Source organism: Triticum aestivum, chromosome 7A (genome assembly GCF_018294505.1).
Source record: "Triticum aestivum cultivar Chinese Spring chromosome 7A, IWGSC CS RefSeq v2.1, whole genome shotgun sequence".
Classification (NCBI taxonomy): domain Eukaryota; kingdom Viridiplantae; phylum Streptophyta; class Magnoliopsida; order Poales; family Poaceae; genus Triticum; species Triticum aestivum.
The window spans coordinates 284,585,046-284,657,134 of NC_057812.1; positions in this window are offsets into that span (position 1 = coordinate 284,585,046).

Sequence of the window (72,089 nt, forward strand, 5' to 3'; positions counted from 1 at the left end):
TATCACCAGGATCTGGAGTAGTACATCAAGAAGTTTAAAATGGAGCTCCAGGAAGTCGTATTAGACAAGGAAGTATTTCATGAGGAACTCAGGATCCTGAAGGTGAGAGTAGCCAAGCTGGAGGAGCTACAACCTAGAGATACCGGAGAATTTTCAAGAACTGAAGGACAGTATGACCATGGTTCATGTGAAGGATGTTGAAACCAGAAGTTTGGAATGCCACTCCGGAATATTAAAGGACGTCACAAGAAACTTTTCGTCATAAGAGTTGATCTGGCAAAAGAAATTGAGAAGGACAAAAACGATCAGAAGAAGCCGTTGGAGGCATGAACAAGACTTGAAGAGTTTGGCGACGTTGACCTTAGAAGACCAAACCCCTGTATTATACCTACGTTAGATGCGACGTTTGTGAGCTGTCATTTGTTTGATGTTTTTCGACAGCCACAACAAAAATCTGTTTTTTTCAAAACCATTGTTTGTACTGTGTGCATCCCTCTCTCTTGATCTCTCTTATCTTACCCCAAACCCATGGACCCAATAGATGATGAATCGAGATGAGCTTGTATTTTCTGGACCGATGAGTCAATTGGAGACAGACCGGTGGATTCAGAACATGGAGGATCATATGGAGAACAACCCTATAGTCGGAAAGGATATGGCCCAGCATGCTCTTCAATGCTTTGAAAGAGGTGCTGCTACTTGGTGGAGGATATACCAAACCATGAATGGATGGCAAGGAGTAACCACTTGGAGAGAATTAAAGTTGACTTTGCTAAAGTCTCAGTTTGTGTCCCAGAAGTTGAAACCTTATGGAAAGGATATAAGGAAACCTTGTGCATGCAAGATTTGTGGAGAAATAGGACACAACCATAAATAACACAAGGATGAATGCCCAAATTGTGAAGGAAGTCACCCAACTGAAGAATGCCCAACTAGGCAGATCACTTGTTTCTTGTGTGAAGGGACATCCCACTATCCTGCTCAGTGTCACATTTACCCCATGGTACAACGAACCATCCAGCAGAAGAAAGAAGTAATGAAAGGAGCCCTCATGGAAATTTTAGAAGAAACTGTGATGAATGAAGAGGTGGAGGACACACCTAAATAGGACTCGAGTAAACCCTGCACTAAGTCTTGCTATTCATGTGGAGAAGAAGGACACATCTCCCAAAATTGTTTGAATGGGGATCTAGTAGAATTCCCGGCTGAGGAAGTAGAGTATGACCCACAGGAAATAGAAGCCCTGATTGGCATGGTAAGGTCCAGGAAGAGAAGCAGATTGGATTCCAGGAGGAACCTGAGTCATATCACCTGTTACAGGTGCAAGGAGTCAGGGCACTACCTCAGCAATTGCCCAAAAATAAAAAAAAAGCCAAGGACCCAAGTAGGCTATATAATCACAAGGAAACCTCGAAACTTGCCAGAAGTAATATGTTTCCGTTGTAATGAAGCAGGGCACTTTGCCAGAGATTGCCCAAGGAGAAGGAAACTTGTGCTAGATAGTTGAATTTGTACCAGAAGAAATACAGTCGTAGTAGTGAGGACATTTTCCTTTATATTGAGGTGTTGAGTTGAGGCATGTAATGGAAAAACAGGAGATTGTAATAATTTGAGAATCAATAAATTTAGCATTGTTGGTACTGATTTGGATTTTATGAGTTACTCTATGAGGAAAGATGTTGACCATTTTTGAGGATATGAGAAATATGGTCTATAAAATATTGGAGCATTTTAAGGGTGGTAGTACCCTGTAAGAACCGTTGACCCCTGGAAAAAATAAGGATACTCCACTGAGTGGATTTCGGACAAAATGAATATGAGTTTTGTCTCGATATGTGTGATGCCCCAAGTGTAAGTAGGATGAAGTTGGAGACCGTCAGTTGTTTGGATCAAATGTGATCAAGGAATCAGAAGAGAATGTTAAGTTGATTCGAGATAGACTGAAGGTAGCTCAGTCCAGGCAGAAGAGTTATGTAGACTCAAAAACTCAAGGAGGTAGTCTATGAAATTGGAGACAGAGCATGTCTTCATGTGTTCCCTCTGCGAGGAGTTAAACAATTTGGAGTTAAGGGACAGTTAGCCCCGAGATTTATAGGACCATACCGAGTTTTGGAGCGTATGAGAGAAGTGGCCTACAAGTTGGAGTTACCCGAAGGACTGTCAGGAGTTCAAGATGTGTTTCACGTTTCCCAGTTGAAGAAGTGCCATGCAGAGATGGCCAATATTCCCCTGTAAGGACGCTTGACCCTGGAAAGGATAATGATGTTCCACGAAGTGGAATATGGACTTCATGAGTATAAGTTTTTACCTCGGTATGTGGGAAATCCCACGAGGATGAAGAGATGAAGTACTATTGGATATAAAGGAGGTGTGATGTTGGTAATATGGAGCAATGGCAACCCCATGACAAGTCTGAGTACTCACGTCTTGGTTTGGTGCCAATAGAAGGAAGGAAGACAGTACAATTGGATGGATTTAAGAATACTAGGAAGTTGGAACAATGATCAGTTGCCCGATGATAAGTTCAAGGACTACAAGTGATGAGATGGGCCATAACCCACAGGCCCCAGGACCTGCCAAGAAGCAAGCACACTCTTGCTGAAGGAAAAACCCTGGAAGAGGGTATGCCCTTATCGATAGATGATCTTATAGGAGTAACGCAAAACCTGAGAGTTGTGAAGGAACGATAGATGGTTGTTTGGCTTGCAGAATCTATGGATATATCCGAACTTCATTCGTCGACAAGAAAAATTCTGCAATGCTTGTGAGGATGACCGAGTGTTAGTATGCGAGATTCGCTAAACTGTATACATGGTAATTATTTGGGTGTGGGATGGATTGATCACCATACCGACTTACTCCTATTACTCGCCTTGATATATGGGATGGTAAATCTGAGTGACTTGCCTATAGCAGAGAGACAGCGATATTAAACCTTGTTTAAACCTTAGAATGATATAAGTATTTTTCCCTTGTACACGGCAGCTTTGCCAACCGTAGGTTATACGGTGAGGTTCAACCCAGACCCATTTCCTGCAGGAGAAACCCTAAATGATTGACCACCATGAGATATCGATAGTTGTTTAGTTTTGGCGCCAGACCCGTCAGCTAAGAAGACCCAATCTCGGAATAACCCTACCAAGATGGAAAGGACAGAAGAATTGAGGAAAAGGTTATGCCACTACCAGAAGAGCTCAGAGAAGGAATTTTTCTCGAGGATCTGAGAAGACCGACACTGTCAAGAATAAGGATGGAGTATATGAGTTTCGATGGAGCTGTAACCATGCTTCTAAGGGTGGTAGCACCCCCGACCCCTGTGATGATCGATGGATTTTGAGGAGACCCCCAAACCCAAACCTTTTCTTGCTAGCCTCTCCGAATCTCGAGGACGAGATTCCTTTTAAGGGTGGTAGGTTTGTAACAACCCAAATTTTCAATTTGGAATGTTATACATTAGATCATCATGCATATCTTATTTTCCTGCATTTTGGTCGATCCTAGAAATTTCACGCAACTCAAGGACCTTCGGAGAGAGTTGGAGATTTCGTTATTTTTATATGTGAGAGTTTTCTCGAACTGAAAAGAGGATCATTTGATTTATTTATTTCATCTTCAATAATTTTTCTGATATCAAAAATATAAGAGAGGGAATAATATGACTTTCCCAAAATTGAGGAAAAATGAAGATTTAATAAATAGATCAAATTTTTGTTTGCCGGAGTTTATTTGCATTTTATTTGGATAGGGAAAAATGCGCGTTTTCAAAAATTGCATTTTAGGTCCGGAGAAAAGTTCATTTTGTTCGACTCATTTTTAGGAGTCGGGGAAAATTTACTTTAGGTTTTTCGGAGTTCGTTTAGATCTCTTTTTGTTTTTTTTTCTGCGCGCTGAACCGTTTAAAAAAAATAGGAAACTTACCGCAGGCCAGCCGCCGACCCCAGCCCAGCCTCCTGCGCGCCGTGCGCCAGGCAGGCGAGCGCCAGCCGCCGCCGCCTCTAGGCCGAATCCTTTTGGATTCTAGGCCGGCTCTTTCCTTGTTCCGTTTTCTTTTTCTTTTTTCTTCTAGGACTCTTTTTCCTAATCCTAGTCTATTTCTTGTCCCCTACCCCAAGTAACCTCTCCCCTCACCTATATAAATACCCCCACACCCCCCCTCCAACACATCAAATCAAACCCCAAGCACCTCTCCTCCCCAAAGCCGCGCCTCACCCCGCGCCTATAGCCGCGCCGCCCCTCACTGCCGCTGCTCTTGTGCATCGCCGCCGCCGCCCAACGCCGCCGTTCGCCGGAGCCGTCTCGCCGGAACCTCGTCGAGGTAGCCGCGCCTCTCTCGGTTCGGTTTTTCTTATAAACCGTTCCGATTCTTTTCTTCTCTTCCGATTCGTTTTCTTTCCGGTTCTTCTCTAAACCGTTCCGGTTTTCTAGACCGGTTTTCCGTTTTCTTTTTTGGTTTCTTTTCTGAAAACCCTAGATTGGTTTTCGTTCTTCTTTCGGACCGTTCATCTCAAAGAACGTGATCACCGATTATTCCCGGTTAACGACGCCCGTTCGTTTAACCGTTCGTCTCCTTCTTTTCGTCGGATTTATTCCGCGATCGCGATCTCAGGATCCGATCTTCGTTCTAGTTTATCTTCTCGCCCGTTTATCAGAATCAGGTGATTCAAGCGCCTGGAGTTTCGTTTCGAAACCGCCGTTCCATCTAATCAACTTAAACAAGTTTTTGCCCCGGTAAAATTTGACCTAGATTCAACTTGCTAGAACCGAGTTGTTTTTCTCCGCCGTTTGTTTTCCGTTTCTTTGTTCGGTTCGTTCTTTCTTTGCATCCGGAGTTCTTAAGTTGAACTATCTGGTTCGTTCTCTTGTTCGAGTTTTACTTGTGCATTAGATGAGTACTTATTGTGTGGTTACTATTGTTTGCTTACCATAGATTGACCGGAGTGTGACGAGTAGATCTCTCAAGAGTTTTAAGTACGAATCATCTTCATCTACATTGCAGGCAAGTTCACACTTTGATCATACCTTTTCTACAACCCATGTTTTATTGCATTAGATCAATCCTCTCACATTGCATGATTAGGATCTAATTAAATTGTGGGATGGGAAGTAGATGAGGTAGTACCTATTACCTATATTATTATGAAACCTTTGGAAGTTACTTCTACGTTTGCTTAATATGCCATGCTATGCTAGTAGACGTGGATTGGGTGAGTGATATCCATGACAGATGTGAGATTGATAATTTTAATGGTTTATCTAAGGTGGCAACTTAAACATACATCTGGGTGGACTGAGGCACATGATGTCTATCAGGACTTGCCTGTTTTTTTTGGACCGCCACCCAGGCTCAAAGGGATCATAAGATCTTTCAAACTAGAAACTTACATGTGCAGCCACAAGCCATTATGGGCTCTGGCATAGTTGATTAAGTCGTGCGAACTCTTACGGGTAGACTAGCAGATGTAGGGGAAGTAGGTGTACCGGTCTACCCACATGTAAGGTGCTAGCGCTTCTGAAAGACTGTGTCTCGGTCATCCATTTCTCAAACACCCTGGAGTGCGAGAAACCAAACGGAGGCGATCAAGTCTTGTGGGGAAAAGTGCGCAAACCTCTGCAGAGTGTACAAACTAATCATGATTAGCCGTGTCCCCGGTTATGGACAACTTGAGTATCTAGCACTTGAATATCATGTGAATCTCAACATGTTACTTCTAATTAATGTTGTTGGGTTTTAATTACTTTTAATTGGGATTCAGAATGCTGTCAACCATTCTCAATGTTTCACAACCACCCTGATAGTTAAATAAATTTATTCCTTTGCAGTAGGGAAAACTGGCTTTACGCAAAAACCTTATAACCATAGAGCTTTTCCACCAGCCAAATATGCATATAGTGATAGCCATTGTTCATCATTTTCTCTATGGTCTGAATTTGCCAGTACATTCAAAGTACTGACCCGTTTTGGGCTGCAACGTCTTATGTTGCAGGTTTCTTACGACGAGTAAGTGATACGTTAGGGTTACGATTTCTACACTCAACTTTGCCGTTGGTGTTGATGGGAATCCACAACCTTGTTGCTTCCGCTATTTTGGATTGAGGTAATAGTATTTACGTTACTTTACACATGTGATTTACCTCTGCTATAAATCCTTCGAATACTGTGTGTGTCAGCATACTGATCCAGGGATGACACATAAGCACAGAGACTTGATCCATTCGGGTCGGATCGCTACACCGGCTAACTCGATTGTCATGGTGCAAACCATCACTGTTGACAGAGAGTTGTTTCTAGGAGTGGTGCTTGATATGATCTTTTCTAGACATTGGTGCATGTGTGGTGTGTGATACGATCTTTTCTGCTCTATGATTCTGATAGATTCTTCTTTGATCTTGTGTACCTGTACTGTAGCATCTGTATGTACTGCTTAATCAATATAATCAAGTGTTCACTTGCATTCATTAGTTTTCTGTAAAAATCTAATTTAGTATGAATCAATCTAATCAAGTGAGATGAACAATTTCATTCTATTCCATCTCTCAAACCAAAAACCAATATGTAATCGTTCCATTCTTTGGAATTGCTCCTACCGAACACAAAGGCGGAACAGACCCACGCTAGTGGAATTAGAGCTGGATCTAGATTCTCTAATCATCATAATTAGAAGCCTAGTGTGGTTCTAATCTCCTTCCCCTAATTCTCCGGCGACGACTAGCTCTGGACGATGAAGCGCTGTCAGATCGTGAAGACCGTACTGATACGTCTCCAACATATCTATAATTTTATGAAGTATACATGCCATTACTGGAGATGGACCAGACGAAGTTCAGGGGAGCAACAAGCTCAGGGGGCTTGCCCTGGGGGGGGGGGGTTTAAGTGCATCTAGTGCCACCCCTAGTTGGTTTTGGAGTATTGACGACAAACCTGGTTGAGGGACTAATGTGTTTTTGAGAATTGCAGCACAACACAGGTAGTAGTCCCTCATTGATTCGGTTTACCTACCGAAGATGACCCCTAAAAATGTATGAAGACATTGAAGACAAAGGTGGTATGTGAAGACATTCACATTGAATACTATGACAAGAGAAGACATTGCGTGAAGACTATGGAGCGCGAAGACTTAGCTGTTTCGCTGTTTCCTTTTCTTCTTTGTTGAGTCATAGGAACCACCGTACTGTTAAGTGGGGTCCCAGTGAACAAAGTCAGAGTGACTGAAGTGATGCTTAACCAAAATCCTATGTCTTCGAGCGAAGACAATGAGAGAAAAACTTATCGAGAGCTGGATAAGTCAGCTTTACTTGTAGCCCAAGTAAAGTTGTTGCGTGTGTTTGAAATTTGACCGTTGGAACACGTGTCAGTTCCTTATTGACCCAGGGTCATTTCGGACATATCAGGTTGGGTTGCCTAGTGGGTATAAATAGCCCACCCCCTACACCATAAATTGGTGGCTGCTTAGAGTTAGTGCACAGCTTTTGTCGTTTGAGAGCAACCCACCTCGAAGCCTTTGAGAGAGAAATCCTTGCGAGGACAAAGCCCTAAACACCCAAAGCCAAAGAGTGTTAGGCATCACTGTAGTCTTCCTGTCTTTGTGATCTGAAGACTTGTTACACTTGAGGACTATGAATCCTCCAGCTGGTTAGGCGTCGTGTTCTGAGCATCCAAGAGTCATTATGGATCGCCGGTGAACGAAGTCTGTGAAGGTTTGGAAGTCTACCTTGAAGACTTACCAGAGTGATTGAGCGAGGACTGGGTGTCCTTAGCTCAAGGGGAATAAGGTGAAGACACGGTCTTCTAAGTTAAATCTCAGCCTTCCTAACCAGATGTACAGTTGTCACAACAACTGGAACTGGTCCAACAAATCATTGTCTTCAACAAGCAACTGGTTCTATCCTTCCCATCTCTTTATTTACAGTTGGTCCTTGTGAAGTCATTGCCTGTTTGCATTGTCCATTTGTCTTCACTATGTGACTGTTTATTCTGATTGGTTTCATACTATCTCCATCCTGACCCGTACTGCCTAGCTAATATTAGTCTTCGTGCTCTCACTTCATTGAATACTTGACTATGGCTTGTCTAGTGTAGTCTACCTTCCGCTGCATGGTTATAGGTTCATTTCTATCGCTTGTCTTCGAAACTCCCATGTTTTGAAGACTTCCATAAAAATCGCCTATTCACCCCCCTCTAGTCGATAACTAGCACGTTCAATTGGTATCAGAGCAAGGTACTCCCTTGTTCTATGTGATTCAGTTTAACCACCTAGAGTTTTAGCTAGTTCGACTGCAGGGATAATCAAAGTCTCCGCCGCGTGCCCCGTCTTTGATGGAACTGAATATCCCTACTAGAAGAATAAGATGCGCATGCATCTTGAAGCCATTGATGTTGACCTCTGGTATGTCATCAAGAATGGCGTTCCCAAGGCTGGTGAAGGTGTCACCGCTGCTGATGTCAAGAAGTTCGTTCAACTGGATTCCACTACCAAGAACATCATCTGTGGTCGTCTGACCAAAGGGCAGTATGGCCGTGTGAGTGCTTTGGAAACATCGAAGCTAGTCTGGGACTGGCTCTCCAAGGTCAACGAAGGCGTCTCAACCCAGAGAGATCAAAGGATCAGTGTCCTTCGCAACCTCTTCAACCGCTTCAAGAGAAACGACAATGAGAATGTTCATCTCACGTTTGATCGCCTCACTGGCATCACAAATGATCTTCAAGCTCTCGGCGCTACTGAGATCACCAAGCATGAAATCGTCAAGACACTCCGGAGATCACTTGACAACTCGTTTGACACCCTAGCCCTTATGATTCAAGAACGCCCTGACTTCAAGACACTCGATCCGTCTGACATACTTGAAAGGCTCAACACACATGAGTTTCAGCTTTCTGAGAAAAGAGATATCTACGGTCCCAACTATGGCCGAACTCGCGCCTTGAAGGCAAAAGCTGTTTCCTCATCTGAAGAAAAATCTGACTGTAGTTCTGATGATCCTGAAGTCATTGGAAAGGAGCTTGCTATGCTTGTGAAGAAGTTCCAGAAATTCACAAAGAAGAAAGGCTTCAGAAAGTCTTCACGATCTATATCAAGGAATGATGAAGCTTCTACTAATGACTACAAGAAGAGAACATGCCACAAGTGCAAGAAACCTGGTCACTACATCTCTAAGTGTCCGCAGTGGGACAATGAGAATGACAAGAAGAAGAAGAGCAAGGAATATGATTCTGACGACAAGAAGAAGAAGAAATACTCAAAGCCTTCTTCCAAGTCTTCATCACATGAGAAGAGCTCATCTGGCAAGGCTCATGCATTTGTTGGCAAGGAAATGGATTCAGAGGAGGAGTCTGCTTCTGAGGAGGCGGAGGTGGAGTCTGAGGAGGAGTCCGACTCTGGCGTTGCAAGTCTGGCTACAACCTACATTGCCAAGTCCATCTTCAACACTGAAGACAATGAGTTCGTCACTGACGCTGATGCTAATGACAAGGACAACTCCGCTCACACCTATTGCTTCATGGCACACGGTGCCAAGGTAAACTCACGCAATGCTCACTATCAAACATCCAGTGAAGATGACTTTGATTGTGGTTCCAAACCCAGCTATAAAACACTTGTTAAAATTGCAACCGAACAACAGAAAGCTATGGAACATATTCAAAAACTGTTAGACAAAAGCGATGACCTGTTGGACGCTGAAATGACTCGATCTTAGTCCTTAATTGAAGACATAAAAAATCTTCATGTGAAGTATGAGGAACTTGAAAGTCGTCATGAAACGCTCTCAACAACTCATGAAAAGCTTCCCTATGATTATCTTCAAAGGAAGCAAGAACTTGAGAAATTGAGAGCGGTTCATGAAGATCTTCAAAAGGAAAACGAGTCACTCGTGCTGAACAGATCAGTCCCGCTCAGGAAGGATTTGAACCACCATGTCTTAAATGCCTTGAGCGTGATAACACTACTTCTGTTGCTGAATGTTCTAATGCTGCTACTGTTGCAATATCTTCAACTGTTGATGTGGTAACTAACCCCTCTGCTGAGGATGCCACTGCTATTGCTGATGAAAATGCTAGGTTGAAGACATTGGTTAAAACAGGTATGTACAAAAGTCTTAAAGGGCATCAAACACTATGTGATGTCCTCAAAAGGCAGATTCTGAACCGAAACCCTAGGAAAGAGGGTGTTGGGTTCGAAAGGAAAGTAAATGCTGATGGCTCTTACTGGAAGCCTGAGCAGTACCCCAAAACCACATGGGTGGCTGCAAAGGAACCTTCAGTGGATCCATCCACCCTATCTGGCTTCACTTGTGATAATCCTATTGTCATTGATGAATCCTTTGATGCAAACTATAAACTGTTTAAGAATCAGAATGGTGAAGTGTTTGCCAGGTATATTGGTACTAACTGCAGGAATGGGCCACCTATGAAGAAAGTCTGGGTGCTCAAAAGGTGTCTGGAGAATCTTCCTGTGAATGTCGTCATGACACCACAAGGGAAGAAGACAAACACCAGACCACATGCTTCATATGGTCCAAAGGCTTCATACAGACAGATGACTCACCTGAGTCGCACTAACACAAATGTTTTGGAGGGAAATCATACCCAGGCCTATGAATATGAGCGTGTTTCATCGAACCGCCATGTTCATAAGACCAAGAACTACTCTGCTTATTCCTATGAGTATTATTCACCTCCTGCAAAACTATTTGCCAGGGCTTCAAAGCCAAAGTTCTCAGATGCTGCACTTAGACTCATTGCTTCGAAGCCACCCTTGAAGATGTGGGTGGCTAAGAAAGCTTAACTCTCTTTTACAGGGAAAGGTCTCCAGCCGAAAATCATATGCGTCTAAAGCTATTGCTGGGGACCTAAAACATCTTGTAGGGCGCAAGATCAAATGCCCAAATGGTCTTATTATGTATTTCGTTCCTGAGTCGCTTGCTATTTGTCCTATCAGTCCTAACCTCGATCTAAGCTATCATAATCCACTTGCTCGTCAAATGTTTATGCTTCACAATGCTCTTCGTGAAGCCTATCCCCCTAACTGCACTGTAGGGTATGACACCAACTGCTTCAGAATGGATTATTGATAGTGGATGTACTAATCACATGACTGGCGAATGAAGTCTTCTCATGGACTCAACCTTATGTCCATCTGACAAAAGTCACATCACATTTGCTGATACTGGTAAAAGCAAGGTATTGGGTCTAGGTAGAGTTGCAATCTCAAAGGATCAGCACATGGATAAAGTGATGCTTGTTGAATCCCTTGGTTTCAACTTAATGTCTGTCTCAATGCTTTGCGATTTGAACATGATTGTGATATTTGGGAAATATCGTTGCCTTGTTCTAATGGAATTTGACAAGTCTCTAGTCTTTGAAGGGTATTGGAAAGATGATTTGTACATGGTAGATTTCCCAGCAGGACTACAGCTTGCCGTATGTCTTCTTGCAAAAGCTTCAGAGTGCTGGCTCTGGCATCGGAGGCTAGGGCATGCTAGCATGAGGAACTTGTATACTCTTACAAAGAAGAAGCATGTCATAGGCATCGATGGCGTCAAGTTCAAGAAGGATCACTTATGCGGTGCCTGCGAAGGTGGAAAGATGACGAGGGCCAAGCATCCCTCGAAGACAATCATGACAATGACTCAACCCTTCGAACTGCTACACATGGACCTCTTCGGCCCTACTCACTACTCTACCCTTACTACTACTGCTTGTCTCTATGGCTTCATCATTATTGATGACTATTCAAGATATACATGGGTACATATAATCCTCTACAAGATTGAAGTGTAGGATGTCTTCAGACGCTTCACCAATCGAGCCATGAACAACTATGGCGTCAAGATCAAGCACATCAGAAGTGACAATGGCACTGAATTCAAGAACACCGGCCTCGACACTTATCTTGATACATTGGGCATCACTCATGAGTTCTCAGCTCCGTACACACCACAGCAGAATGGCATCGTGGAACACAAGAACATAACACTCATTGAGATGGCTCGGACGATGCTCGATGAATACACGACACCAAGAAAGTTCTGGTCGGAAGCTATTGATACTGCATGCCATGTCATCAACCGTGTTTATCTTCACAAGCTTCTGAAGAAAACATCCTATGAACTCCTCACTAGTAAGAAGCCAAATGTCAGTTACTTCAGAGTATTTGGTGGTAGGTGCTGGATCAAGGATCCACATCACACTTCAAAATTTTCACCGAAAGCACATGAAGGTTTTATGCTTGGTTACGGAAAGGATTCGCACTCCTATAGAGTCTTCAACGTCTTTCACTATAAAGTGGTTGAAACTGTGGATGTGCGGTTCGATGAGACTAACGGCTTGCAAAGAGAGCACCTGCCAAATGTGATAGATGAAGTTCCACCTAGTGAATCCATCAAGCTTATGGGAACTGGAGAAATCATACTATCTGAAGTACAACCTGAAGAGGAACTTATCATTTTTGTACCAAATCAAGCTGAAGACAATGCTCAGCCTGAAGACAATCCTTCAAACAATGACAATGATCAGCAAGAGCAAAATCTTCGTCCAGTTCATCCTCGTGTTGCAAATGAAGTACAGATTGAGAAGATAATTGATAGCATCAATGCACCTGGTCCACTCACTCGTTCAAGGGCAACACAGCTAGCAAATTTTTGTGGGCACTTTGCATTTGTCTCAATATCTGAACCCAAGAAAGTTGATGAAGCCTTCATGGAACCTGAATGGATTCAAGCTATGCAAGAAGAGCTTCAACAGTTTGAGATGAACAATGTGTGGGAACTGGTCAAGCGTCTTGATCCTCGTAAACACAATATCATAGGCACTAAATGGATATATCGCAACAAGCAAGATGAGTATGGTCAAGTTGTCAGAAACAAGGCTCGTCTCATTGCTCAAGGATAAACTCAAGTTGAAGGAATTGACTTCGATGAAACATTTGCTCCTGTGGCTAGGCTTTAAGCTATACGCATACTGCTAGACTATGCAAATCATCATAACATGCTTCTGTATCAAATGGATGTGAAGAGTGCCTTTCTCAATGGCAAGATTGAAGAAGAAGTGTATGTTGCACAACCGCCTGGTTTTGAAGATCCAAAACATCCTGACATGGTTTACAAGCTCACAAGGCACTGTATGGCCTCAAACAAGCCCCTCATGCTTGGTATGACACACTCAAGGACTTCCTGAAGAGCAAAGGCTTTAAACCTTGTTCCCTGGATCCCACACTCTTCACGAAGACATATGATGGTGAACTGTTTGTGTGCCAAATATATGTGGATGACATTATCTTCGGCCACACTAATCAGAAATACAGTGATGAGTTTGGACACATGATGCAAGAGCAATATCAGATGTCCATGATGGGTGAGCTGAAGTTCTTCCTTGGTCTTCAAATACGGTAGCAACGCAATGACATCTTCATATCTCAAGAGAAATACCTCAAAGATTGCCTGAAGAAGTTTGGAATGCAAGACTGCAAAGGTTATACGACACCAATGCCAACCAAAAGCCATCTGAGTCCTGACGCCAATGGTAAAGAGTTCAATCAAAAGGTATACCGCTCCATGATTGGTTCTTTTCTTTATTTATGTGCATCCAGATATTATGCTTAGTGTTTGCATGTGTGGTCGATTCCAAGCGGCACCAAAGGAATCACATCACTTAGCTGTGAAGCGAATTCTTCGATATTTGGCTTACACCCCAACATTAGGATTATGGTATACGAAGGGCTCAGAGTTTGATCTAGTCGGATTCTCGGATGCTGATTATGCTGGTGACAAGGTGGATCACAAGTCTACATCAGGCACATGCCACTTTCTGGGACGATCACTTGTTTGTTGGTCTTCAAAGAAGCAGAACTGTGTATCTCTCTCCACTGTTGAATCTGAATACATTGCTGCTGGATCTTGCTGCGCTCAGCTTCTATGGATGAAGCAAACACTCAAAGACTATGGCATTCATCTGAAGCAAGTGCCACTCTACTGCGACAATGAAAGCGCCATCAAGATTGCCAACAACCCAGTTCAACACTCGAAGACAAAGCACACTCAGATCCGTCATCACTTTCTCAGAGATCATGTCATGAAGGAAGATATTGATATCATTCACGTCAACACTGAAGAGCAACTGGCAGATATCTTCACAAAGCCCTTGGATGAGAAAAGGTTTTGCAAGTTGCGGTGTGAGCTAAATATCTTGGAATCCTCAAATGTCCTGTGATCATGCACACATCCTAACACTTATGCATGTTTGATGACTTAGATGTGCAACACACGAAGTAACGTATATCTTCAATTAATGAAGACTTACACTCTAAGTGTGAATACATTAACGCGGAATTTGACTTCTGACCGCCACGATAATTATGCGTCGTGTCTGGGTCTAATACTTCCTATACGGTGGGTAACACCACCACCAAACTTTTGTTTGGAGTGTTTTCTATTGGCGTTACATTTGCTATGTCTTCACATTTGGTTTGTCTTCAAATTTCTACATGTCCTCATGTTTATCTTCACTATTGAGTTAGTCTTATTCAGATATATTCATATATTAGTGCTCTGTCCTCTACAACATTCACTTATAGCTATGTCTTCTCGTTTTGAATCTTTTGAACTAAGTGAATGTGATCGGACCCTAACCTTTCTATGCTCCCATCTCAAATCTATCTATCCAAATCATATGCTTTCTATTGAAACTGTCGAATGTCTTCTCTGCATCCTTGTCAGCAGAAGATACAGAGACAAACATTAAATATGTTTTAAATGCTCAATCCTTTTTGCCTGAAACCCGGAGAAGCGGGAACGACCACCCGACAATCCAGGCGTGCGTGGGAACGTGGAACAACCTCCAATGTGTTGCATGTTCGCCACGTGTCCTTCAGATGTGAACCGCCAGGGGCACCTGCGTAATAACACTGCGCCGTCCCTGTCCTTATAAATACACGCCACACCCCAGTCATTATCTCTTCTTCCACTTATCCTTCTCACACAAACCCTAGCGCCACCGCTAGCCCTCAATGACGCTGGCGATGAAGCGCTTAGCTGCCGTGACCTCACCGACACCGTCCTCACGCCGGCCGCGTACATCGTCTTCTCCACCGTCGCCGTAGGTGTCCTCCGTCGCCAAGTTAGGGCACGGAAGATCGAACTGCTCGGCCTCATCTCCTACTCTGTCTAGCAGTTCCTCAAGTGGTAAATGAAAACTCTTTTTACAGTCCTTTTGATCCGATAGATTCATCCTTTTCAACCACAAGTGGTTTATATCCCAACAAATTGAATCTATCCTTTTCGGCATCTCATAACATGCCTAGTATGTTCACTTATGCATCACAAAGTAGTTAGATTCCTCACTTGTACTTATTCGTGGATTCGTACAAATCTGGAACCAACTCTCTACATATGAGTGAATGTCTTCGCACTATGAGGTCAATGTCTTCTAAACTGATTTATCTTCAAAATCTTCTGAGAATGCATATGACCTCTTCCCCTTCCCTCGCATCTCTAATGTTGTCACAGGTACATGTCTGTGGGAGAATCCCTTGGTTCTCATAGTCTGCATTCATTTGCAGAGTTCTTACAACATCACATCAATTCTCCCAAAGCTAATTCCTGTCTGACCAGCCGAAGGAAGCCTTTGCAAGTTCTGAAGCCATTCAGTCTGAACTTCATGGTGATAGAAAAATCAGTCAGGAAGGGCGGTAGACCGCACCGTGAAAACACTGCTAAGGACCTGCCACCGGATCTCTATGAGCTATACAAGTCAGATCCAGAAGAGACCTATGGAGAACACAAGAACCGAATCCAATGGATTCGAAGACATTGGGCAGAGGAATGGTTCAAGTACAAATTTTCCACTGACGAATATGCTGAAAAGAATGCCATCAAGGGCCCCTGGGGAGATATTATATACAAAGGTCTTCAGCCCAAGTCGAACTCCGAAGCTATTGCTCAAGGATTCTACCCTTGCATGATCCATGGACCTCAGCCTGCTAGTGCCGACCCATCCTGTCTGTTATGGTGTCGTTAAGACAATCTCTTTAAGCGCAACTTCCAGTTTGCCAAAACTTCTGCCAAAGAGAACAAGAAGTCGCTTGGGTTAGACTTCAACCCCGGCCCCTTTGCTCCTCGTGCCGACGGCACACGCGATGCTGAACCCAATATTGTTGGGCCCTTCTACAACCTTGAAGGTCTCATCACTCACATTCAGGTTCAAGGGGCAGCCGTGGATCACTCTGCAGATGACGCTGATTCTGACGAAGCGCCTACACCACCAAAGCCCGTGAAGCAAAAGAAACCAAAGGCTTCAAAGCTCTCCTCTGCACCAAAGGTCTCCGGGTGAAGCCTCTGGTCACTACACCTCCTAAAGCCAGTGTGCAGTCTGAAGATCTCTCTCGCATCTCCAAGTCTGACAAGATGAAGAAGCCCATGCAACCAACTAGTCAAGCGTTGACCCCTGCTGCCGTTCTGAGGAATGAGAACGAAGCCATTGATCTGTCTAGCGATGACGATCTTGGCGATGATGCTCTTGAGCTGCTTATAAAGAGCAAGCAAGAGGCAGAAATCTTCAATGATCTTCCCCTCTTTGATGTGGAGATCCTGTACAAGTTCATTGATGAGTGGTTTGACAGCCCAGACCTCGCTTTTGATGATCTTCAACTCCCAATTGGCCTCAGCGTCTCTTTCCATGGAGCCATTTCTCCTGAGCTAGGTCTTGCACAGAAAATTGTTGAGCTGAAGCACAAGATTGATCATGAAAAGGCTCAGTTCAAGAAGCACATGGCCAAGCTCAACGTGGAAGACGTCCAAAACTTCAAGGTCATGCTGCATGAGCTCAAGGAGGCGTTCCACAAGAAACGTCAAGAAGCTAAAGGTTCTCGAGAGCGCATGAAACACCTGGCTGCCAAATGTGTTCAAGGCTACAATGAAGCTGAAAAGCGCAAGGCTTTGGGGCGACCAGGCATCGACCCCAGAATGGCTGCCAAGAAGAAGAAGAAGCCTGTTGTGGCCCAACCAGAAGCATCAAGATAGGAAGAAGGTCGCATTGTCTTCCCGGCCAGTATGACAGGCTCGAAGCCTAAAGTCCCCACAGTGGCTTCGGAGCTCAAGAAAATAAGGGCAGTTGAAGCCGAAGCCTGAAAGCGCAAGACCAAGGCCACCACTGATGATGCTCCACTGACCAAGAAGAGAAAAACCAAGAAGAAAGATCGGGTTGCTCCCACAGAGCCCCTTGTCGTCGAGCCGATCTCAGTGGCTCGTCCTGCATCTGAACATAGTGAGTGCCGGTTGATAGTTCATGAGCCTGCTTCCATAGAGGCTCCTGAAGCTGAAGACATTCCAGCTGTTGACCCCACCGCAGCTGAAGACATTGGTCATCAAGACAATGTTGAAGATGATGAAGTCCTTCCTCAGATCGAACACAATGTGGTATCATCGCCTGTTCTCACGCACAACAAACTCATCAGCATTGGTCGACCATTAACACCAATTGCTCAGGATGACTCATGGGCTGATCACCCACAAGACTCCCCCCGTCGAGAAGAATCACCAAGTACCCCCCACCTCAAGTCACCACTTCGGTGCTTGAAGACAATGACTTTGTGGCCCAACCAACTCCATCTTCACAAGCGTCGCCAGCATTCCGCAGGCTTCGCAAAGGACCAAGGCCATAGGTCACTCTGTCAAGTGTTCCAGAAGGAGAAGAGCGCCAATCCGTTTCATGCCAAGTCTTTCCTAAAGCCTCTCCTACTACAAACATCCACGAGTCTGAAGCCAAAGCTGCTGAAGATATTCCGGCTGCATCAGCCGATGAACAAGAAGAGCCAAGACATGAAGAAGAACGTGTTGCTACACCCCCAACCAACCCTGAAGTTGTTCTCGAGGAGAACGTGTCCGGCCCTCCAACTACTTGAGTGGAGGTTGATAACATTGAGGCAACCACCAACACCCATAATGAAGCCAATGATGTTGTCATGGCTGAAGCTACTGTGGCGCCTGAAGCTAATGTGGTGCCAGAAGTGATTGCACCTGAAGCCAATGTTGCTCCTGACGCAAATCTGCAGCCAGAAGTCAATGCCACTACTCTTGTACCGCCTCCACGGCCACACACCCTTGAGCAAGCATTCTATCAAGGACAACTTACCACCGTCTGCTGGCCCATTCTGGTTCCTCCACCTGCTGCCGGTCCGCAATTTGACTATCATGTGGAGCATAGGCCTCAGGTGTAGAAGCCAAAGCTAAGGCTACCAAGGTTTCCAGGTACTGCAACTTCACCAGGATCGTTTAATCTGAATGGCTTCAAGGCACACAACACATTCTTTGACAGTGCCAAGAACCCCTACACAAGGCCAAGAATCTCCTCAGATCGATTCTGGAGTTATCAGCAGCACAGCTACTATTCCTGCATCTTATATAATTAGGGGCGCATTTTCCCTCATATGTGTCTAGACAGTGAAGCCATGGCTGGCCTGCCCTGCCTAGAAGAAGCCCTTGACTGCTTCAAAGATGCTAGTCTTCTCCCATTTGTGACTGCAAACGAACATTGGAGTGAGGAACTTCTGCTTCAATTCTATGCTACCCTCCACATTCGTGGCTACAATAGGGATCCGAAGACATGGATCCTTGAGTGGATGACGAGCGATGTACATCATGAAGCTAAAGCCCAAGACATCATTGAGCTTACAACCCTGCCCACTCCTGGCGAACATTATGAACCAGGTTGTCAACTACACCAGAATGCTTTGGAGAGCATATTCCAGAAGCCAGAGCCTAATTTGAGCCAAATGCTGAGCATGATGAAGCCTCTGCCACGCGACGGTGAATACCCAACAGAATTCTTTGTTTAAGATCTAGAGTATCTGCCCAGCACCATTTATCACATCATCAAGCAAACTCTATGGCCTGTCAAAGGACATTCTCTGCAGCAAAGCTTGGAGGAGCAATGAAGACTTTGGTTTTCTATATCTTCAATGGCATCAGCTTCAATGCTCAAGACTTTTTCATCAGGCAGCTGGCTGCATCTGGCTCCGACATCTTTGGTCTAAAAATCTACGCTCCATGGGTAATGCGCCTTATAAAGCTTCACTCTGCAATCAACTATCAGCCTTCTGCATGCAATCATCTCATATTCTTGCCAGAGGTTGATCTGTCTGTTGAAGCCATCTATCCAGAGCCTCCAAAGAGCCTGTTACTCTTCACAATGCTGATCACCAAAGCTTCTCACAGCCCATTGAAGGAGTTCAGGCCGTTTCTCGTGTTTATCCCCTGGCTGGCAATACACGTGCCCCTCGCACTCAAACTGAAGCCACTAAAAGCACCATTGCTCAAAGGTGTAACGCCCCAAGACCGTTGTGCCAGGTGTCCTCCAGTTATTCGCTGTTGTTTGCCTTGTCATTTGCTTGCGTGGCGCATCTTGTCATGTCATCATGTGCATTGCATCATCATGTTTTCAAAACCTGCATCCGTCCGGGTTTCCCCATTCTTTCCGTTGTCCGTTCCGAGCCAGACAAACTTGCACGCGCCTGCGACACGTCCGAAATATCATTTTATAAGTGGCCGGAAAATGTTATCGGAATGGGATGAAAGTTGGTGTGTGGTCTTAGTATAGTGTAGATAGACCGCCTGTCAAGTTTCATCGCATTCAGAGTTCGTTTGATAGCCCAACCGTTAAACTATAGTGGCATTATAGCCAGTCTAACGTCGGACGTTTTCGGTATCCGGAAACCGTGCCGGGCTGCATCTCTCCCCTCTTCTCTTGGACCAACCCACTCTCCACAGTCCACCTAGGCCCAGCCTACCCCTCCTTGCACAGTGCATCGAACCCCTCGCGCGCGTTCGGAAATTGTCCCGGACCCGACCCGAGCAGTCGCCACCGTTGTGTCCGGATCATCCCCAAACATCTACAAAACATCACCGGTTTCTCATTGGACTCTCCTAAGCTATTTATCCTCGACCGTCCGATTTTGATCGGAGGGACGAGTTAGCCCCTAACCTAAAACTCATCTGATATAAATACCAGATCCAACCCTAAAATCTAGGGGGTTTGTCCCATCGCCGCCGCCATCTTCCCCTTGTTTTCAGCGCCACCAAATCAACTCTGCAGCCGCCACAGCTCCTCCCGATCCAAGATCCATCCCCACCAATCCTGCCCGAGCACCTCGCCACCAACCCTCGCCGGCCATAGGAGCCCTCGCCGGCCGAACCACCACCGCAGGTCCAGCGCCCAGCCCCTGCTCCTTCTCTTCAGTCTTCCTTCCGTCTCCTGTATCTCTCTCTCAAACTCTCTCTGTCCAGGAGCACCACCGCCGCCATGGGAGTTCACCGGAGTGGAGCTCCTTCCTCGACACCGAGCGTGCCCCGCCGCCTTGCACGTTCACGCCACCGGCCACCCGCGCCTCTGCTTCGAGGACCTCCTCGTCCCCAACCAGGAGCGCCGTCCGGTCCCGAGCACCACGCCATGGCCCCGCCGTCAAGGCCACTCGCGCCCCCTCTATCCCGTCGCCAGGATCGCACGCTGCAAGTCCCTGTCTCCAGCGCCGCCGCACCTTGGAAAGACTTGGTGGCTTCGTCCTCCTCTGAACCCCGCCGTCCTCGTCTTCTTGCGCGGCCAGCCGCCTCGACAGCGCCCGAAGCTTGGACTCCCGTTGCCGACGCTGCTGAGCTCCTCTGCCACCAAAACGGACTCCCCACGTGCGGATCTGACCACCCTCGCCTGCATTCGCCTGTTCCCGGCCATGCTCCGTCGTCCTTCACGCCAGATCTCGCGCCGCTTGCTGATTTTTTTCCCCTGCTGCTTTGCCCACGCGAGGTGAACGAAGACCAGCGAGGAGCACGCGCCCGTTGACCTCGCCCGTCCCTACCTCGATCCAGTGGGATCGGCAGGGGCGATCCATCCAGCGCCCGAGTGGCCGGCCTGCCAGCGCCCGAGGCCCAGCTGCGCCCCACTGCTGGCCTCACCTCACCACTGGACCGGGCCGAAGCCCGTGGTGAGCAGCCCAGTTACATCGGTTTCGGCCGTGATGTGTTTTTTTCCACAGGACGAATTTCTCTATTTACAGAAAACTGCATATTTACAGTATAGCCCCAAAACATCATGCATTTTATAACTCTCCAACCGTGCATCGGATTAAAACAAACTTAATATGAAACTTGCTTAGAATTTCATCTAGTTTAATAATATCCAACTTTCATCTATGTTTAAAATGTTTAAAATGATGTTTGTTTAAATTTGCTTAAATAACTTGCTAAAATGATTTATTTCGTAACTAAATAACCGTAACTCGGAAATTAATAAACTTTATATGTAAATGGGGTAGAAAAATGCCTAGTTTAACATGGTGTACTTGTTTTGCATGTTTAATAACTCTATAATTGTGTTTAGGGCAGAACAGCACCAAACCTAATATGCGCATATGGGGATTTGCCGGAATTGTTGTTCGTTGCTTTCGGCCTCATTTAAACTTGACTAGATGGGTAGTTTTTACTTATGCTTCACCTCTTGCCATGCTAACAACATTTAATATTGTTGAGTACACAAACAAGATCGAACTAAATAAGTCACGTGGTGTTTCGTCACTATGCAACGGAGTTGCATATTGAGCTCCACTTACTTTGTAGGATTGCTTGTGCACTTTGCCATGCCATGCTTCATTAAACCGGACATGCATCATACTTGGTTGTGCATCATGCCATATTCAGGTGTTGGTTGTTTACTATGTTGTGTGCTTCTTTCCGATGTTGCTTCTTCGGGTTGGTTCCGATAACGCCGCGTTTGTGAGGATCCGTTCGACTACGTCCGATTGTCTTCTTCATGGACTCGTTCTTCTTCCTTGCGGGATTTCAGGCAAGATGACCATACCCTCGAAATCACTTCTATCTTTGCTTGCTAGTTGCTCGCTCTTTTGCTATGCCTATGATGCAATACCTACCACTTGCTTATCATGCCTCTCATATTGTTGAGCCAAGCCTCTTACCCACCTTGTCCTAGCAAACCGTTGTTTGGCTATGTTACCACTTTGCTCAGCCCCTCTTATAGCGTTGTTAGTTGCAGGTGAAGATTGAAGTTGGTTCCTTGTTGGAACATGGAGTTGTTGTTCCATGTTTGGAACATGGATATTTTGTTGGGATATCACAATATCTCTTATTTAATTAATGCATCTATATACTTGGTAAAGGGTGGAAGGCTCGGCCTTATGCCTGGTGTTTTGTTCCACTCTTGCCACCCTAGTTTCCGTCATATCGGTGTTATGTTCCCGGATTTTGTGTTCCTTACACGGTTGGGTTATAATGGGAACCCCTTGACAGTTCACCTTGAATAAAACTCCTCCAGCAATGCCCAACATTGGTTTTACCATTCGCCACCTAGCCTCTTTTTCCCTTGGGAGTCACGCTCCTGAGGGTCATCATTATTTTACCCCCCGGGCCAGTGCTCCTCTGACTGTTGGTCCAAACTAGAGCCCCTTGCAGCGCCACCTCGGGGAAACTCGAGGGCTGGTTTTAGTTGTATGGATTGCTCATCTGAGTGTGCCCTGAGAACGAGATATGTGCAGCTCCTATCGGGATTTGTCGGCACATTCGGGCGGTGTTGCTGGACTTGTTTTACCATTGTCGAAATGTCTTGTAACCTGGATGCCGAGTCTGATCGGAATGTCTTGGGAGAAGGAATATCCTTCGTTGACCGTGAGAGCTTGTGATGGGCTAAGTTGGGACACCCCTGCAGGGTTTTGAACTTTCGAAAGCCGTGCCCGCGGTTATGGGCAGATGGAAATTTGTTAATGTCCGGTTGTAGAAAACCTGAAGTTGACCTTAATTAAAATACATCAACCGCGTGTGTTGCCGTGATGGTCTCTTCTCGGCGGGGTCCGGGAAGTGAACACGGTGTTGGAGTAATGTTTGACGTAGGTTGTTCTAGGATCACTTCTTGATCATAGTTGTTCGACCGTGCTTTTGCCTTCTCTTCTCGCTCTCTTTTGCGTATAAGTTAGCCACCATATATGCTAGTCATTGCTGCAACTCCACCTCATACCTTTTACCTACCCATAAGCTTAAATAGTCTTGATCGCGAGGGTGTGAGATTGCTGAGTCCCCGTTGACTCACAGATACTTCCAAAACCAGTTTGCAGGTGCCGATGTTACCGAGCAGGTGACGCATCCAAGCTCAAGGAGGAGCTCGATGAAGATCTTGTCCTTTGTGTTGTTTCGTTCTAGTTGATCAGTAGTGGAGCCTAGTTGGGGTCGATCGGGGATCTGTGTAGCATTTGGGGTAGTCTTCTTTTATTTTGGGTTCCGTAGTGGACCTTGATTGTATCTGGTTGATGTAATGCTTTATTCATGTATTTTTGTGAAGTGGCGATTGTAAGCCAACTATGTATCTCTTTCCCTTATGTATTACATGGGTTGTGTGAAGATTGCCTCACTTGCGACATTGCTTTCAATGCGGTTATGCCTCTAAGTCATGCTTCGACACGTGGGAGATATAGCCGCATCGAGGGCGTTACAAAAGGCCTCAGAAGTGATCTCGTGTTCTCAATGACCGAGAGCTTCTCATCGCTCTGCATCAGAAACAGGATAAGCATCATGACTGGCTCAAGCGTCAAATGCATAGCCTCTTGGTGGATGTCAATTGCATTCGCAACCTTGCCACCAAGAATGCGTTTGTCACTCATGAAACCTGTCGCCGGTCATGGAAGAGTCTGACTCTGCTGAGCTCCGAAGATGATCTTCAACAGGATGGCTTCACGGAGAGATTCAAGTTTTATTCCACTCCTCCACAGAACTCTCACTTGCGTCAGACTCCCTCACTCAAAGACTCTGACTATTCTTCCTCAGCTGCAACTGTTAATGCCAGAGTCATTGATGACCAAGATGATGCTAACTCACCACCTCCAACTTCGGCGCGTATCGACTCTGCACCAAATTCGTCTGCACCACCAAACCTCAACGACGACCCTGCTGCTTCGCCTACTCCTCATGGGAACGAGTAGCAAGCTCTATGTCTTCAAACTTTTTGGTCATTACTGACAAAAGGGGGAGAAGCATACGAGTTTATAGTCTTCAAGCGGGTCCATATGGGCGGTTGCTATACTTTTGCTACATTTGCCAAGTAATTACAACTCTCGCTTTTGATACATTTGGTTCTTTTGAGTTGTAACACTTAACCTTGATGGTCGTCTGCTACCTTTTCGTCAACTATGTGATGCGATGATAAATTCCGCATGTGCGATGATAAATCCCGCACGAAGTCATTTTGCAGACGTCCATTTTTCATTATGCATGTCATTATCTTTGTTATATCCTTTCATGCATGATGAATTGTCTTCATAAGTAGAAGAGGAGCTCCGCAAATACAACCTGCCATGTGCATTTGCATTCAAAAGCAAAATACTTATATGCACATATTCAAGGGGAGCCTTTATGCTACTTACGAAGACAATACCTAAATCCTTTACAATTTCACATACTTTTATCCCCGCTGAAAACTTCAACGAGTTTGTCATCAATCACCAAAAAGGGGGAGATTGTAAGTGCATCTAGTGCCACCCCTAGTTGGTTTTGGAGTATTGCGACAAACCTGGTTGAGGGACTAATGTGTTTGTCAGAATTGCAGGACAACACAGGTAGTAGTCCCTCATTGATTCGGTTTACCTACCGGAGATGACCCCTAAAAATATATGAAGACATTGAAGACAAAGGTGGTATGTGAAGACATTCACATTGAAGACTATGACAAGAGAAGACATTGCGTGAAGACTATGGAGCGCGAATACTTAGCTGTTTCACTATTTCCTTTTCTTCATTGTTGAGTCATAGGAACCACCGTACTATTAAGTGGGGTCCCAGTGGAAAAAGTCAAAGTGACTGAAGTGATGCTTAACCAAAATCCTATGTTTTCAAGCGAAGAAAATGAGAGCAAAACTTATCCAGAGCTGGATGTAGCGACCAAACCTCAAACAGTCTGATCTCTGTGCTCCGGTGTCATCCCTGGATCAGTAATGCTGACACCACACAGTACTCGAAGGATTTATAACAGAGTAGCAATCACACACTTATTACATCGAGTGTCTCAGAAGAGAACTTATTACAATAAATATGGCTTAAGGCCATCTAATAACGATAACAGCGGAAGGCTTGGAAGATAAGTGAGTCCATCAACTCCAACGGCATCACTGAGTATAGAACCACGACCTAAAAACTCCTTAATCGTCATCTGAAAAGTCTGCAACGTTAACGTTGCAGCCCAAAACGGGCCAGCACATGGAATATGCTGGCAAGGTAACACATAGAGAGTAATGGAATGAAACAGCTATACTATATGGATATCTGGCTGGTGGAAAGCTCTATGGTTACAGTTTTGCGTAAAGCCAATGTTTCCCTACTTCAAAGGAATAAATTTATTTAACTATCATGGTAGTTGTTAAACATTGAGAATGGTTGACAACATTCTCAATCCCAATTAAAAATATCATTAAAAAAACCCAACAAAATTAATTTAAAGTAACATGTTGAGATTCACATGATAATCCAGGTACTAGATACTCAAGATTGTCCATAACCGGGGACACGGCTAACCATGATTAGTTTATTACACTCTGCAGAGGTTTGCGCACTTTCCCCACAAGACTCGATCGCCTCCGTTTGGTTTCTCGCACTACATGATGTTTGAGAAGACGGATGACCAAGACATAGTCTTTCAGAAGCTCTAGCACCTTACGATCGGGTAGACCGTACCACCTACATCCCCTACATCTGCTAGTCTACCACTGTAAGAGTTCGCATGACTTAGTCAACTATGCTAGGGCCCATAATAGCTTGTGCCTGCACACGGAAGTTTCTAGTATGAATAGTCTCATGATCCCTTTGAGCCTGGGTGGCGGTCCAAAAGAAAACAGGCAAGTCCTGGAAATACCCAGGTGCCTCAATCCACCCAGATGTGTATTTAAGTTGCCACCTTAGATAAACCATTAATTAACAAACTCACATCTGTCATGGATATCACTCACCCAATCCACGTCTACTAGCATAGCATGGCATAATAAGCAAACATAGGAGTAACTCCCAAAGGTTTGATAATAAACAGGTAATAGGTACTACCTCAACTACTTCCCATCCCACAATTTAATTAGATCCTAATCATGCAATGTGCGAGGATTGATCTAATGCAATAAAACTGGGTAGTAGGAAAGGTATGATCAAAGTGTTACTTGCCTTGCTGATGATCCGGGAAACCTAGTGATTCGAAGTAACAAGCGGCGCACTCCGGGTACTCTATCGCAAACAAACAAACAAGCATACAATAAGTACTCATATAATGCACGGGTAAAACTCAAATAAGAGATCTAACCAGAAGGTTCAACTTAATAACCCCGGTTTGCAAAAAGAATCAAATCGAACGAAGCAACGAAAGTCAAACGGCGAAAGAAAACAACTCCGTTCTACTAATCTGGATCTAGGGCAATTTTTACAGTAGCAAAAACTTGTTTAAGTTGGTTAAACGGATAGAGGGTTTCAAGACGAAACTCCAGGCGCTTGAATCGCCTGATTCCGATAAACGAGCGAAAAGTTATACTAAAACGAAAATCGGATCAGGAATCGCGATCAGAAAAATCGCGGATTTAATCCGAGAAAAAGAAAAACGACCAACGTTCGCTAGAACGAACGAACGGACGAACGCTCGCTATTTAAATAAATCGGAAAACCGATCTATTTAAAAAACCAAAATTAAAAAAACCGACGGAAAAACCGAACGATTTTTCAAAAAAGAAAAAAAATGGCGGCATGGATTTTAAGGCGAGGCGAACCACGGGCGGCGGGGCGGCGGCGGCGGCGTCTGGCGGCGCGGGCAGCGGCGGCGGCGGCGAGGCGGCGCGGGCGGCGAGGGTTTCGGGGGCGGCGGCTGGGCCTCGTGCTGGCTCCCCCGGCTTATAAAGCCTAGTCGGGCTGGAGTCCTGGTCGGACACAGCCCGTAGGTCGGTTCGTTTTTTTTTAAATTATGACGCGCAGAAGAAAAATAAAAAGAAACACTAAACGGACTCCAAAAATCCCGAAAGAAATTTTCCCGGGCTTCTAAAATCAAGCCGCACAAGGTGAACATTTATTTGGGGCCTAAATGCAATTTTGGAAAACGCACATTTTTCCTAAAAATCAAATAAAATAACAAAAACTCCGAAATAAAATCTTATTTGATTTTACTATTAAATCCTCAAATTTTCTTTATTTTGGGAAAGTCATTTTATTACCTCTCTCATATTTTTTGTAATAGAAATAATTGATGATAAAATAAATAAAATCAAATGATCCTATTCTCAAAATTTGAGAAAACTCAAATATGAAAATAAAAAATTTCCAAACTCTCTCCGTGGGTCCTTGAGTTGCGTAGAAATTTATAGGATCAAACCAAAAGCAAATTAAAATATGATATGCAATGATGATCTAATGTATAACATTCCAAATTGAAAATTTGGGATGTTACAAACCTACCCCCCTTAAGGTGAATCTCGCCCTCGAGATTCGGGTTGGCTAGAAAATAGGTGAGGGTGGTCCTTGAGCAAATCTTCCTCTCGTTCCCAGGTGGCTTCGTCCTCCGTGTGGTGGTTGCACTGAACTTTGCAAAACTTGATAACCTTGCTGCGAGTGACTCGATTGGCAAACTCGAGAATCTTAACTGGTTTCACCTTCTGTTCAGACTCTTTAATCAAGTCAGGTCCAACAACTGGCGGTCTCCAACTTCGTCCCACGACAACGGTGTCCTGCACCTCCTTCCGTACAAAGCTTCGAAAGGGGCCATCTTTACACTGGTTTGGTAACTGTTGTTGTAAGAGAACTCTGCATACGGTAAATTGTCGTCCCAACTAGATCCATAATCTAGCGCACAAGCTCTCAGCATATCCTCCAAAATCTGATTGACTCTCTCAGTCTGTCCATCTATCTGTGGATGAAAAGTTGTACTGAATTCTCGCCTGGTTCCCAAAGTTTCGCGTAACTGCTTCCAGAACTTTGAGGTAAACTGGGTTCCTCTATCTGATACGATACTCCTCGGAACTCAATGCAAACATACGATCCTGGTCATGTATATCTTTGCCAACTTAGCACTGGTGTAAGTGGTCTTTACTGGGATGAAATGAGCTACCTTCGTCAATCAATCGACTACAACCCAAATTGAGTCATAGCCTGAACGAGTCCTGGGTAATCCCGTGATAAAATCCATGCCTAACTTATCCCACTTCCATTCGAGTATCGGCAATGGTTGTAACAATCCTGCTAGCTTCTGATGCTCTGCCTTTACTCTCTGACATACATCACAAACTGCTACATATTCTGCAATATCCTTTTTCATTCCGGTCCACCAGAAAATGTCCTTCAAATCCAAATACATCTTGGTATTTCCTGGGTGAATCGAATATGGTGAATCGTGTGCCTCTTGCAGAATCAACTTCCTAATCTCCGGGTCATTGGGCACGTAAACACGGTCTTCAAACCATAGGGTGTCGTGTTCATCCTCACGAAATCCTTTAGCCTTTCCTTTGCTAAGTTTCTCCTTAATAGAGGCAATCTCCTTGTTAGTCTTCTGAGCTTCTCTGATCCTATCCATCAAAGTTGACTGAATCTCCAATGCTGCTACATAGCCTCTAGGAACTATTTCCAAACATAGTTCACGAAGATGTTCCGCTAACTCTATTGGTATTTCTCCCGTCATTATTGTATTGACATGGCTCTTATGGCTTAATGCGTCAGCTACTACATTAGCCTTTCCGGGATGGTAATTCAATCTCATATCATAATCCTTGCTGAGCTCCAACCATCTCCTTTGTCTGAGGTTTAACTCCTTCTGCGTGAAAATGTATTTCAAACTCTTATGATCCGTGTACACCTCACAATGGTTTCCAATGAGGAAATGTCTCCATGTTTTCAATGCATGCACTATGGCTGCTAATTCCAAATCATGCGTAGCATAATTCAACTCATGAGGCTTCAGTTATCTTGAGGCATATGAGACAACTCTCCCTTCCTGCATAAGCACTGCTCCAATTCTTCGACGTGAAGCGTCGCAATATACCTCATAGTCCTTGGTTTGGTCTGGCAAAATCAACACTGGTGAGGTAACTAAACATTTCTTCAACTCCTGGAAACTAGCCTCACATTCCTTAGTCCATTTGAACTTGGTATCCTTCTTCAACAACTCAGTCATAGGCTTCGCAATCTTTGAGAAATTCTCAATAAATCTCCGGTAGTGTCCTACGAGTCCCAGAAAACTCCGTATCTCTCCAACCGTGGTCGATGCTTCCCATTTGGTCACGGTATCAACTTTAGTGGGATCTACTGCTATTCCTTCTCCGGATATAACGTGTCCGAGAAATCCTACTTCCTTCAGCCAAAACTCACATTTGCTGAACTTGGCATACAACTGATGTTCTCTGAGCTTCTCAAGTACCAATCGCAAATGTTCCTTATGCTCTTCTTCATTCTTTGAGTAAACCAGGATATCGTCAATGAACACCACGACGAACTTATCCAAAAACTCCACAAATACTTTGTTCATCATGTTCATAAAATAGGCAGGTGCGTTAGTCAGACCAAATGACATAACGATATACTCGTATAACCCATACCTGGTGGTAAAAGCTGTCTTAGGTATATCCTGTTCTTGAATCTTCAACTGGTGGTATCTTGATCACAGATCGATCTTGGAAAATACCTTAGCTCATTGCAATCGATCAAACAGATCATTGATAATTGGTAGTGGGTACTTGTTCTTGATCGTTACTTCAGTCAATCCTTAATAATCTACAACCATCCTTAACGGTCCATCCTTCTTCTCCACTAGAAGTACTGGCGATTCCCAAGGCGAAGAACTTGGGAGAATATATCCTTTATCCAATAACTCCTTAATCTGCTTCTTAATTTCCACCAAATCCTTTGCTGACATCCTATATGGTCTCTTTGATATTGGCCCGGTGCCTGGCAATAGCTCAATCAAAAACTCAATATCTCTATCTAGTGGCATGCCTGGCAACTCTTCTGGAAATACTCCAGGGAAATCCCTTACCACTAGTACTTCCTCCTGCACAACTCCTGTTAAACAATTTACTTGAGTCCCTTTTGGCACATGCCGGGATACATACTTGATCCTTCTCCCTTCTGGGGTAGTAAGCAAAATTGACTTACTAGCACATTCAATATTCCCTTCATACTTTGACAACCAATCCATGCCTAATATCACATCCAATCCTTGGGATTCCAATACTATTAGGTCTGAGGGGAAAACATAGTTACCAATCCTTAATGGTAACCGATCACACCATCGACTAGCCATATACTCTGCTCCAGGCGAGGTTACTAACATGGGTGACCTAAGTGCTTGGGTTGACAGGTTATACTTATCCACAAATCCCCTTGAGATGTATGAATGTGATGCACCAGTATCAAAAAGAACGAGTGCAGTAAATGACTTAACCAAAAACTTACCTATTACTGCATCAGGGTGAGCTTCAACCTCCTCCACGCTAACGTGGTTCACCTGTCCCCTGTTGAAAGGGTTTGGCTTCTTCCCAGAGCTTCCATTGCTATTTCCATTTTGTATTTCAGGGCATTCATTGGCATAATGTCCGGTCTTCGAACACTTAAAGCAAGTGACTTGGCTCAGGTCTTTCTTGGCTGGGGTTGATGGGTTGGTGCGATTCTGGCCGTTGCTTCCTCCATTCCCATTACCATTTCTGGTGCCATTGTGATTGTGAGAGCTACCTCCTCCATGGGTATGCTGAAAATGTCCTCCCGGTCTAGGGGTAAAACGTGGCTTCTGCTGAGCTCCTGAATTGTACTTTCCTTGTCCATACTTCCTCTTGCGATTCTCAATTTGTTGCTGCTTGCCTTCAATCATAAGAGCACGATCTACCAACTCCTGATAGTTGTTGAAGGTTGCTACCATCAACTGCATGCTCAACTCATCATTCAGTCCTTCTAGAAACTTCTCCTGCTTCGCTGCATCCGTAGCGATGTCATCTGGGGCATAACGTGCTAACTTACTAAAGTCCTCCACATACTGGCCAACTGTCCATCCTCCTTGGCGCAAGTTGCGAAACTCACGCTTCTTTATGGCCATAGCTCCTGCTGAAACATGGGCAGTACGAAAAGCCTGCTGAAACTGGTCCCATGTGACAGTGTCGACAGGGAAAGTGGCTGTGAAATTCTCCCACCATGATGATGCGGGTCCTTCAAGCTGGTGTGCGGGAAACTTCACCTTTTCCGCATCTGTGCATCCTATTGTGGTCAACTCTCTAGCTGCCTTGCGGAGCCAATCATCTGCTACTATCGGCTCGGTGCGACTGCAAAACACCGGCAGATTCAGCCTAAGAAAACGGGCTAAGTGATCAACAGGTGGTGGTGGTGGTGGTGGTGGGTTGTTGTTGTTGTTGTTCCCCTGATTCTGATTCTGGACTAGCAACTGCATCAATGTGTTCTGCTGCTGGATCAACTGGGTGAGCTCCGGTGGAAAGGTAAATCCGGGGTCACGTCTCGGAGGCATCTGAGGGTTTAGAAAAGATGAGATGTAAGAATAGAGGGGTCTAAAGAGAAAACACTACCCATATGCACATGAGGCAATAGCAAACAATTCACTTCATTCAATCAAACAAGGGCATACAATCGATCTAGCTATCGCAAAAGTGCTCGGACTACTATATTTACATGGTGGACTACTACTACTGATGAGGTGGTCTACTAGAAATATTCTTCGGTTGCAGACTCCATGATATCGGCTCCGGCTTCATCAACATAGTCATCATCGCTATCATCTAGGTCCAAGTTGGTGTCGTCGATGATGATGTAGTCTTCTGGCCGAATCTCCTTGGGTTCTGCGTCTTCATCTACTGGTGTAGGGCCTCCCATAAATATCCTGATCTTCTTTGTTAGGTCGGCATTCTTATCCACCAATACTTCAATTTCTTCTTCATAATCTTCACGTGTAGCCTTGAGTTCTTCCTCCAGTTCCTTGATTCTTGTCTTAGCCTTCTTCAGATCTATCATGTCGGCGCACATCTAGTTCTCCTGTCGTCGAATGTGCTGGTTTAACTCCTGGATAAAAGCTGCAATTGATCTATCCTTCCGGGTGCTAATCATCTCCCAGTGCTCATCTCGGCGCCCACAAATCTGGTAGATTGTATCCTTGAGATCATTGCGGTAGACTTCTCCAATGCATCCCATGGCGATGTGAGCTGCCATGCTCTTTCCTAAACTCCAAGTTGGTGCATCAAAACAAAACTCTATGGGCTCAGTGACTGGCATGAACGTTCTTCCTGGAACTTGAACTTGAATCACCCAGCGCTCTTCTTCAGGTAAAGTGGCGTTGTAGGTTCCGGTGAAGCTTGGTACTCCTATGTGCAGGTATCTAGTGACTTCCTTCAAGTGACGTCCAAAGGGTGTATCTTCATCTAGTTGCACGAACTTGTTCCTTGCATCCGCCATCCTAAAAGAGTAGAAAAGTTGAGGAGTCAGAGGAGAAGAGAGTGAGTAGTGATCTAGGCCTTTAGCTTAGTGGTCGTGTCCTACAGTCAGCGTGTGCTCTGATACCATCTCTGTAGCGACCAGACCTCAAACAGTCTGATCTCTGTGCTCCGGTGTCATCCCTGGATCAGTAAGGCTGACACCACACAGTACTTGGAGGATTTATAACAGAGTAGCAATCACACAATTATTACATCGAGTGTCTCAGAAGAGAACTTATTACAATAAATATGGCTTAAGGCCATCCAATAATGATAACAGCGGAAGGCTTGGAAGATAAGTGAGTCCATCAACTCCAACGGCATCACTGAGTATGGAACCACGACCTAAAAACTCCTTAATCATCGTCTAAAAAGTCTGCAACATTAACATTGCAGCCCAAAACGGGTCAGCACATGGAATACGCTAGCAAGGTAACACATAGAGAGTAATGGAATGAAACAGCTATACTATATGCATATCTGGCTGGTGGAAAGCTCTATGGTTACAGTTTTGCGTAAAGCCAATTTTTCCCTACTTCAAAGGAATAAATTTATTTAACTATCATGGTAGTTGTTAAACATTGAGAATGGTTGACAGCATTCTCAATCCCAATTAAAAATATCATTAACAAAACCCAACAAAATTAATTTAGAGTAACATGTTGAGATTCACATGATAATCCAGGTACTAGATACTCAAGATTGTCCATAACCAGGGACATGACTAACCATGATTAGTTTATTACACTCTGCAGAGGTTTGCGCACTTTTCCCCACAAGATTCGATCGCCTCCGTTTGGTTTCTCGCACTACATGGTGTTTGAGAAGACGGATGACCGAGACATAGTCTTTCAGAAGCGCTAGCACCTTATGATCGGGTAGACCGTACCACCTACATCTCCTACATCTGCTAGTCTACCACTTTAAGAGTTCACACGACTTAGTCAACTATGCTAGAGCCCATAATAGCTTGTGCCTGCACACGGAAGTTTCTAGTATGAATAGTCTCATGATCCCTTTGAGCCTGGGTGGCGGTCCAAAAGAAAACAAGCAAGTCTTGGAATACCTAGGTGCCTCAATCCACCCAGATGTGTATTTAAATTGCCACCTTAGATAAACCATTAATTAACAAACTCACATCTGTCATGGATATCACTCACCCAATCCACGTCTACTAGCATAGCATGGCATAATAAGAAAACGTAGGAGTAACTCACAAAGGTTTGATAATAAACAGGTAATAGGTACTACCTCAACTACTTACCATCCCACAATTTAATTAGATCCTAATCATGCAATGTGCGAGGATTGATCTAATGCAATAAAACTGGGTAGTAGGAAAGGTATGATCAAAGTGTTGCTTGCCTTGCTGATGATCCGGGAAACCTAGCGATTCGAAGTAACAAGCGGCGCACTCTGGGTACTCTATCGCAAACAAACAAGCATACAATAAGTACTCATCTAATGCACGAGTAAAACTCAAATAAGAGATCTAACTAGAAGGTTCAACTTAAGAACTTCGGTTTGCAAAAATAATCAAATCAAACAAAGCAACGAAAGTCAAACGACAAAAGAAAACAACTTCGTTCTACTAATCTGGATCTAGGGCAATTTTTACAGTAGCAAAAACTTGTTTAAGTTGGTTAAACAGATAGAGGGTTTCGAGACGAAACTCCAGGCGCTTGAATCGCCTGATTCCGATAAACGAGCGAAAAGTTATACTAAAACGAAAATCGGATCAGGAATCACGATCAAAAAAATCGCGGATTTAATCCGAGAAAAAGAAAAACGATGAACGTTCGCTAGAACGAACGAACGGACGAACACTCGCTATTTAAATAAATTGGAAAAACCGATCTATTTAAAAAACTGAAACTAAAAAAAACAACGGAAAAACCGAACGATTTTTCAAAAAAGAAAAAAAAACGACGACACGGATTTCAAGGCGAGGCAAACCGCGGTGGCGGTGTCCGGCGGAGAGGCGGCGCGGGCGGCGGCGGCGGCGTCCGGCGGCGGCGGCGGCGGCGGCGAGGCGGCGCGGGCGGCGAGGGTTTTGGGGGGCGGCGCCTGGGCCTCAGGCTGGCTCCCCCCGGCTTATAAAGCCTAGTCGGGCCGGAGTCCTGGTCGGACACGGCCCGTAGGTCGGTTCGTTTTTTCTAAATTATGACGCGTAGAAGAAAAATAAAAAGAAACACTAAACGGACTCCAAAAATCCCGAAATAAATTTTCCCGGGCTTCTAAAATCAAGCTGCACAAGGTGAACATTTATTTGGGGCCTAAATGCAATTTGGAAAAACACACATTTTTCCTAAAAATCAAATAAAATATTGAAAACTCCGAAATAAAATCTTATTTGATTTTACTATTAAATCCTCAATTTTTCTTTATTTTGGGAAAGTCATTTTATTCCCTCTCTCATATTTTTTGTAATAGAAATAATTGATGATAAAATAAATAAAATCAAATGATCCTATTCTCAAAATTTGAGAAAACTCAAATATGAAAATAAAAAATTTCCCAACTCTCTCCGTGGGTCCTTGAGTTACGTAGAAATTTCTAGGATCAAACCAAAAGCAAATTAAAATATGATATGCAATGATGATCTAATGTATAACATTCCAAATTGAAAATTTGGGATGTTACACTGGATAAGTCAGCTTTACTTGTAGCCCAAGTAAAGTTTCCGCTTGTGTTTGAAATCTGACCATTGGAACACGTGTCGGTTCCTTAGTGACCCAGGGTCACTTCGAGCAAATCAGGTCGGGTTGCCTAGTGGCTATAAATAGCCCACCCCCTACACCATAAATTGGTGGCTGCTCAGAGTTAGTGCACGACTTTTGTCGTTTGAGAGCAACCCACCTCAAAGCCTTTGAGAGAGAAATCCTTGCGAGGACAAAGACCTAAACACCCAGAGCCAAAGAGTGTTAGGCATCACTGAAGTCTTCCTGTCTATGTGATCTGAAGACTTGTTACACTTGAGGACTGTGAATCCTCCAGCCGGTTAGGCGTCGCGTTCTGAGCATCCAAGAGTCATTGTGGATTGCCGGTGAACGAAGTCTGTGAAGGTTTGGAAGTCTACCTTGAAGACTTACTAGAGTGATTGAGCGAGGACTGGGTGTCCTTAGCTCAAGGGGAATAAGGTGAAGACACGGTCTTCTCAGTTAAATCTCAGCCTCCCTAACCAGACGTACAGTTGTCACAACAACTGGAACTGGTCCAACAAATCATTGTCTTCAACAAGCAACTGGTTCTATCCTTCCCATCTCTTTATTTATAGTTGGTCCTTGTGAAGTCATTGCCTGTTTGCATTGTCCATTTGTCTTCACTGTGTGACTGTTTGTTCTGATTGGTTTCATACTATCTTCCATCCTGATCCGTACTGCCTAGCTGCTATTAGTCTTCGTGCTCTCACTTCATTGAATACTTGACTATGGCTTATTTAGTGTAGTCTACCTTCCGCTGCATGGTTATAGGTTCATTTCTATCATTTGTCTTCAAAACTCCCATGTTTTGACGACTTCCATGAAAATCGCCTATTCACCCCCCTCTAGTCGATAACTAGCACTTTCAGGGAGAAGGCTCCTCTGAGCTCGTGGGCCCCTCGGGACTCACCTGACGTGAAATCAACGCCAAAAATCCCTATAAATATAGAAACCTCCGGAAAGAAACCTAGAACTTCCGCTCCACTGCTGCAAGCTGATGTCTAACATGCAACCTTCTTCTTGTAGACTCGTGTTGGGCCTCCAAGCGCAGAGTTTTGTAGGACAGTAGCAAACTTCCGTCAAGTGGATGACCTAAGGCTTATCAATTCGTGGGAGGCGTAGGATGACGATGGTCTCTCTCAGACAACCCTGCAACCAAATAAAAACGAGTCTCTTGTGTCCCCAACACACCCAATACAATGGTAAATTGTATAGGTGCACTAGTTCGGCGAAGAGATGGTGATACAAGTGTAATATGGATAGTAGATATAGGTTTTTGTAATCTGAAAATATAGAAACAGCAAGTTAACTAGTAACAAAAGTGAGCAAAAACGGTATTGCAATGCTTGGAAACAAGGCCTAGGGTTCATACTTTCACTACTGCAAGTTCTCTCAACAATAATAACATAATTAAATCATATGGCCGTCCCTGAACGTGCGACAAAAGTCACTCCAAAGTTCCTATCGCAGAGAACATAATATGGAATTGCTTGTAGGGTACGAAACCACCTCATAGTTATTCTTTCCAATCAATATATTGAGCTATTCCTATAAGTTTCACAAGCAGCCCTAGAGTTCGTAGTAAAATAACACCATATGATACACATGAATCAACCCTAATGTCACCTAGATACTCCGATGTCACCACAAGTATCCGTGGGTCAATTATACGATATGCATCAAACAACTTCAGATTCATAATATTCAATCCAACACAAAGAACCTCAAAGAGTGCCCCAAGATTTCTACCGGAGAAACAAGGACGAAAACGTGCATCAACCCCTATGCATAGATTACCCCAATGTCACATCAGGAATCCATGAGTTGAGTGCCAAAACATACATCAAGGGAATCAATAGAACACCCCATTGTCACCACGGGTATCCCACGCAAGACTACATCAAGTGTTCTCAAATCCATAATTGTATTCAATCTGATAATAGTGAAACCTCGAAGGTAAAACTCAATTCATCACAAGAAGGTAGAGGGGGAGAAACACCATATGATTCAACTATAACAACAAAGCTCGCGGTACATCAAGATCGTGCCAAATCAAGAACACGAGAGAGAGAGAGAGAGAGAGAGATCAAACACATAGCTACTGGTACATACCCTCAGCCCCAAGGGTGAACTACTCCCTCCTCGTCATGGAGACCGCCGATATGATGAAGATGGCACCAGTGATGGTTCCCCCTGGCAGGGTGGTGGAACGGGCTCCCGATTGGTTTTTCATGGCTACAGAGGCTTGCGGCGGCGGAACTCCCCATCTAGGTTTCTTTCTGGGGGTTTCGTGATTTATAGGAATTTTTGGTGTCGGTCTCACGTCAGGGGGGTCTACGAGGCAGCGACAAGACAGGGGCACGCCCTTGGGGGGGGGCCTCCACCTTTGTTGTTGCCTCGGGACTCTTCTGGCTCAACTCTTGTGCTTCATGGGCTTCTTCTGGTCCATAAAAAATCACTATAAATTTTCAGCTCGTTTGGACTCCATTTGATATTCCTTTTCTGTAGAACTCAAAAACAAGGAAAAAACGTAAACTTGCACTGGGCTCTAGGTTAATAAGTTAGTCCCAAAAATAATATAAAATAGCATATTAATGCATATAAGACATCCAAAATAGATAATATAATAGCAGGGACAGGTGCGCGGACAAGAGGCATTGTGGTCTGCTTATTTCTGCAAACAGTGGTGCTTAAATTTAGTGGAACTGCACAAGAAGTTCAGATGGTCAGTACACTACATGGTTTAGTTCAGCATTCCAATTGAGAACACAATTATAATTGGTTATTCTGGAATGAGAGAACCTAACCCTAGATGGTGGCAACAACAAAAACCAGAGTGAACTCCAGGAAATTAAAGCCTGCCTAGGGAGGCCCTTTGCTCAGAAAAGCCTTGCTTGATTTTTCCTGATTTGTAAAGCTTCTCACAACTTTGTCTTTTGCTATGAACTAGTAAAAGTTTGTTGTTCTATGAGTCATTGAGATGTGTAAAATTGTTGAACTTATGCTTTTCAAGTATTTTATGAAGTTGAGTTTAATGTGAATTTTCCACATGAAGGCTGGACTAGTGCGTGAACGTTTGGAATTTTCATTGTGCCTCAGTTAACTACATGAACTATTGTAACGAGATACGTAGTTGCTTATATGTTAGACAATAGAGTATTGATTGTTAGCTGGTCGATCGATAACCGACTTTTCTAGTGTCGAAGCGAGCTGAGCCAATGTGCCATGTTTTGCAAACTGCTTACAAATGGAGTAGCACCAACAATGTTTACAAGTACTTAACCAGCCTTACGTACCCTATGTATACATCGGCGCACAATTCTTGAACAAGTACACTATTTCATCAAACACACATGGCTCCTATGATAAACCGTGACAACTTATGTGTTACCATGCCATATTACATGAAAAACTAGTGAGGAAACATCTGTTTCGGCAACACTTACGATGGTTCTCACATGATTCACGGGCACACAAAAGTAGCAGTAGTTCCCATAGACGAATTCAAACAGAGTACTAGCCCCAGAGGGCTCGATAATAGGCAAGGTTCGGATAATTAGACACAATCCAAACTACTTTTAAACACTAGTTAGGCCAACTATTTCATGCCTCGATCTAATTTGGGATGGACACAAGACGGACCTTGCCACAAACATCATCAAGGACGTCCGGCAGTAGCTCAATCCTGTCAACCTTCTTGAAGATATCCTTGTGGCATTGCCACTCATAAAATTGTTTGTTGAGGCATGCCATGTCATCTTCCCGCGTAAGCTTGACAAGAACAGTATGCCTCACAAATGAAGGAGTAGCTTTGAACTTCTTGTGCTTCAGTACACCCTGGATAATGATAGGTCTCCAATGTATCTATAATTTTTGATTGTTCCATGCTATTATATTATCTATTTTGGATGTTTTATATGCATTAATATGCTATTTTATATTATTTTTGGGACTAACTTATTAACCCAGAGCCCAGTGCCAATTTATGTTTTTTCCTTGTTTTTGAGTTTCTTAGAAAAGGAATATCAAATGGAATAAAACTTTGCGATGATTTTTCTTGGACCAGAGGACACATGTAGGGCTTGGACTCCAAGTACGAAGACCCGCGAGGTGGCGGCAAGGGTGGAGGGAGCGCCCTAGGGGGGGATGCCTTGGGGCCCCCTCGGGAGTCCCCTGACCTAACTCTTCATCCTATAAATTCAGATATATTCCAAATGTTGGAGATATGCCCTCGAGGCAATCATGTGATGATGACATTTCCATATGTATTCATGAGTCCTTTGTATTGTCCTTGAACATCATCAATGATATGTATCAATAAGTATGTGACTTGTTTGTGGAACTATGTATTGTATGATGATTGTTCTAATGGTCCCTAGTTGATAAGGTTATGTGGACACATATCCTTGACTAGTATATGAATCGGTTGATGACTATGTTTCACAAGTCATGTGCATGGAGATGCTAAACCGATAGTATGGGCCCGGTGATGGAGATCACCGAGCCGAGCAGACCCACTTTGAGAGACAATGAGATATAGTCATCTGTAAGTCCCAAGTACAATGTCTATGCCATGTCCTAGACCTGAGGTCCTCGCATGTTTTCGGGATGAGGATCGACTCACTTAGGGTCTATCAAATGCTACTCAGTAACTGGGTAGTTATAAAGGTAGCTTTCGGGTGAGTCGTGAGACATGCCACGAGACATGGTTGACCAAGATGGGATTTGCCCCTCCTATTTGGAGAGATATTCTCTCGGCCCTCTCAAGTGATCAGATTCGAAAAGCATGGACATGTGACTTGGGTTAAGTGTTAACCCAGTTCGGGAATCTGTATCATGGTTTCGAGAAGAAAGGTCGAGCTATCACAAGGGTGACAAGTACTTGCCTTGAGCTCGACAGCAAATATCATGAGGCAAAAGGAATGTTGCATGTGACACATTGTCGAGGTTCGTCAAACGACTTTACGCACACATGGGAGTTGGCACGTTCTGCTAGGAGCCGCTACCAACTATCGACTTGGTCGTGTCCATGTGTACGTGTACTTATAGGGTCGCACACTTAAGGGGTTGTAGCCCATTCAGATTGTGTCCGAGTGGAAAATGGACGCAGACTCCTAGTGGACTCAAGTGTTGAGCCCACCTCGGAGGTCTATATAAAGGGGAGTTGGCACACCATTCAGGGTTGATTTTTCCTACCCTCAAGAGCCACCACCACTCCCCATGCCCATGACGTGCGACCGGACCTAGCAGTCCGCCGCCCGCCGCTGCACCACGCACGTGTGGATACCTTGGAGGTATCGCATCTGCGGTGCTTGGACGGACCATTCGAGGGAACCGCGAGGTGCTGTTCGCGGGAGATCACCGTTCGCTGGTCTTCTCCGTTCGTGGGTCTTTGCTGTTCACGGGAGATCGGCAAGGCGAGGAGGAGACGGGCCGAGAGATCGACTACGTGCATCACCAACTCTACTTCCCCTGTGGTGACTGCACGTCTAGTGGTAAACCCGATCTCGTAAACTATTTCTAGCAGCATGATCTTGGGTGCGCGGTAGAAAATTTTATCTGGTGCTAGTGTAGAGTACCGCATGTCCCAACACCAAAACCCTAAGGGAGAGCCACAAAAATACTTTGCCGCCGCCACAACCTTCCGTACCCGTGAGATCCCATCTTGGGGCCTTTTTCTATGATTTGCCGGAGGGGGATTCAATCACGGAGGGCATCTAAATCGACCCTATTGACCTTCTGATGAAGCATGAGTTGTTGGCGTTCTGGGAACGGGGGTCCCCAGACTTGCCTGCCTGCGGCCCGCGGAGTGGCTGAGCTAGTAGGCCGTACGACCTGTCTTCACCAACAAAGCACCCAAGACCCTCGCGAGGGGCCAAGCCTCGCAAGACGGACGGCGCAAGACCTCCTCCGGAGTGGCCTAGCTAGGCAGGCTCACGAGGAGCGGAGATATCAAGGCAAGGCAAACCTCACGAGGCTCTCGTGATGTGAGCCGTGACGATCGACACCAGGTAGGCGCCAGGCGGGCGCCAGCGCGCACAGCATCCTTGTTTCCTCTTTGGTGCAAAGGGGGCAAGTGCAGCCACGGAGTACCGAGGCCTCAGGCAAAGGTTGCCATTTCGGTGCAACAAGACCAAGACCATGGACTGCAAGATGGAGGTCACTGTAGAGCCCAGAACAGCGTCACCACCAGAACTTTGTGCAGGCGAAGACTACTTTTGTCAGGATAGCTTGTACTTGTTGCCCCCCTTCAAATTAGCCCACCATTGTTGGCTCCCTTCCCGCTCGATATTTAGGAAGAGGACCAGGGCCTCTATAATAGGACTAGCCACCACAGTGGATGGGAGGTGAACATCATCTTAGCTAGCGAGAGGAAGAGAGAGAACACCCCACACGCACAAGCTCACCGAGCTCAAGAATGCGTCAACCTCAGGAGGCCGTTCTTCCCTTGTATTGTTCATCATCAGCCCAAGAGGCAATCCACCACCACCACACTGGAGTAGGGTATTACACCACAATGGTGGCCCGAACCAATATAAACCCCGTGTCCTTCTATGTTGAGAGTTCGTCGAGTTCGTCCACAAGATCTTAACGAGCTAGAGCGTAGATCGGTTGGAGGGAAAGACTTCGCGTGCACCCCAGTGTTCGAACCTTAAGGGTTTGCTGGAACCCCACATACCGACATTTGGCACGCCAGGTAGGGGTGTGCCAGAGCCTATTCTCCGCCAATCGGCACTCCGACGTTCACCATCAACAATGTCTGGCGACCCAAGAGCTGGATCCGACCGCTGGGCAGCCTGGCCGGCCCGGACGGCGCCGCCTGCCCATGAAGATCTCGACCCTGCACCCCAGGCGGCGCGGGTGTCACCAAGCTCTGCCGGGCATGGACAGCGCGGCCAGGCATCATCCACCCTCACCCCGTGGCAAGCACGAGCCACGGCAAGAGCAGCGAGTCACGCCGCTGCAACGGCGCCACACTCACGGCGGGAGCAAGCGAACATGCGGGCGGCACTCACAGTGGCAAGGGAGCTGCTGCGATGTAGGATAATAGAGAGCGGCCGGGACACGCTGCTTGAGCGTGTTGCTGAGCTGCTGGATGCAGTGGTGTCGAGAGCGCCACCCTTCAAATATCGACTCCCCCAGGCCACTGCAAGGTCGCGCGGCGAGCCTCACCACATCTGCGTGCCGTCGACTACGCCCGGGGGCTTCGCCAACATCAGCACGGCTGGCGGCGTAGGGGGATCCAACCCCCCCATGCCACCCTCGAGAAGCACGAGCACAAGCATCACCCCCCATGGTCCCAGCCGGATGCCGTATTATCATCCCCAAGACAGCATCATGGGCGGAGCAACATGGAGTGTGGGGCACCACGGCGAGGTGTTCCGGGTGACGGCCCCAGAAGCCTATGTGCCCCGCATGATGGACCAAGGGTACGCACCAGAGGACGACGTCGGCTCATTCATTGGACAAGATTGGGGAGAAGGAGCGCTAGGAGTCGAAGCCTTCCAAGAGCCAGCGGAGAACCACAACGATCGCGCCGGTGACGGCAACTACAGGGTACCGCTAACCTCTCAGGAACAGGCCTATGCTAACCATGGGCTACAAATGAATCATGTTGCAGCACCGATTGACGAACCCGGCACGACGGCACCCGTCTCAACAAGGGAGACACGCTGGGAGCCGCCGAGAGGGAGCCAGGAGCAAGGCCCCTCCCCAAGGCACGCGAAACTAGGGGACACTCGGAGGTAGGCCCTCTGCCGGGGTGGCTTCAATGACCCTTCCTCCGGCAGAGGACCCGTGGTCGCCGAGGGAACCACTGACGTCCTCTTTCCCTCCTTTGTGTCGTCCTGGTCTCCGGCGGCTCAAAGTAGGTTAAGAGTGGCGCAAGGCGGCCCCCTCGTCTGACGATATGAAGCAAGGCCGATACCTGTGAAGAAGGCCCTGTGCCTATGAAGCTCGCCGCCCGTGACACTCTCACGTAATAATGAGTTGGGGTTGTACACGCCCCAGAGTCTCAGGAGCGCCGGCCTCAGGCCCTGGGGCTCCCTCCCACGCCTAGTGGACAACACTTAGCTCCGTGCTGGTGAGAAGACTTGAAGACCCGAAGACTAGACTAAGTGCCGGACGCGGCCTTTTGCTTTGGATCTCTCTTTCTGTGGCTTTGCTTTCTGATTCTGGACTTAAGTTGAAGCTGAATTTTTATCGTTGCGCGCGGGGGTGCCTTTTCTCGTTCAAGCCGTTTTCACTTCTGGGTCTTGTTTGGTTTGGGATTCATGTCCGTCGCCTCTCCCTCGCAAAGCTCCTCGCAAGCCGGACCGTGCAGAGCATGCGCTAGCACTATGGCTGGTGCTCACCCCTTGCGGGGCACCCTTCAAACAGGGCGATAAGCTCCGCAGGATTCTTAGGAACTCGTCGCCTCACGACCCAGCCCTAAGCAGGCGCTGACTAAGGTAACCCACGTCTGGAAACGCACCCCCAGCTCCACGAGCTCACGAGGACACATACCCACATCACATAGGAAATTAAAAACTGTGATTTTCTTACACGATGGGCTCCCCCTCTCAAAATGCTCTCACAAGTTTTCCAAGGGCCACACCCAAGTTTTGCGTGCATAATAAAACAATAGGAGAGTATGGGATCAACCAGAGATATCGCTCACTGCGTCATCCAGGGACGCGTCGCTCGCATCGTCATCACCTTCGTCGGAATCGTCGTTGCCGTCGGCGACGTCCCCGTCGCCGTCGTTGACCACGTCACCCTCGTCTGCGACGACCACCACCCCATTGTTCTCTAAGGTGAAGGCCCTGACCAACGCATCGACATGATCCTCTACCCAACACGCCAGGTCGCCCCGGACGGCAATGGGCACAGGAGCAATGGAGGCATCAAAGTCGAAGTTGGGGTCGGCGTTTAGGAGGTGGCTGAAAACACGGGAAAAGGCGCGCTGAAGCAGGCCACGACCCCTCTCCTCCACAAGCTGCCAAGCTCTGGCAGATTGAGCCTCCAGGCGCGTCACCACCTCGGCGAAGAATGTCAGGTGGCTGGCATAGTCACTCGAGTGAGGGGTCAGGGCGTTCTCGTCATAGATATAGCCCAGGGTGGTGTTGGCCTTGTTCCGAAGGTCTTGAAGCATAGGGGCATGCTCGCGCTCTAGCGTTCGGTGTTGGAGCACTTCTTCTCTGTTTTGCCGAGTGATGGCCTCGGCATCATTAATTCACCTCCGGAGGGAAAGCAACTCAGCATGGGCGGAGGCCAGGTCCGCCTGCGCCATAACCAGGGCAGCGGTTGTGGCCTCAGCATGCCTCTCGGCCTCGTCCAACCTGGGCCTAAGGGCGGCGGCCCTGCCCGCGCCCTCCTGTCCGGTGAGCTCCAGCCTCAAGCCGTACCTGCCCTCCAGATTAGCGCGAACCACGGCTACCTGGCGATTGATCTCTTCTTCGACTCTGGCCTTGCTAGCCCCGACGGCATCTTCAGCTTGAGCAACTTGACGCTCCCTCGTCTCCAGCCGCTCGAGCTCGAGGCTGCGCTCCACGGCCTCCAGGGCTAGCGTCTCCTCGCACCGCCGGACCTCCTCTTCCTCCGCAGGAGCCCCCCTCATCGATGCAAGGGCGGCCCCGTGCGCCTCGACTTGCTGCTCAAGGGACGCGCTCGAGGCCTACAGCTCCCACGCGCGCTCCTCCGCAGCCTCGCGGCGGCGATCGGCCTCATGAGCTTCCTCCAAAGCTCGCGAGCGGGCCTCATTGGCAGTCTTGAGGGACGCCTCAGCCTTCGCGTTCTCGAGGTCGCGATGATAACAGCCAAGGTTGATGGCCACTCGCAGCTTGCGCCGCTCCTCCACCAACCGAAGACCTTCGGCCTCAAGACGCGAGTCAACGCCAGCAAGCTCTTCATGAAGGCGGTTCATCGCGCCCAACGCTTCCTGGAAGAGCTCGTGGCGAACCATGCTGCGCCCGCGCTCGAGCTCGAACGCTCGCCCCATCTCGTCCTCCGCCTCGGGGGCTGCGGGTGGAGCATCAAGTGGCACGCCATCTCCCGGTTGGGGGATGGCACGGCCCCAGGCGCCAGCTGACCCCCGCGAGGGGCCCGGTCCGAGCAAGACCCGCTACTTGAAGGAAGCTCCAGCATCGAGGCTAGCCACCTACCAACTGTGACCAAGGGAGGAGCCATTGGCACGCCTAGTGCGCTCCGAGCAAGGTCGCGAAGTAAGGACGGCGAACGCGCAAGCTCGGGGTGCCTTGATAACGGACCAGCTCCCGAGGCTGGACCCACGCCGCGGGCAGCATCTGAGCCTGAAGCACTAGAGCTTGGCGAGTGCGATGTGACGAGAGGGAGCTGCTTCTCTGGAGATTTTGCAGCCTTAGCAGAAGGGGACCTGAGGGGACAATCGTCAGGAATGGAATGCGGCACATAGGAGATCACCAAGGAGAGGTACTTACTCGTCGATGGCGATGTACTTCCGTCGCTTCAACAGTCCAAAGATGCTGCCACCACTAGGGGATCCCTTCCTCTTTCGGAGCTCCTCGAAGTCCACGCAAAGGTGACCGAAGCGCTGGACATGATGGCCGGAGCGCGGCGGGGCCGAAGAAGAGCCAAGAGGGATGTCTTCAGGGGAGCCCGGCTGCAGCGAACAGCCCGGCTCTCTCTCGCTGCGACCTCCCGAGGTTCCTGAAGCCTCGGCCTCGAGAGCCGCATGTCGCATCTCATCAGCGACTGACGCCTCAGGAGGGGCGTCGCAAGCTCCTGAGGACGACGCCCCTGGATCACCGCTCGGCACGTGCTCCTCAGCACCTGAGCAGCAAGCCCCTGTTGCAGCTCGCTCCCCCGCGCCATCACCAGGGGCAAGCTCTTCACCGGCGGCGAAGAATGGGACCACGATGACGGGATTCTTGCGGTACCCCTCCAAGCCAATTGGGCGCAGCCCCCACTCAAAGGAAGGCATGGTCGCGGCAAAGGTAACCTTGTTCTCGCTGCAGTACAACATGCAGCTCTTCCTGGGCATCTCGTCCGGCAGAGGGACACCGGATAGCACCGTGAGCACAGTTTGCCGTGCAGCAAGAGGAAGCCCCTCCTCCTAAAACTTCATGTTGTCCTACCCGCTGAGCAAGGCCCACATCAGGCGGGAATGGCGCTGAAGCGAAGCTACTCGGTGCCTGATGAACTCCCTCACCACCATAGGTGCAGTCACACCAAGGTCCTTCAACCACCACAGCCTGGCCCAGACGGGGGCAAGGCAGGGGCTCGCGAGCCTCTGGTGACCCTAGCCGGAGTTTGGAATGGCAGGACCCACCGGAGCTGGGAGTAGAGGGTTGAGCACGCCGGCATCAACAAACACCCATCACGTGCGGAACTCGCTCGCGGATGAAGGAAGCTCGAAGTCGATCCCCATGCCTGCCGTCGCCACCACGACCTGAAAGCCCACACACTCTGAGCTCTGTCGGGCACCGATGAGATGTAGCGAGAAGAAGTGGCGGAGGAGGGCCACGGAGGGGGTGATGCCCTCCATGACCTCACACACGAAGGCAAAGACAGCAAGAAGGGTCACAAATTGAGGGTCGAGATGAAGCATATGGATCTGATAGTGCTCGAGCACCACGTTGAAGAAGGCGGAGAAGGGAGGAAGCAGGCCAGCCCCAGAGGGCGTCAATGAAGATCGGGATCTCGGTGACTGCCCGAGCCATGCTAGAGCGAGACGCGGGCCAGGGCGGCGTCTCTCCCCACTCGTTGAAGCTAGAGGCGAGCATGGGGTGCACCTTTCCCATGGCCTCGTCGTTGAGCACCCGAGGCCGGCTGAGCGCCGGCTCGAAGGATGGAGGTGCAGTTGGCGAGGACAGAGGTTTCTTCCCCTTGTCAGCTTGTTTCAGCGCCATGGCGGTAAAGCGGGTGGAACACTGGTTGGACTGGGAAGGCAGAGCAGGGTGTCGAGGAAGCAGGGAGATTGGAGGATTGGACAAGCCAGGCACGGAGAGGGAAGAATAACTATGCAAGAAGCGGGGCCGCATAGCCAGACGGATTCAAAGGCATCATGGGGAAGCGGAGACGCCCACGTCCCATCAACCGCCACGCGTCAACCGAGGCCACAGGCTTTTGGGGCCCGCGGTGCTCCGAACTTGACCCTTGGCTTCGCCGCGAAGCCAAGCCTGTGCGCACGTTGGGCCCGGGTGCTACTGTCGGCGTTCTGGGAACGGGGGTCCCCAGACTTGCCTGCCTGCAGCCCGCAAAGTGGGTGAGCCAGCAGGCCGTACGACCCGTCTTCACCAACAAAGCACCCAAGACCCTCGCGAGGGACCAAGCCTCGCGAGGCGGACGATTGAAGGCCTCCTCCGGAGTGTCCTAGCTAGGCAGGCTCACGTGGAGCAGAGATATCAAGGCAAGGCGAACCTCACGAGGCTCTCGTGACGTGAGCCGTGACGATCGACACCAGGCGGGCGCCAGCGTGCACAATGTCCTTGTTTCCTCTTTGGTGCAAAGGGGGCAAGCACATCCATGAAGTACTGAGGCCTCAGGCAAAGGTTGCCATTTCGGTGCAAAAAGACTGTGACCATGGACTGCAAGACGGAGGTCACCGTGGAGCCCAGAACAACGTCACCACCAGAACTTTGTGTAGGCGAAGACTACTTTTGTTAGGATAGCTTGTACTAGTTGTCCCCCTTCAAATTAGCCCGCCATTGTTGGCTCCCTTCCCGCTCGATATTTGGGAAGAGGACCAGGGCCTCTATAATAGGACTAGCCACCACAGTGGAGGGGAGGTGAACATCATCTTAGCTAGCGAGAGGAAGAGAGAGACCACCCCACACGCACAATCTCACCGAGCTCAAGAACGCCTCAACCGCAGGAGGCCGTTCTTCCCTTGTATTGTTCATCATTAGCCCAAGAGGCAATCCACCACCACCACGCTAGAGTAGGGTATTACACCACGACGGTGGCCTGAACCAGTATAAACCCCGTGTCCTTCTGTGTTGAGAGTTCGTTGAGTTCGACTGCAAGATCTTAGCGAGCTAGAGCGTAGATCGGTTGGAGGGAAAGACTTTGCATGCACCCCAGTATTCGAACCTTAAGGGTTTGCCGGAACTCCACATCCCGACATGAGTAGTTTACCTTAGACCTACGAGTCCATAGCTAGTAGCTAGATGGCTTCTTCTCTCTCTTTGATTCTCAATACCATGTTGTGCTCGATGTTCTTGGAGATCTATCCGATGTAGTCTTCTTTTGCGGTGTATTTGTCTAGATCCGATGAATTGTGGATCTATGATCAGATTATCTATGAATATTATTTGAATCTTCTCTGAATTCTTATATGCATGATTTGATATCTTTGTATTTATCTTCGAATTATCGGTTTTTGTTTGACCAACTAGATTGGTATTTCTTGTAATGGGAGAGGTGCTTAGTTTGGGTTCAATCATGCGGTGTCCTCACCCAGTGACAAAGTAGGGGTAGCGAGGCACGTATTTGTATTGTTGCCATCAAGGATAAAAATATTGGGTTTTCATCATATTGCTTGAGTTTATCCCTCTACATCAGGTCATCTTACTTAAGGCATTACTCCGTTCTTTATGAACTTAATACTCTAGATGCATGCTGGATAGTGGTTGATGTGTGGAGTAATAGTAGTAGATGCAGGCAGGAGTCGGTCTACTTGACACGGACATGATGCCTATATGCATAATCATTGCCTTGGATATCGTCATAACTTTGCACTTTTCTATCAACTGCTCGACAGTAATTTGTTCACCCAACGTATTATTTGCCTTCCTGAGAGAAGCCTCTAGTGAAACCTATGCCCCCGGGTCTATTTTCCATATTATATTTTTTCAGATGTAAAATGAAAAATACCAAAAATATCTTGCTGCAATTTATTTACTTTTATTTTGTTTTATGTATTAGCAATCTTTTATACCTATCTCTATGAGATCTCACTTTTGCAATTGACCGTGATGGAATTGACAACCCCTTTATCGCATTGGGTGCAAGTGTTTGATTGTTTGTGCAGGTGCATAGATTGAGGACTTGCTTGTATCTCCTACTGGATTGATATCTTGGTTCTCTAACTGAGGGAAATAATTATCTCTACTTTGTCGCATCACCCTTTCCTCTTCAAGGGAAAAACCAATGCAAGCTCAAGAAGTAGCTGACAACACGCCTGACAACAGTGTGGGTGGAATACATCTCGACTTTGGTATAAGTGCAACTGTCTTCGAGGATCCAACAACCTAAGAACTTAAGTTTTCCTAGTGCATATATTCAGGTCATCCGCCTCATAGCGTGTGACATGTAAAACCACACAATCATTGCCTATGTCAGGGCTCTAATTGAAACAGAAATGAATTCTGAATTACTTCCCAATATAAAATCACAAGTTATTTAAACCACTATGTAGAGTCAAAAGTATGCATGACAGGGAAGGTAGCATGGCATCGAAGCTAATAGAATTTTGCATTATTTATCACCACATACTTAGATGAAAAACCACAATTGAGATCATCAAAGAAGAAAATCACCTTGGGCAGCTCAGCGGGGAGGAGGGGAGACATCCTCGAAGGGGGAAAACTGCTCCTGCAAGGCCACGAGGGCTGTAACCTCAAACGGGGCATTGACCATCTCTGTAGTGGTCGTGAGCGTATCTGGGGTCGGCTCGGTGGTGGCCTCCATCTTCTTGGAGCTCTCTTTCTCTTGGGGACCAGCCTCCCACATCTGCTCCAACATCGACAGATTGTTGCCTGGTTCTCCTTGGTCCATCATGAAACTGACGAATAGGACACCACTGAAACGAAAACACAATCGCAATGACAATGAAACAAAAAAGAGAGTGAGGATCAGTTACTGCTTTGAAAATGTTCTTTTTTTATGAAAGAAAATATACCAAAATCACGGATCCGCTTACCATCCCTTCGTTGGGAGAGAAGAACAATGGCAGATGCAAGTGTTGGCTTTCTTGAAGACGATGAGGGAGAAGGGGATTCAGCGAAGAGTGAAATGGTGGTTGCTTCGCCCGTCAAACTTAGACTGCGGGGAGGTGGGGTTTTGTATATGAGGGCTCGTTACTGCCGCGCTACGACCGGGGTGACTCTCTGCCTGCATACCTCCTTCTGATTGGATGGATGGCATTTGGGCCCTCGTGCTGCATGGCCCGCATGTTAGTGAATGAAAGTAAAACGACATTCAGTAGCGGGAGACGTTTCGATGACCTCAGAGGAGCCAGAAGTGGTAGTGTATCCACTGTACTAGTAGTAATTGTTTTTCTGGGTAGCTCTAGAGTGTCTCCACTATACTAGTAGTAATTGTTTCTCTGGGCCCAAGACAAAAGAGCCCATCCACCCTAGTAAATAATAAAATCAATTCAAAAGCCCATATATTTACTTAATGAGAGGCGCTACCCAGCACACCGCCCCCAAAAAATCCTGGGTGCTCTTCTTCCTTCTCACTCCCACCCACCTCACGTCAGCTCGCTCCACTCGTACCCCCAAATTCCTCACCTCACTCCTACAGAAAACCCCAGCTCCCCTTCTTCCTCTCTACTACAGAAGACCCCAACTCCCCTTCTTCTTCACTCGCACTACAACTAGGCTCGTCATTCGTTACTCTGCTCAAACCCATGAGCTCGACGCGACACCCTCGAGGAAAATGGAGTTCGCTGACCCCAGCGCCAAGAAGATGAGCCTCCCGCCAGCGGTGACACTTGTTGTAGATTCCGCACCCGAAGCGCAGGGAGAAGCAGTGAGCCCGCCCCCACCGGATCCCAGGAACCCATAGAATCTCGGGTGGACCGCATCAGCGATCTCCCGGACTCCATCCTTGTGGAGATTGATAACCCACAAGTATAGGGGATCGCAACAGTTTTCGAGGGTAGAGTATTCAACCCAAATTTATTGATTCGACACAAGGGGAGCCAAAGAATATTCTCAAGTATTAGCAGCTGAGTTGTCAATTCAACCACACCTGGAAACTTAGTATCTGCAGCAAGGTGTTTAGTAGCAAGTAATATGATAGTGGTGGTAGCAGCAACAAAAGTAAAGATAGCAAAAGTAATGTTTTTGGTATTTTGTAGTGATTGTAATAGTAGCAGCGGGAAAGTAAATAAGCGTAAACCAGTATATGGAAAACTCGTAGGCACCAGATCAGTGATGGATAATTATGCCGGATGCGGTTCATCATGTAACAGTCATAACATAGGGTGACACAGAACTAGCTCCAATTCATCAATGTAATGTAGGCATGTATTCCATATACAGTCATACGTGCTTATGGAAAAGAACTTGCATGACATCTTTTGTCCTACCCTCCCGTGGCAGCGGGGTCCTATTGGAAACTAAGGGATATTAAGGCCTCCTTTTAATAGAGAATTGGAACAAAGCATTAGCACATAGTGAATACATGAACTCCTCAAACTATGGTCATCACCGGGAGTCGTCTCGATTATTGTCACTTCGGGGTTGCCTGATCATAACACATAGTAGGTTACTGTAGACTTGCAAGATAGGATCAAGAACTCACATATATTCATGAAAACATAATAGGTTCAAATCTGAAATCATGGCACTCGGGCCCTAGTGACAAGCATTAAGCATAGCAAAGTCACAGCAACATCAATCTCAGAACATAATGGATACTAGGGATCAAACCCTAACAAAACTAACTCGATTACATGATAAATCTCATCCAACCCATCACCGTCCAGCAAGCCTATGATGGAATTACTCACGCACGGCGGTGAGCATCATGAAATTGGTGATGGAGGATGGTTGATGATGATGACGGCGACGAATCCCCCTCTCCGGAGCCCCGAATGGACTCCAGATCAGCCCTCCCGAGAGGTTTTAGGGCTTGGCGGCGGCTCCGTATCGTAAAACGCGATGATTTCTTTTCTCTGATTTTTTTCTCATCGAAACTCAATATATGGAGGTGGAGTTGGAGTCGGAGACACAACAGGGGGCCCACGAGGTAGGGGCGCGCCCTGGGGGGGGGGGGGCGCCCCCCACCCTCGTGAGAAGTGTGTGGGCCCCCCGGTCTGCATCTTTGGCGAGGATTTTTTTATTTTTTCTAAGATGTTTCGTGGAGTTTCAGGTCATTCCGAGAATATTTGTTTTTTGCACATAAAACAACACCATGGTAATTCTGCTGAAAACAGCGTCAGTCCGGGTTAGTTCCATTCAAATCATACAAGTTAGAGTCCAAAACAGGGGCAAAAGTGTTTGGAAAAGTAGATACGACGGAGACGTATCAAGTCCCCCAAGCTTAAACCCTTGCTTGTCCTCAAGCAATTCAGTTGACAAACTGAAAGAAAGAAAGAAAAACTTTTACGAACTCTGTTTGCTCTTGTTGTTGTAACTATGTCAAGCCAGCATTCAAGTTTTCAGCATAGACCATAACTAACCACACTTGCAATAATTCTCAGGTCTCATCATTACTCATATCAATAGCATAATCAACTAGCAAGTCATAATAATAAATCTCGGATGACAACACTTTCTCAAAATAATCATAATATGATATAAGAAGATGGTATCTTGCTAGGCCTTTCTGAGACCGCAAAACATAAATGCAGAGCACCTTTGAAGATCAAGGACTGACTAGACATTGTAATTCATGGTAAAAGAGATCCAATCATAGTCATACCCAATGTAAATTAACAGTGATGAATGTAGATGACAACTGTGCTCTCTATATAGTGCTTTTTAATAAGAGGGTGATGACTCAACATAAAAGTCAATGGATAGGCCCTTCGCAGAGGGAAGCAGGGATTTGTAGAGGTTCCATAGCTCGGTTTTGCAATAGAGATAAATTGTATTTTGAGCGGTATACTTTCGTTGTCAATGTAACAACTAAGAGATGGCGATATCTTCCATGCTAAACACATTATAGGCGGTTCCCAAATAGAATGGTAAATTTTATACTCCCCCTCCACCAACAAGCATCAATCCGTGGCTTGCTCGAAACAATGAGTGCCTCCAACATACATCAGGTCCCAGGGGGAGTTTTGTTTGCAATTAATTTTGATTTAGTTTGCATAAAGTATGGGATTGGGCATCCCGGTGACCAGCCATTTTCTCATGAGTGAGGAGCGGAGTCCACTCCTCTTGAGAATAACCCGCCTAACACGGAAGATAAGGACAACCTTTGTTGATACATGAGCTATTCGAGCATACAAAACAGAATGTTTATTTGAAGGTTTAGAGTTTGGCACATACAAATTTACTTAAAACGGCAGGTAGATACTGCATATAGGAAGGTATGGTGGACTCATCTGGAATAACTTTGGGGTTTAAGGGATTGGATGAACAAGCAGTATTCCCGCTTAGTACATGTGAAGGCTAGCAAAAGATTGGGAAGCGACCAACTAGAGAGCGACAACAACCATGTACATGCATTAAAATTAATAAACATTGGATGCAAGCATGAGTAGGATATAATCCACCATGAACATAAATATCGTGAAGGCTATGTTGATTTTGTTTCAACTACATGCGTGAACATGTGCCAAGTCAAGTCACTTAAATCATTCAAAAGAGGATACCACCCCATCATACCACATCATAATCATCTCAATAGCATGTTGGCATACAAGGTAAATCATTATAACTCATAGCTAATCAAGCATGGCACAAGCAACTATGATCTCTAATTGTCATTGCAAACATGTTTATTCATAATAAGCTGAATCAAGAACGACAGGCTCATCATATTTACAAAAACAAAAGAGGTCGAGTTCATAACAGCTTTTCTCATCTTAGTCAGTCCATCATATATCATCATAATTGCCTTTCACTTGCATGACCGAATGGTGTGAATAATAATAAGAGTGCACGTGCATTGGAGTAAGCTGGAATCTGCGAGCATTCAATAAACAGGAGAAGACAAGGCAATATGGGCTCTTGGTTAAATCAACAATAATGCATATAAGAGCCACTTCAACAATTCAATTATGGTCTTCTCCTATTGACCCCCAAAGAAAAGAAAAGAAATACAACTATTTACACGGGAAAGCTCCCAACAAGCAAAAGAAGAACGGGAAATATTTTTGGGTTTTCTTTTTTAACTATTACTACTACAGCAGAAAAATAAACTACTACTAATAAATTTTTTGGTTTTTCTTAAGGTTTAACAAACACACAAGAAGAAAGCAGGAAAAGGAAAATAAACTAGCATGGATATTATAGTGAAAAAGTATGAGCACCGACATCTAGCAATGAGTGTGTGTGAACATAAATGTAATGTCGGTGAGAAATACGTACTCCCCCAAGCTTAGGCTTTTGGCCTAAGTTGCTCTATGTCCACGGCTGGCCTGGCGGATATCCATAATAATAGTTGTTGGGGTCGTACTGTGATGAGGAGGAATAGTTGGGATCATACTGATGTGCAGCAGTTATCGCCTGCTGAGCTGCAGCGTGGAGTCGGGCTGCCTCCGCTCTCCTCTCGTACTCTTCTGCCTCCTCTCTGGTAATAACATATCTTCCTTTTGTCTGTGAATCAAAGAAGGCAAGAGCAGGGAGAGTAATACGGAAAACACGTCGTTTATCAAAAAATAAGCGATATAAGAGAGGTGATTCAGGCCTCTCGACAAACTGGTGCGAAGCCATAGAGTCATAATCTAAATATGCAAGAGGCAACTCCATATCACCCTCACGAGTGTCTATCTCAAGAAAATGAGCTAAGCGGGTTGCATAAATTCCTCCAAAGAAATCTCCATTATGTCTATTATGATGCAACCTACGAGCTACAATGGCTCCCATATGATGAGATTGGTCTCCTAACACAGCACTCCTAAGAATGCTAAGATCAGGGACACACATGTGACATGCTTCATCCTTAGCATTTATGCCTCTACCGATGAAGAGAGCAAAATAATGTATAGCAGGAAAGTGAATGCTCCCTATGGTAGCCTGCGTTATATCTCTAGATTCCCCCACAGTTATACTAGCAAGAAAGTTTCTAAATTCAGATTTAGGGGGATCCCTAATACTGCCCCATGATGGAAGTTCGCAAGAAGAAGTGAAACCCTCTAGGTCCTTGGCATAAGATTTGTCATAAAGATCAAACATGACTGAAGGAGAATTACGCGAAGATGAATACTCAAACCTCCTCACAAATGAACTTGTGAGATCATGATACTGGGGGCATTTGTTAGCCTCAAAATCCTCAAGACCGGCATTGCACAAATATGCTTTGAATTCTTCTTTAATTCCCGCATGGTCCATAAAATTTTCCGACGGCCATTCGCAAGGCCGTACCGGAGCATCTCTTGGTGGATCCTCGTCTGCATCGCGCATAGTAATCCTGGGTCCTTGCTTCTTAGAAGAACCACCTTGGAACATCTTCCTAAGCATATTGTTTTTCTCTGAAAAATTCTGAAATTTTTAGTAACTTCAAACAGAAATGAACAAACTTCAATAATATTGATAGCAACTACTCCTACAAGTGCCTAGAGCCTATATCAAGCATTAGAACTACTTGGAACCATATAAATTTGACATGCAAGCTCAAGAACATGGTCACCTATGCAGCACAAATTTGCAAAGAATAAAGCACTAGAACAAAAAGTAATTGGACCAATGGAGGAGTCACATACCAAGGAACAATCTCCCCAAGCAGTTTTGCGAGAGGTGCTTTGAGCAAGGAGATCGAAAATCACAGCAAAAGTGGCTGGAACTCGTGCTTGAGTTGGTTTTTCGGGTTTGTGTGAGATAGAGGAAGAAGGTGGGCGCTGGGATAAGTGGAGGAGGGCCACCGTGGGCCCACGAGGCAGGGGGCGCGCCCTATAGGGGGGGGGGGGCGCCCACCACCCTCGTGGCCAGGTGGCAGCTCCTCCCGCGGTAATTTTTGCATAGTAAATCCTCAAATATTCCCAAAAAAATCATATTAAATTGGCATGGCATTCTGAGGACTTTTATTTTCGGGTTATTTTTATATTGCACGGATGATCAGATAATAGACAGAAAATACTATTTTTACTTTATTTAATATAAATAACAGAAAGTAAATGTGGGGTACAGAAGTTTGTACTTCTAGTTTCATCCATCTCATGCTCATCAAAAAGAATCCACTAACAAGGTTGATCAAGTCTTGTTCACAAACTCATTCCGATAATCATGAAACCGGAGAAATTTCGAATAACACTAAGTTACCTCAACGGGGATATGCACATCCCCTATAATAAGTATATCGAATTTCTTTTTGACAGTAGGAAGAGGAAAGTCAAAACCTCCAAATATAATCGATGGAATTTTCCCAATAGAATTGATACTATGAACTTGAGGTTGTTTCCTCAGAAAATGTACCGTATGCTCATTACCATTAACATGAAAAGTGACATTGCCTTTGTTGCAATCAATAACAGCCCCTGCAGTATTAAGAAAAGGTCTTCCAAGAATAATAGACATACTATCATCCTCGGGAATATCAAGTATAACAAACTCCGTTAAAATAGTAACATTCGCAACCACAACAGGCACGTCCTCACAAATACCGACTGGTATAGCAGTTGATTTATCAGCCATTTGCAAAGATATTTCAGTAGGTGTCAGCTTATTCAAGGCAAGTCTACGATATAAAGAGAGAGGCATAACACTAACACCGGCTCCAAGATCACATAAAGCAGTTTTAATATAATTTCTTTTAATGGAGCAAGGTATAGTAGGTACTCCGGGATCTCCAAGTTTCTTTGGTATTCCACCCTTAAAAGTATAATTAGCAAGCATGGTGGAAACCTCAGCTTCCGGTATCTTTCTTTTATTAGTAATGACATCCTTCATATATTTAGCATAAGGATTTGTTTTGAGCACATCAGTTAATCTCATACGCAAAAAGATAGGCCTAATCATTTCAGTAAAGCGCTCAAAATCCTCGTCATCCTTTTTCTTGGATGGTTTCGAAGGAAAAGGCATGGGTTTCTGAACCCAAGGTTCCGTTTCTTTACCATGTTTCTTAGCAACAAAGTCTCTTTTATCATAACGTTGATTCTTTGATTGTGGGTTATCAAGATCAACAGCAGGTTCAATTTCTACATCATTATCATTACTAGGTTGAGCATCATCATGAACATTATTATTAATATTTTAATTAGGTTCATGATCATTACCAGATTGTGTTTCAGCATCAGACATAGAAATATCATTTGGATTATCAGGTGGTTCAGCAATAGCTTCACTAGAAGTTTGCACAGTTCTATCATTTTTCTTTTTCTTCTTTTTAGAAGAACTAGGAACATCAATATTATTTCTCTGAGAATCTTGCTCGATTCTCTTAGGGTGGCCTTCAGGATACAAAGGTTCCTGAGTCATTCTACTAGTTCTAGTAGCCAATCTAACATCATAATCATTTTTCTTACTATTCATTTCATCAAGCACTTCTTTTTGAGATTTAAGTACTTGTTCTACTTGAGTGGTAACCATAGAGGCATGTTTGCTAACAAGTTTAAGTTCACCTTTAATATCAGCCATATAATCACCCAAGCGTCTAATCATATAAGCATTTTCTTTTAATTGTCTACCAAAATAAGCATTGAAGTCGTGTTGCTTATACATAAAGTTATCAAACTAATCCAAGCACTGACTAGCAATTTTAGTAGGAGGGACTTCAGCTTTATCATATCTATAGAGAGAATTTACCTTTACTACCTATGTCGGGATATTGGGACCAGGAGGTTCTTCAGTAAATAAATAATTAAGATCATATGTTTCTTCAACAGGCGGTACATTAAGACCATGTATTTCTTCAATAGGAGGTAAATTCTTAACGTCTTCAGCTTTAATACCTTTCTCTTTCATAGATTTCTTTGCCTCTTGCATATCTTCGGGACTGAGAAATAGAACACCTCTCTTCTTTGGAGTTGGTTTAGGAATAGGCTCAGTAATTGGAGCAGGAGCTGGCTCTGGAGTTGGCTCAGGAGGTGCCCAATTATTTTCATTTGTCAACATATTATTCAATAAGATTTCAGCTTCATCCGGTGTTCTTTCCCTGAAAAGAGAACCATCACAACTATCCAAGTAATCTCTGGAAGCATCAGTTAGTCCATTATAAAAGATATCAAGTATTTCAGGTTTCTTAAGAGGATGATCAGGCAAAGCATTAAGTAACTTGAGAAGCCTCCCCCAAGCTTGTGGGAGACTCTCTTCTTTAATTTGAACCAAGTTGTATATTTCCCTCAAAGCAGCTTGTTTCTTATGAGCAGGGAAATATTTAGCAGAGAAGTAATAAATCATATCCTGGGGACTACGCACACAAGCAAGATCAAGAGAATTAAACCATATCTTAGCATCACCCTTTAATGAGAATGGAAATATTTTGAGTATATAAAAGTAACGCGATCTCTCATCACTAGTAAATAGGGCAACTATATCATTTAACTTAGTAAGATGTGCCACAACAGTTTTAGATTCATAGCCATAAAATGGATCAGATTCAACCAAAGTAATTATATCAGGATCAACAGAGAATTCATAATCTTTATCAGGAACACATATAGGTGAAGTAGCAAAAGCAGGGTCAGGTCTCATTTTATCTCTAAGTGATTCTTTGTTCCATTTAATTAATAACCTCTTAAGCTCATATCTATCTTTGCAAGCAGAAATATCAGCAGAAGATTCCATATCAAAAATATTACCCTCAGGAATAACAGGCATATTTTCATCATCACTATCATCATCGTATTGAGATTCAATAATTTCTTTTTCTCTAGCCCTAGCAATTTGTTCATCAAGAAATTCACTAAGGGGCACAGTAGTATCAGGCATAGAAGCAGTATCATCATAAGTATCATGCATAGCAGAAGTGGCATCATCAATAACATGCGACATATCAGAACGAATAGCAGAAGCAGATGTAGGTATCACAAACTTACTCATAACAGAAGGTGAATCAAGTGCAGAGCTAGATGGCAGTTCCTTACCTCCCCTCGTAGTTGAGGGATAGATCTTGGTTTTTGGATCTCTCAAGTTCTTCATATTGTCCAGCAGATATAAATCCCAAATGACTCAAAGAATAGAGCTATGCTCCCCGGCAACGGGGCCAGAAAAAGGTCTTGATAACCCACAAGTATAGGGGATCGCAACAGCTTTCGAGGGTAGAGTATTCAACCCAAATTTATTGATTTGACACAAGGGGAGCCAAAAAATATTCTCAAGTATTAGCAGCTGAGTTGTCAATTCAACCACTCCTGGAAACTTAGTATCTGCAGCAAGGTGTTTAGTAGCAAGTAATATGATAGTGGTGGTAGCAGCAACAAAAGTAAAGACAGCAAAAGTAATGTTTTTGGTATTTTGTAGTGATTGTAACAGTAGCAGCGGGAAAGTAAATAAGCATAAACCAGTATATGGAAAACTCGTAGGCACCGGATCAGTGATGGATAATTATGCCGGATGCAGTTCATCATGTAACAGTCATAACATAGGCTGACACAGAACTAGCTCCAATTCATCAATGTAATGTAGCCATGTATTCCGTATATAGTCATACGTGCTTATGGAAAAGAACTTGCATGACATCTTTTGTCCTACCCTCCTGTGGCAGCGGGGTCCAATTGGAAACTAAGGGATATTAAGGCCTCCTTTTAATAGAGAACCGGAACGAAGCATTAGCACATAGTGAATACATGAACTCCTCAAACTATGGTCATCACCGGGAGTGGTCCCGATTATTGTCACTTCGGGGTTGCCGGATCATAACACATAGTAGGTGATTATAGACTTGCAAGATAGGATCAAGAACTCACATATATTCATGAAAACATAATAGGTTCAGATATGAAATCATGGCACCCGGGCCCTAGTGACAAGCATTAAGCATAGTAAAGTCATAGCAACATCAATCTCGAACATAATGGATACTAGGGATCAAACCCTAACAAAACTAACTCGATTACATGATAAATCTCATCCAACCCATCACCGTCCAGCAAGCCTATGATGGAATTACTCAGGCACGGCGGTGAGCATCATGAAATTGGTGATGGAGGATGGTTGATGATGACGACAGCGACGAATCCCCCTCTCCGGAGCCCCGAACGGACTCCAGATCAGCTCTCCCGAGAGGTTTTAGGGCTTGGCGGCAGCTCCGTATCATAAAACATGATGATTTCTTCTCTCTGATTTTTTCTCATCAAAACTCAATATATGGAGGTGGAGTTGGAGTCGGAGACACAACAGGGGGCCCACGAGGTAGGGGGCGCGCCCTAGGGGGGGGGGGGCGCCCACCACCCTCGTGAGAAGGGTGTGGGCCCCCCTAGTCTTCATCTTTGGCAAGGATTTTTTTTTATTTTTTCTAAGATGTTCCGTGGAGTTTCAGGTCATTTTGAGAATATTTGTTTTCTGCACATAAAACAACACCATGGTAATTCTGCTGAAAACAGCGTCAGTACGGGTTAGTTCCATTCAAATCATACAAGTTGGAGTCCAAAATAGGGGCAAAAGTGTTTGGAAAAGTATATATGACGGAGACGTATCAGAGATCATCTCGCTTCTCCCCACCAGTGATTGTTGCCGCACCCAAGTCCTCCCAACTCGGTGGTGCCGTCCATGGCGCGCCGTGCCCCTTAATCTCGACTGTCGTCAGATATCTCTCTTTAATGATTTTGAACTCCCCGGAGCCATCATATCCTCCCACCAGGGATCCGTTCAAAGCCCATGCATCCCCACATGCTACATGAGCATGCCCTGCATGGTGGACGCCTCGCTAAAATCTCCTGAATTCATAGAACTACAGCTGCTTGAGTTCTACTATTCCCCCAGAAATCACATACCAGATATCGAATGCCATGTACTTGTGCCCTCAACACCGATGTCCATCTCGTTGTTTTTCTCCTCTCTCCACACCACCACCTTTGCACTGTGCTACCTACCTGACAATCTGGTACTAAACCTTCGACTCCCATTTCTAAAAAAACTTCCACTTGTGCGGGTTCGTATGTCGGAGGCCTCATTGCACAACATCATCCACTCCTGTTGCCCTGCCCTGGAGTGCCTGGTGCTTGTTTTCACAGTTAGAATTGGTTGTCTCCAAATAAAGTTGCCTAACCTTGTAAGAATTGGAATTTCTTTTAAAAGAAGGCAGCTCATCATGTAAGATGCCCCTTCACTTCAAAGGTTGATCCTTGATTCTCATTATTCACCGTCGGAAATAACTTTCGTCTCTGCGCCTAAATTGGAGACCTTGGGTGTAATACATGATCTCTATGCTCATTTCAAGATGGTGCTTGGCTCCATAGTTCTTTAGGTACTGTATATTGTCATCTACACTTGTAATCATAAGCTACATTTTACATTTCTGCGCATAAGTTCTATATCATCTTGGAGTACACATTTTGTACTAATATTATGTTCTATGCTCAATGAAGAGTTTATCCATGGATAGCCTATCAATGGTGCTGGATTCTGTTAGGATCTTATATATCCATATGAATAGTTTTGATCTGAATAAGATTATTGGCTTGCTTCAATGCTTTCCATGTCTGGAGAAGTTGTATATAAAGGTGATAATTTCATGCACATTGGAAGCCCACATATAGTGTACTAGAATTGGCCATTCAACTGTTGCTCTTTCGACACAATTTTTTTAGACCATAACTTTTTTCAATCTGCATGTCTATTTAGGCAACGGGACGGGGTAAGAAAGTTATAACGTATCGGTGGATTCGTAAGCACTGGGATTTTCTCACTTCTCATGACATTCGATTGAAGACAAGAACGTTGGAACGACATGTAGCCAACCATGCAAACACTAGACTTGTCACATTCTTCCTGCTGAATGCGAGGTTACTATTGTCCATCAGGCTTAAGTTTATCAGCATCATGGTTTTGATGGATGGGTATGTCAAAGAGCAAATAAAGGAGATTTAGGTCGACAAAAGGGCTTCTGAACATGCCGGGCTTCTATTTACAACATCTTGTGGTCATAATCCAGTAAATTTTACAACCCAGGATGTTCGTTCTATGGACCTGACCGATCCATTTGACTGTGACTGCCGAAAACAGTGCTGGAGTTACATGTTGTTGCCCTTTTCAATCTAGGTTTTTTCTAAACCTGATGAACAATTAATCCTCGTGCTTTTGTACAGTTAGTAAGATGGAGTTAGATGTCTTTGCCCTTTTCAACTTGGCCGTGACTGTCTTATTTTCTTCGAAACAAGGAAAATGGCTTGCCATTTGTTTGATTAACAGAGAAATATTGCAACAAATCCTAACCAAGGGAAATAACATCACTCTCGCCGGCTGCTTGAGCTGACTGTGCATTACATAACCCAAGTGATTATCCCCCACCAACACCCACAAACTTATCTTGAACTAGCACACCAATTGAGCTGTAAATTTTCGTAAGAAAGGCTGCATGACCGTGACAGATTTGGATTCTGACATTTGGGACCCACGAGGAAAAGCCTATCCAAGGTGGTGTCGACTTACTAGTCAATAAACGATTCTGCCTACCAGCCGTTGGATTGATATCCAACATCTGTCGTGTATCTTCTATCTCTTGTCTTCTTCCTCCAGCCGCTGAAACCAAACTACCCCGTCGGTTCCGCCTACTCCCGCCTCCCACGACTAGTTGTGCCTCTGCCGCCCTACCGTACCCTCAAACGTTTGCCAGTCCATCCATCCATTCCCCCACACGTCATGTTATTCTCCGTCGATGTTTTCCCCAACACACACCCGCATCTGAACTAGTCAACCCTCGTAGTCCCCTCCACCTGTGACTAGACTGGCGCATCTTCCATGACTCCTGTTCGTTCCCTCTGAGGCCTCGCCGTCATCCTCCGCCTTGGTTCTCTCACCATGTGCGGTGCGCCGCCGTCTGGCACTGTCAACGTGGTCAACAACCGAGAGGAATAAGGAGATGACTATACGTGGAGAGGATGGAAGTAGGGACCCACCAGGGTCATGGCAGTACGCAAGCAAGTGCCTTGTTATTACAAGCCCAAAAAATGGTTCCTCCTAATGGTTGGACATCTGGGGCCCACGCCATTGTGAACGTAGTCAATAAACGAGAGAATTACACAACAAGTGGCTGACACCAGGGACCCAGCAGGTCGCGCATTTGTTATTTACTTTCTTTATGAACAAGCAGTTGTTACTTACTAGTTTTAGATACGGATCAGGGTAAAAACGGGGCTGTGCGGGGGCTGTGGCGTGTCTAACCAGGGTTTTATTTTATGTTTACCACATGATGATCCAAGTTGTGTTTTTTTTCTTTCTGAAACTGGCTAGCCCAGTTCTGTCGGCGTTCTGGGAACGGGGGTCCCCAGACTTGCCTGCCTGCGGCCCATGGCATGGCTCTGCGAGCGGGCCCGATGGCCCATCATCACCAACAAGCATTCAAGACCCTCACGAGGGGCCAATCCTCGCGAGGTGGACAACACAAGACCTCCTCAGGAGCGGCCTCACCAGGGTGGCTCGCAAGGGGCGGAGAGATCAAGGCGAGGCAAACCTCTAGAGGTTCCAATGACGTGAGCCATGACGATCGAGACCAGGCGGGTGCCACGCGGGCGCCAGAGCATACAGTGTCCTTATTTCCACTTTGGTGCTAAGGAGGCAAGCGGAGACGAAGAGTACCGAGGCATCACGCAAATGTTTCCATATTGGTGCAACGAGATCAAGACCAGCAGGACGGCAGGACGGAGGTCATCGTGGAGCCCAAGATGGCGTCACCACCAGAGCCTTTGGCAGGCGAAGACTACTTTTGTCAGGATAAGCTGTACTAGCTGTCCCCTTTCAAATTGGCCGTTGTTGGCTCCCTTCCTGCTCAATATTTGGGGAGAGGACCAGTGCCTCTATAAATAGGACTAGCCAACATAGTAGGAAGGGCAACTAATCAGAGAGAGAGAGAGATCCATCCTCACAACCACAAGTTCACCAAGCACAAGAACACCTCTCCTCAGGAGGCTGTTCTTCCCCTTGTACTGTTCATCCTCAGCCCAAGAGGAAATCCACCACCACTACACTGGAGTAGGGTATTACACCACAGTGGTGGCCCGAACTAGTATAAATCTTGTGTCTCGTGTGTTGTGAGTTCGTGTGCCTAGCCTAGAAATCACGAAGTGTGTGAGGGCGTGATCGGTGAGGGAGAGATCTTCACGCGCACCCCAGTGTTCGAACCTTAAGGGTTTTGCCGGAACCCGAAATCCGACATTTGGTGCGCCAGGTAGGGGTGCACCGAAGCTTTCCTTTTGTCACTCCGTGTTGCACCGCTTCGTCGCAACCATGTCAAACACTCGTCGCGCCTGAGCTGAGCGCCGGGCCGCCCTCGCCGCCCGCGTCGCCCAGACGGCTCCTGTCGGCGGGCCTCCCCGTCGTTCTCTATCACCCGCCGCCAACGCCGCCACCGGCCCGGCGGGGAACGAACATCAAGCATCCTCGTTGCACCCCTCGGTGCGGCGGGACGGCCGCACCGCCACTCTATCGCTGACCCTCGCCGGTTCCTTGTCTCACGCTCGTCACGCTCCCACGGATGCGCGGGCCGCGCTACTCATGGCGCGCGATCTCCTGCATTACCGCCCAGTATACGACCTCTATGAGGACTGGCTAGACCGCATCGCTAAGGTCGTTAGCGCCGCAGGGGGCTCCCCTGCATCGTCCCTCTCGCTGCCTCTAAAAGTGCTAGTGATCGACTAGAGGGGGGGGGTGAATAGGCAATTTTTATGGAAGTCTTCAAAACATGGAAGTTTTGAAGACAAACGATAGAAATAAACCTATTATCATGCAGCGGAAGGTAGACTACACTAAGCAAGCCATAGTCAAGTAATCAATGAAGTGAAAGCACAACGACTAATAGCAGCTAGGCAGTATAGATCAGGTAGGAAGATAGTGTGAAGCCAATCAGAACAAGCGGTCACTGAGTGAAGACAAAAGATAATGCAATCATACAATGACTTAACTAGAGACAACAGTAAGTAAAGGAATGGGAAGGATGAAACGAGTGACTCATTGAAGACAATGATTTGTTGGACCAGTTCCAGTTGCCGTGACAACTGTACGTCTGGTTACGGAGGCTGAGATTCAACTCAGAAGACCGTGTCTTCACCTTATTCCCCTTGAGCTAAGGACACCCAGTCCTCGCCCAATCACTCTGGTAAGTCTTCAAGGTAGACTTCCAAACCTTCACAGACTTCGCTCACCGGTGATCCACAATGACTCTTGGATGCTCAGAACGCGACGCCTAACCGGCTGGAGGATTCACAGTCCTCAAGTGTAATAAGTCTTCAGATCACACAGACAGGAAGACTTCAGTGATGCCTAACACTCTTTGGCTCTGGGTGTTTAGGGCTTTGTCCTCGCAAGGAATTCTCTCTCAAAGGCTTCGAGGTGGGTTGCTCTCAAACGACAAAAGCCGTACACTAACTCTGAGCAGCCAACCGTTTATGGTTGTAGGGGGTGGGCTATTTATAGCCACTAGGCAACCCGACCTGATTTGTCCGAAATGACCTTGGGTCACTAAGGAACTGACACGTGTTCCAACGGTCAGATTTCAAACACACACGGCAACTTTACTTGGGCTACAAGCAAAGCTGACTTACCCAGCTCTGGATAAGATTTGCTCTCATTGTCTTCGCTCGAAGACATAGGATTTTGGTTAAGCATCACTTCAGTCATTCTGACTGGTTCACTTGGACCCCACTTAACAGTACGGTGGTTCCTATGACTCAACAAAGAAGAAAAAGAACGACGAAACAACTAAGTCTTCGCGCTCCATGGTCTTCACACGTTGTCTTCTCTTGTCATAGACTTCAATGTGAATGTCTTCACATCCCACCTTTGACTTCAATGTCTTCATACATTTTTAGGGGTCATCTCTGGTAGGAAAACCGAATCAATGAGGGACTTCTACCTATGTTATCGCGCAATTCTCACAAACACATTAGTCCCTCAACCAGGTTTGTCGTCAATAATCCAAAACCAACTAGGGGTGGCACTAGATGCACTTATAATCTCCCCCTTTTTGATGATTGATGACAAACTGGTTGAAGTTTTCAACGGGGAATAAAATATGTGAAATTGTAAAGGATAGGGTATTGTCTTCATAAGTTGCAAGGGCTCCCCCTGAAGATGTGCATATAAGTAATTTGCTTTTGGAATGCAAATGCACATGGCAGGTTGTACTTGTGGAGATCCTCTTCAACCTATGATGACAATTCATCATGCATGATATGATGTAACGAAGATAATGACATGCATAATGGAAAATGGACGTCTGCAAAATGATCTAAGTGCGGAATTTATCGTCGCACATGCGGAATTTATCATCACATCACAGAATAGCAAATAAGTAGCAGACGACCATCGAGTTTAAGTGTTACAACTCAAAGAACCAAATGTATCGAAAACGAGAGTTGTAAGCACTTGGCAAAAGTAGCAAAAAGTAAAGCATCCACCCATATTGACCCGCTTGAAGACTATCAACTCATATGCTTCTCCCCCTTTTGTCAGTGAGGACCAAAAAGGTTTGAAGACATAGAGCGCCTACTCGTTCCCATGAGGTGCAGGTGAGGCAGCAGGGTCGTCGTTGAGGTCCGGTGGTGCAGAAGAACTTGGTGCAGTGTCGACACGCGCTGAAGTTGGAGGAGGTGAAGTTGCATCATCTTGGTCATCGATGACTCTGGCATTCACTGTCGCAGCTGAGGACGAGTAGTCAGAGTCTTCAAGTGAGGGAGTCCGACGCAAGTGAGCATTTCTGGGAGGAGTTGAGTCAAACTTGAACCGCTCGGTGAAGCCATCGTCTTGCAGATCAGCTTCAGCACTAAGTAAGGTCAAACTCTTCCACGACCTCCGACAGGTTTCATGAGTGACAAAGGCATTCTTGGTGGCAAGATTGCGAATGCGGTTGACATCCACCAAGAGGCTTTGCATCTGACGCTTAAGCCAGTCGTGATGTTTGTCCTGTTTCTGATGCAGCGCGACGAGAAGCTCTCGGTCATTTAGGACACGAGAGCGTCTTCGAGGCCTTTGCGCAATGGTGCTACTAGTGGCGTCAGTCTGAGCGCGAGGGGCACGTGTGTTACCAGCAAGAGGATAAACACGAGAAACTGCTGGAACTCCTTCAATAGGCTGGGTGAAGCTTTGGTGATCAACATTATGAAGATAAAGGGGTTCCTTAGCCGGCTCTGGGTAAATAGCTTCAACTGACAAATCAACCTCTGGCAAGAATATGAGATGATTGTGCGCAGATGGCTGATAGTTGAAGGCGGAGGGACGCTTGATAAGACGCATGACCCATGGAGCATAGAATTTCAACCCAAAGATGTCAGAGCCAGATGCAGCCAACTCCCTGATGAAGAAGTCTTGAGCATTGAAGCTGATGCCATTGAAGATATAGAAAACCAAAGTCTTCATTGCTCCTTCAAGCTTCGCTGCAGATGAATGTCCTTTGACAGGCCATAGAGTCTTCCTGATGATATGGTAAATGGTGCGAGGCAGGTACTCTAGGTCTTCAACAAAGAACTCAGATGGGTATTCAGCGTCGTGAGGCAGAGGCTTCATCATGCTCAGCATTGGACTCATGTTGGGTTCTGGCTTCTGAAAGATGATTTCCAAGGCATTTTGGTGTTGTTGACAACCTGGTTCATAGTATTCACCAGGAGTGGGCAGGCCTGTGAGCTCAATGATATCAAGAGCTTTAGCTTCATGATGGACATTGCCTGTCATCCACTCAAGGACCCAAGTCTTTGGATCCCTGTTGTAGCCTCGAATGTGGAGAGTTGCATAGAACTATAGCAGAAGCTCTTCATTCCAATGCTCTTTATCTGTGACAAACTGCAACAGACCAGCATCTCTGAAGCAATCTAACGCTTCTTCAAGGCAGGGCAGGCCAGCTATAGCTTCAGAGTCGAGGCGCATATGTGGAAATATGCGCTCTTGATTGTATAGGACGCATGAATAGTAGCTGCGCTGCTGATAGCTCCAGAACCGATCTGAGGAAATGCGAGGTCTGGTATAAGGGTTCTTGGAGCTGTTGAAGAAGGTGTTATGTGCCACGAAGCCATTCACATTGAAGACCCCAGGTGAAGTGGCAGTGCCTGGGAATCGTGGAAGTCTTGGCTTGGGCTTTTGGACTTGAGGTCTGTGCTCGACATGATACTCAAATTGTGGACCCACAGCAGGTGGAGGAACCAGAACGGGCCAGCGGACCATAACAGGCTGACCACGATCAAATGCCAGCTCAATTGTATGAGGTCTTGGAGGGGGAACAGGAGCATTGGCATTGTCTTCATGGGCTTCAGGGGCCACATTGGGTTCAGGTGCTTGGACCTCAGGTGCTTCAGCATTGACTTCAGGTGCAGCAGTGGCTTCAGATGCTTGGACTTCTGGCACCGCAGTAGCTTCAGGCACCGTATTAGCTTCAGCCATGACGACGTCATTGGCTTCAGCGGTGATGTTGGTGGCCGCCTCAGGGTTGTTAACCTCCACTTCAGGAGCTGGAGGGTCGGACACGTTCTCCTCGAGAACAACATCTTGGTGGGACGGGGTGTAGCAACTCTTTCAACTCTTGGTGCTTCTTCTTCATCGGCTGATGCAGCCGGAATATCTTCAGCCATTTTGGCTTCGGACTCAGACACGTGCATAGTGGGAGTGACTTGGGGCCTTGGTCCTTTGCGAAGCCTGCGTAATGCTGGCGACGCTTGTGGAGATGGAGTGCGCTGGGCCTCAAAGTCATCGTCTTCTTGCACTGGTGGGGTAGCTTGCGGTTGGGGAGAGCTTGGAGTGTCTTGTCGTTGTGGGTGATCAGCCCATGATGCATCCTGAGCAGTTGGCGTCAGAGGAGACCAATGCTGATGAGTTCGCTGTGCGTGAGCACAGGCGATGATACCAATTGGTGCTCGATCTGAGGAAGGACTTCATCATCTTCAACATTGTCGTGAGGACCAATGTCTTCAGCTGCGGTGGGGTCAACAGCTGGATTGTCTTCAGCTTCAGGAGCCTCTGGAGAAGCAGGCTCATGAATTACCACTTGGCGTTCTTGATTTTCAGACGCAGGACGAGCCACTGAGATTGGCTCGACCTCAAGGGGCTCTGTGGGAGCAGCCCGATCTCTCTTCTTGGTTTTGCGTTTCTTGGTTGGAGGAGCATCATCAGTAGTGCCCTTGGTTTTGCGTTTTCTGGCTTCAGCTTCAGCAGCCCTTGTTTTCTTCAGTTCAGAAGCCACTGTGGGGACCTTAGGCTTCGAGCCTGTCATACTAGCTGGGAAGACAATTGGATGTACTTCCTGCCTTGGTGCTTCAGGGTTCTGCCACAGCTGGCTTCTTCTTCTTCTTGGCCGCCATTCTGGGGTCGATTCCTGGTCGCCCCAAGGCCTTGCGCTTTTCAGCCTCATTGTATCCTTGGACACATTTAGCAGCAAGATCCTTCATGCGCTCACGAGAACCCTTTGCTTCTTCGCGTTTGGTTCGGAAAGCTTCCTTAAGCTCATGCATCATGGTCTTGAAGTTCTGAATGTCTTCAACATTGAGCTTGGCCATGTGCTTCTTGAACTGAGCCTTTTCATAATCTATCTTATGCTTCAGTTCAACAATCTTCTGAGCTAGAGCCAGCTCAGCAGCAATGGCTCCGTGGAAGGCGACGCTTAGGCCAATCGGAAGCTGAAGATCATCAAAGCTGACATTTGGGCTGTCAAACCACTCATCAATGAATGTGTTGATGATTTCAACATCAAAGAGAGGAAGGTCATTGAAGATTTCTGCCTCTTGCTTGCTCTTGATCAACTGCTCAAGAGCATCATCGCCAAGATCGTCGTCGCTGGACAGATCAATGGCGTCATTGCACAGAATAGCAGCAGCGGTCAGTGCTTGGCTAGTGGGTTGCAAGGGCATCTTCACTTTTGGAGGGCTTGGAGATGCGTGACAAATCTTCAGACTGACATCTGAGTTCAGGAGGTGCAGTGGCTAGAGGCTTGCCCGTGAGGCCTTGTGGTGCAAGGGCAAGGCTTCGAAGCTTTGAGCTTTTTCAGCTTCTTTGGCTTTGCTGGTGCAGGCGCTTCGTCAGAGTTCAGCGTCGTCTGCAGGCTCATCCACGGCTGTCCCTTGAACCATGAATGTGACTGATGAGAGCTTCCAGGTTGTAGAAGGCGCCCAACAAGATGGGTTCAGCTTCGCGTGAGCCATCGAGCACGAGGAGCAGAGGGCCTGGGTTGAAGTCTTAAGCCTCGCGACTTCTTGTTTTCTTTGGCCAAGTTCTTGGCAAACTGGAAGGTTGCGCTTGAACAGATTGTCGTCGCTGACCACAATAGAGTGACGATGGGTCCGCATCTGCAGGATGTGGTCCACGTGACCATACAAGGATAGAAGCCTTGTTCAATGGCTTCAGCTCTGGACCTGGGTTGAAGATTTCTGTATAGAATGTCTCCCCATGGTCGTTTGATGGCATTCTTCTCAGCATACTCCTGGGTCACGAACCTGTACTTGAACCACTGTTCTGCCCAATATCTTCGAATCCATTGGATTCGAGTTTTTCGCTGATTGTAGTCCTCCTCTGGATCTGTCTTGTACAGCTCATAGAGGTCAGGAGGCAAATCTCTTGAGGTGTTGCCACGACGCTGTCTGCCACCCTTCCTTGCAGATTTCTCTGGTGCCATGAAGTTTAAACTGAAAGGCTTCAAAGCTGTCAAAGTCTTCCGTCTACTGGTCAGACAAGAACTGGCTTCAGGAGAATTTATATGATGCTGTAAGAATTCTGCAAATGAATGCAGACTATGAGAACCAAGGGATTCTCCCACGGACATGTACCTGTGACAACATTAAGGTGCGAGGGAAGGGGAAGAGGTCATATGCATTCTCAGAAGATTTTGAAGATAAATCAGTTTAGAAGACATTGACCTCATAGTGCGAAGACATTCACTCATAGATAGAGAGTTGGTTCCAGATTTGTACAAATCCACGAATAAGTACAAGTGAGGAATCTAACTACTTTGTGAAGCATAAGTGAACATACTAGGCATATTATGAGATGCAGTATGAAATAGATTCAACTTGTGTGAATAGAAACTGCTTGTGGTAGAAAATGATGAATCTATAGGATCAAAGGGGCCGTAAAAAGGAGGTTTTATTTACCACACAAAGAACTGCTAGACGAAGTGGAAGAGGAGGCCGAGCAGTTCGAATCTTCCGTGCCCTAACTTGTCGACGGAGGGCACCTACGGCGACGGTGGAGAAGACGATGTCCACGGTCAGCGTGAAGACGATGTCGGTGAGGTCGCGGCAGCGAAGCGCTTCTTCACCGGCGTCATCGAAGGCTAGCGGTGGCGCTAGGGTTTGTGCGAGAGTGGAAGAAGGATAATGACTGTGGTGAGGCATGTATATATAGGGATAGGGACGGCACAGTGTTATTACACAGGTGCCCCTGGCGATTCACATCTAAAGGACACATGGCTATCATGCAACACATCGGAGGTTGTTCCACGTTCCCACGCACGCCTTGATTGTCGGGTGGTCGTTCCCACTTCTCCGGGTTTCAGGTGAAAGGATTTAGCATTGAAAACATATTAATGTTTATCTCTGTGTCTTCTACTGACAAGGATGCAGAGAAGACATTTTGACAGTGTCAAGAGAATGCATATGATTTGGATAGATAGACTTGGGAAAGAAGCATAGAGGGGTTAGGGTCCGATCACATTCACTTAGTTCAAAAGATTCAGTAAGAAGCCATAGCTATAAGTGAATGCTGTAGAGGACGGAAACCAAATCAGTATGTTGAAGATAAACATGAGGACATTTTAACATTGAAGACAAACAAAATGCGAAGACTTTGCAATTGTAACGCCGTGAGAAAAACACTTCAAAGGGAAAATTTTTGGTGGTGGTGTTACCCACCGTATAGGAAATATTAGACCCAGACACGGCGCACAATTATCGTGGCGCTCCGAAGTCAAATTCCACGTTAATATGTTCACACTCAGAATGTAAGTCTTCATTGATTGAAGATATACTTTACTCTGTGTGTTGGACATCTAAGTCATCAACATGCTTAAG